This window comes from Podarcis vaucheri (assembly GCF_965113315.1).
Source record: "Podarcis vaucheri genome assembly, chromosome: 17".
In the NCBI taxonomy this organism is placed as follows: domain Eukaryota; kingdom Metazoa; phylum Chordata; class Lepidosauria; order Squamata; family Lacertidae; genus Podarcis; species Podarcis vaucheri.
This window is the reverse complement of record NC_138755.1, coordinates 12698003-12770091: the sequence shown is the minus strand read 5'-3', so window position 1 is coordinate 12770091 and position 72089 is coordinate 12698003. Positions and strand designations below refer to the sequence as shown.

The following is a 72089-nucleotide window of genomic DNA, read 5'->3' as shown; positions in this document are numbered from 1 at the left end:
CTCCTCCAACTCTCCTGCAACAGATTCTCCTAAGCCCTGTTACCTCTTCAGCGTCTGAAACCACCTCTCCCCAGTCTTTTTTTATAATAATAATATTTATTGAATTTTCACAAATTATATAAACATACTCACTACAAACAAACAAACACAAAAACAAACAAGTATAATTTCAAAACCTTATTTTCTTAAAACTTACTTCACCGACCTCCTCATACCTCCCCTTTCTGCATTCCAATTTCAAATTTAATTCAGCAAATCCTCACCCTTAATTTTATCTAGTATTCTTTTCTTTTCTTTTAACTTAATCTTTACAGCTGTAATCCACTTACTTTCTATAATCATAACATTTTAACACTCATTAATTTTACAATATCTCTTAAGATAGATTTTAAATTTCTTCCAATCTTCTTCCGCCGTCTCTTTCCTCTGGTCTCGGATTCTGCCAGTCTTTTCAGTCAGTCCCATGTAGTCTATCACATTCATCTGCCATTCTTCCAGAGAGGGTAGATCTTGTGTCTTCCAATACTTCCTTCTCTCCCCAGTCTTTCCCCTCTTCTCCCTGTGACCATCCACCACCACTCCCCAGGTTCAGAGCCTTCTTCTCTTGAGGGTTCCACAGCTGGTTCTTTCCACCATCTGTCTGCGTCCAACCAGTCCATGACAGTATGGGGCGGAGGATGGAAGATGCACATGTAAGGGTAGCGAAAATGCAGCTAAGAAGCTCAAATCATATATATTTGATAGATACCCTTCTTTGGAAATTAGACCAATGTCCAGCCTTAACATTCAAAAACTTTACTTGCAGAAATTTGCAGTTCTAGATGAATTAAAACATAATATTTACAGTCACCTGCTTGTTCAAGCATGGGCCTACAGCAGGGGTTGTCAACCTGTGGCCCATGGGCCGCAAGGGGCACACAGGGGCAGTTTAACTGGCCCACGAGCCACCCCCGAACTGAGCTGCCCACTCGGCAAGTTCCTGCATGCTACGCTAAACTGGCGCAGCATGGCGCAGGGACTCGCTTCCGTGGTGCCGGAAATCACGTCTGCGCATGCCCAGATGCCAGAAATTGCACACGCGATCCTGCTCATGGAGAGATCTCCGCAGGACTTGACCGGCCCAGGCAGGTAAAACCTTGTCAACCCCTGGCCTATGGTCTCTACTAAGAACTTCCAAACAACTGTATTTTCCTCCTTTTCCAGAGCTCAGCACTCAGCCTTCTGTATCTCAATTAAGCCATGCCTTGCAGCTCCTATGAGAGATTTCCACTTTTCCTGCAACTTTGCTCTCTCTCGCTCTTCCTTTGAAGCAGAGAAGAGTCACTCCAACGCTCTATTCAACTTAGCAGTGTTCACAGTGGACTCTGAAACACAGTTATCTTGCTTCACATAAAAATGGAATCTCTCCTTCGCTAGATACCTTCCATGTGACCAACGTTACCAATCGCATGAGAACAACTAGAGAACTCTCTAGAATTCAGTTACCAACCAATCAAATTTAAACACACAGGAATGCATGCAAGCATTTACAATTTCAGTGAATTAAACTACTATACTTAACAGCACAGGCGGGGACTGTATGAAAAGAGGATGACGCAGGAAGAAAGGGACAACTTTCAAGTCATCCAAAGGAAGAGGAAGATAAAGGAGAAAGGCAAGGAAGGCACCATGTAAAGGAAGAGAAGGAGAAGCAGAGAAAGCCAGGAGAGGGCAGAGGGGGACATCTAGTAGAGAACAGCTTTACACTCTTAAGGGAGGTTGATGGGGTAGCAGGAGGGAGCACAATACAGTGGTGCCTTGCAAGACGAAAAGAATCCGTTCTGTGATTCTCTTCGTCTAGCGGTTTTTTCGTCTTGCGAAGCAAGCCCATTGAAGGATTAGCGGATTAGCGCTATTAGCGGCTTTTAGCGGCTTATCTGCTGATCGGATCAGCTGATAAGCTTCTTAGCGGCTTAGAAAAAAGGGGGGAACCAGCAGGAACTCGCAAGATATTGTCGTCTTGCGAAGCAAGCCCATAAGAGATTCGTTTTGCGAAGCACCTCCAAAACGGAAAACTCTTTCGTCTAGCGAGTTTTTCGTCTTGCGAGGCATTCGTCTTGCGGGGCACCACTGTATTGGAAACCACAGCTGAAGCCTGGTGGGCCACTGCCTCAGAGGCTGTTCTAGCACAGACAGCAGCTGCCAATGAATAAAGGAGAAAAGGCTGCGAGCCACCCAGAGGAAGCCCAGAAGAGGCCTCATTTTCGTGATCAAGATCCCTCTTTTGATTCTTTGCCACGGAGTTTTCTTGGGAAACACGCCTGGGAACCTTGGCCCAAGCATCTGATAATTCTCCATTTAGACAGGCTTTGCGATAAGGACCCGGCCTACTGATGCTTTTTGCAATCCATCATTGTGATATATGGCAAAGCAATTTCTATCCCCCTGCGTATTAAATGCATATTTAAAAGTCCCTGGTATTTGTTAAGGGATGAGATAAATAACCGGCCAGAAGAAGGGAAATGAGTAGGAGTTCGCGTCCAATCTGGATGCCATCTTAATTTATGTTCAGAAGAAACACAACAGGGAAATAGCCTGCATATCACTTATGGCTGGACAACTGGTCTGGACTGGCAGTGAGTGGCCAGGACTGTGGGGTCACAGAGGTTAGCTCATTGAAGATGTGAGGCAGCTGTGAAAAAGGCAAATTCCCATTTCAGGGATCATTCAGAAAGGAATTGAAAATAAAACTGCTGTTGTCGTAATGCCGTTACATACACAAATTGATGCTGGGACTGCATTTGGAATACAGTGGTACCTCTGGTTAAGAACTTAATTCGTTCTGGAGGTCTGTTCTTAACCTGAAAGTGTTCTTAACCTGAAGACCACTTTAGCTAATGGGGCCTCTTGCTGCCGCTGCACCACCGCTGCACAATTTTTGTTCTCCAAGTTCTTAACCTGAGGTAATATTTCTGGGTTAGCAGAGTCTGTAACCTGAAGCGTCCGTAACCTGAGGTACCACTGTACTACATACAGTTCTGGTAATGTCACCTCAAAAAGGATATCATGGAAATGGATCAGAAGAGGGCAACCAAAATGATCAAGCGGATGAAACAAGTACGTTATGCAGGTGTGAAGCGTCTGGGACTTTTTAGTTTACAGAAGAGGTAAGAGGTGACCTGATACAGTGGTACCTCGGGATGCAAATGGGATCCGTTCCGGAGCCCCGTTCGCATCCTGAACATAATGTAAGATGCGACAGTGCATCTGTGCCTGTGTGGGTCGCGTTCCGCCGCTTCTGCGCATGATGTCGTTTTTACCATCTGCGCATGCGCGAGCGGCGAAACCTGGACGTAGTGCGCTCCGTTACTTCCGGGTCGCCGCGGAGTGCAACTCGAAAGCGCTCAACCTGAAGTGTATTTATCCCGAGGTATGACTGTACATAAAGAAGGCTGATCGCCGAAGAATTGATGCTTTTGAATTCCGGTGCTGGAGGAGACTCTTGAGAGTCCCATGGACTGCAAGAAGATCAAACCCATCCATTCTTAAGGAAATCAGCCCTGAGTGCTCACTGGAAGGACAGATCCTGAAGCTGAGGCTCCAATACTTTGGCCACCTCATGAGAAGAGAAGACTCCCTGGAAAAGATCCTGATGTTGGGAAAGATGGAGGGCACAAGGAGAAGGGGGTGACAGAGGACGAGATGGTTGGACAGTGTTCTTGAAGCTACCAGCATGAGTTTGACCAAACTGCGGGAGGCAGTGGAAGACAGGAGTGCCTGGCGTGCTCTGGTCCATGGGGTCACGAAGAGTCGGACACGACTAAACGACTAAACAACAACAAATGACTGTACAGTTTTATAAAGTTGTGCATGGCATGGAGAAGTAGACAAAAGTTTTTCCCCTCTCTCTTGTAGCACTTGAACTTGTGAACGTGCAATGAAGCTGCATGCTGGCAGATTCAGGACAGATAAAAGAAAACACTTTGAAGAAATTAAACTATGAAACTTGCTCCCCAAGTAGGCAGTGGTGGACACCAACTTTGATGGCTTTAAGGGGAGATTAGGGATGCAGGTGGTTCTGTGGTCTAAACCACTGAGCCTCTTGGGCTTGCCGATCAGAAGGTCGGTGGTTCGAATCCCTGTGAGAGGGTGAGCTCCCGTTGCCCTGGCCCAGCTCCTGCCAACCTAGCAGTTCAAAAGCACGCCAGTGCAAGTAGATAAATAGGTACCACTGTGGTGGGAAGGTAAACAGCATTTCCGTGTGCTATCTAGGGAAGCAGTTTGTATTCAAGGCACTTGAGGAAGCACCTTGAAAACAAACTGCTTTCTCTGCAGAAGGCAAAATGCTCTGCTCTTAGGAGCAGGTTCCTCTCTGCAGAGGCCACAAAGGGGCTCCTTGTAAGTGACAATCAGCTGCCTGCAGTTGCTGGGAGCCGGTTTGAAGTGCAGAGAAGATGACATGGAACCTTTTCAAAGGCACGCTCCCAGCGCCAATTGGAGCATTTTCAATGGAGGTTACTGTAACCAGTAATCACCTGATCAGTGGTTACAGCAACCTCCTTTGAACTCTGACAAGTGTCAGTCGGCTTCTGCCTCTGCCCATCAAGCTGTGTTCATAGCCCACTTAATCTTTTTTATTGAGATATCTTAGCCCACAAATAACACTTGCTCTGAAGTTAAAGTATCGGAAGGCAGATTGGTTTATGTGAAATTTGATAGATTTGCTTGAGCAGTCTGTTTGCAGAGCTGAGGATGGCAAACTTCCACTTTCCACCCCCAGGAGAGAAATAGAATTATTAATTCCTCCTGTACTGAGTCTCCTGATGAGGTGTTCATCCACAATGTCACCCCATTCGTAGTAATTTTGTTGTGCCTTCTGAGCATAAATTCTGTTTGGCTGGACAAACTTTTATTGTGTTTATCTCCTGAGTTGATTAAAAAACTGTAGGAGACTTTTATTGTTCTGGGCAAACTTGAAAATTGTCTCCACATCATCAATTTCCCTAGCTGGGGAATCTAGCCATTTCAATTTATCTTTCTTTTTCTGGTGCCAGGGATGCACAATAGGCATGTTCAAATGTCTGTTCACACATAGGATATTGCAAAATACTTATGTGTGCTGCCCACAGCTGCAACAGATTCATGGAAACTGCCTCCTGCGGATCCAGGCCCATCTGTATTGACTACAGATTGGATTTCTAGGCTCAATAAACCTGGCTTGGACCAATACCTTGAGGACCACCCCTCCCGATATAAACTCGATCACACAGCCAATCCCTGTAGAGAATGGGGTTGGAGTCACCATCCATCAGCTGGTGTACAACAATAAGAAGTGGGGAACCCAAGCACGCAGCCAGTCCCTGCAGAAGGCAGCCTCGGTCCAGTATACCTGAAGGAGTGTCTCCACCTCCATTGTTCTGCCCGGACATTGAGATCCAGTGCTGAGGGCCTTGTGGCAGTTCCCTCGCTGCAAGAAGCCAAGTTACAGGGAACCAGGCAGAGGGCCTTCTCGGTAGTGGCACCCGCCCTGTGGAACGCCCTCCCACCAGATGTCAAAGAGAAAAACAACTACAGTGGTGCCTCGCAAGACAAAATTAATCCGTTCCGCGAGTCTCTTCGTCTTGCGGTTTTTTCGTCTTGCGAAGCACGGCTATTAGCGGCTTAGCGGCTATTAACGGCTTAGCGGCTTTAAGAAAGAGGAAACAAACTCGCAAGAACTCGCAAGACGTTTCGTCTTGCGAAGCAAGCCCATAGGGAAATTCGTCTTGCGGAATGACTCAAAAAACAGAAAACTCTTTCGTCTTGCACGTTTTTCGTCTTGCGAGGCATTCGTCTTGCGAGGTACCACTGTACCAGACTTTTAGAAGACATCTGAAGGCAGCCCTGATTAGGGAAGCTTTTAATGTTTAATAGATTATTGTATTTTGGTGTTCTGTTGGAAGTCACCCAGAGTGGCTGGGGAAACCCAGCCAGATGGGTGGGGTATAAATAATAAATTATTATTATTATAATTACTAGACATATGCTTGGCATTTTGCTGGCAAAGACTACGGTTCCCAAGTGCCTGACAGGTAAGTGGGCCCTGTAAAAGTTGGCCCATGCGGATGGGAATGGGCTAGGCCAAAAGATCCACAAATTGGTGGAAGAGAAGTCTCACAATAGCTATCACTGGAACCTACATGTTTAGAAGCACTATATCTCTGTGGAACAATGGTGGGCAGAAAGAGAGCAGAACTGTTGCCTTCATGCTCTCTGTGTGGACTTCTCAGAAGCCTGTGACTGGACAGGGATGATCCATGTGCAAAACTTGAACTAACCCAGCAAGGTAATTATTTTCTTACGTAAAGGACATTGACGAGTCATTGATCAACCTTCGATAAGCTTTCGTATCATAAATAAATACAGCATGCATGGATGCTCAATTGAACGTTGCAGTTGGAGCTTTTTGGCGCAAATTGACATATCTGACAGTCTGTTATTCACACAGAATCATAATCCAAGAATTAATGCAAACCATATTTCTCAAAACAAAAACAAAACAAAAAAAAAAACCTGGAAGCAAAATTCCTTTGCATAATTTCCCATCCAACATAAATTATGGAAAGTTATATGACATACCCATCTTGGTGTTCACAAAAACCGACAGCGTTGGAATAGTCGGGTTGCAATTCTCAGACCGCAGCTTTACCTCAGAGCAGACCCGCTTGAAACAAATGGTTTCTGATGAGAGGAGATGATGTGAGTGTTTCTCCCTTGTGATTATCTTCAAGTTACTTAAGGTCGCTTCTGCAGTTGTGTGCCCTTCACCCTCCTTTTGCTATAAGATTTCCATTGGAGAGCTCAGCCAACCAGCTACTATGTAGTGAACACACTGACTTCATGGTTTATAGACAATTTCTTTGCCCTCACTCTCAATCAGCATTTTCCGTCTCCTAGTGTGCTTTATCATATTTCCAACACTGTTTGCAACCATTGGGGGGGTGCTTTTACCAACCCTGAGAGCCTGGAACTATCTTCCTGAGGCAGGCACACTAAGTAGGGGTCCCGGGGGCCCCAACCCCCACAATTTTCAATAAAAGGGCCATCCCCCTCAAAGTTTTGTGACTGCATGACACATCAGCAATAAGAGGTGAAGCAATTCAAAAGGGTCAGGTGCTCTGGTACCCACTCCCCTCCTGCCTTTTAGAGATGCCTAGGTCTTTGGCTAGGGACGCGAGTGGCGCTGTGGGTTAAACCACAGAGCCTAGGACTTGCCGATCACAAGGTCGGCAGTTCGAATCCCCACGATGGGGTGAGCTCCTGTTGCTCGGTCCCTGCTCCTGCCAACCTAGCAGTTCAAAAGCACATCAAAGTGCAAGTAGATAAATAGGTACCGCTCCAGCGGGAAGGTAAATGGTGTTTCCGTGCGCTGCTCTGGTTCACCAGAAGCGGTTTAGTCATGCTGGCCACATGACCCGGAAGCTGTACGCCAGCTCCCTCGGCCAATAAAGCAAGATGAGTGCCGCAACCCCAGAGTCGGTCACGACTGGACCTAATGGTCAGGGGTCCCTTTACCTTTAGCTCTTTGGCTGGTGTCATGAAGCAGGCTGGTATACGGCTTGAATTGTGGCAGTAGATAACTGAAACCAAAGCCCTGTTTTCATACCTTTGAAGTGGTGGCAATAGTGTTGAATAAATCATATTTCTTTGCCCTCTACACCTGCTGACTTACATCCAGGACGGCTGTTCCAGATGGCCTCCAAATGGGACCAACTGGTTTGGTAAGCCACTGGAACACTTTTCGAGGCTAATTGCTGTGTCCCTGAAGGATTCCTGAAGGTTAATGATTGAAGGGTGGGAGCTTTAATAGAGTAGCAATGGGTCTCAGTGCTTGTCATGGTGGACAGAAGTTGCTTGTGAAAAAATGCCCCCCCCCTTGCTGAAGAGAGGAGGTGGGGCCTAGTAACACACCATGATTGTTCACTGGAGGTCTAGGTCTGGGTCTGGTCAATGCCTGGATGTATGACTGCTTGGGAACCTCATGATGGAAGAAGAAGGTGGGATATAAGTTTAAGGAAATAACTAGCTCAAACCTCCAGGTTGGATTTGCCCTCTGTTTTGAATATTATTCAGGACGTGGGTGGCGCTGTGGTCTAAACAACAGAGCCTAGGGCTTGCCAATCAGAAGGTCGGCAGTTCAAATCCCTGCTACAGGGTGAGCTCTCGTTGCTCGGTCCCAGCTCCTGCCAACCTAGCAGTTTGAAAGCGTACCAGTACAAGTAGAAAAATAGGTACCGCTGTGGTGGGAAAGTATATGGCGTTTCTGTGTGCTGCTCTGGTTTCACCAGAAGCGGCTTAGTCATGCTGGCCACATGACCCGGAAGCTGTCTGCGGACAAACATCGGCTCCCTCAGCTAGTAAAGTGAGATGAGCGCCGCAACCCCAGAGTCATCTGCGACTGGACTTAACAGTCAGGGGTCCTTTCACCCTTTATCTTTGAATATTGTTCAATTATCTCCATTTCCTGAACCACCTGGCTCTTCTTCTTTCCATCACAGACATGGATTACTTTTAATACGTCAGTTAGAGTAACCTGACCAGGGGAATGTCTAAAAAACCAAACCCATGTGACTCAGACGAGATTGGGCAAGACAAAGGCCTTAAATACCTGACATTTGGTGAACTTCTTCCATAAAAATGAAACTCATTAATTTGAACAGGTGAAGAATCTTGTTGGGCATGATTATATGTCAAAATTACCACATTCCCCAGGAAGTTATTTTAGGAATTAAGTAAAACTTGGGGTTAATTAAAGGCAGAATGAAAAGTACAGCTGTTTAGAACGGGCTGTAATCATTCTTCCACTTGAGTACAAATTTTGTTCTGCAGCTAAGTAAGTCCCAACTTGTCCCAGAAGAGGTAGCATGTCCAGGGTCAACCAGCCAGAAGTTTCAGACTAGTTTACAGCTGGAAGAGCCAAGCCCCGGTTTTCTAAGAAGTGCAGTAGTCCTGCTGTCATGTTCTTCTCCACAAATCAGGTCTTACATGGAGAATTAAAAGCCAGTTTACTCTGCATTAGACTAACCGCCCAAATTGAGTTGATTTTTCATCTTGATTTCTTTGGAAGCACCACTCAGAAGTCCTTCCAAGTAGAACAGTTTCTTTGCAAAAAACCAAGGGCTTTGGTGCACACACAGAGCATTCCCTCACATTAAAGAGATCCAGTTCATTCTGAATGTCATGACCACACTGGATCAGTGGAAGGTTCTTCAAGCAGGGCTACTGGGGAAGAGCCCTGCCAAAGTGAAGGTCAAGCTTTTAAAAAAAAAAAAACAAATAAACAAACAGCCCTCAAACCCCCACCCCCCAAATCTCAAAGCCACACAATCTTCTCTGGCCAATTAGCTCTCTGCACCATTCAGCCAATCGCAATCCAAAACTACTACTATGGCAGTTAGGTTACTCCCATCTGTCTCCAGCTATTAAACCATATGAAATTGTTATATTGCTGCGTAACCAGCCTTGGTTGTGTGGGTTCCCACTCCCTCCTGTTGTCATGAATGCCAACCACCCCACCACCAGCCTCTAGTAGAATCATACGTCTGTTCTGAGCATGTTCAGAACTGTTTCCTTGAAGTCCACATCTATAAAGCTAGGAATATAAGGCCTCCATCTTCCTGAATCTAACCATGTCTACTCAGAAGTAAGTCCTACTGAACTCAGTGGGGCTTACACTCAGGTTAGTCTTTGCACATATAGGACTTGGCTAGACAGCTGCAGATAAGACAATTTAAATGTGTTTAAAGTGCAATATACAAATGTCACACCATAGCGACAGTGAGCTATGCCAAATTCAATGTATTTTTCAAAACTTTTTTTTTAAAAAAGCATTTTCACAGTGTTTTTTATATGTGTGTAGATTCCACCATAGTTGCACTATTCAACACAGTAAAGAGCTGTTGTTTAATTAATGTACAGGTACATAATGCAGGTACATAGTTACAGCACAGTCCTCAACATGATTATTCAGAGGTTAATCTCACTGAATGAATGGGTCTTGCTCCCACGTACCGTATTTTTCCGTGTATAAGGTTAGGTGTTTTTTTAACCAAAAAATTAGGTTTAAATTTGGGGCTTGTCTTATACACGGGTAGTGCTGAGGGGTGTTTTCTTAATTTGGAGTCGCCCAAAATAAGGGGGCGTCTTATACACAGAAAAATACGGTAAGTGTGTTTAGGGTTGCAGCCTTACTCTTTGTATGTTTACTCAAGTGTAAGTCCCAACATCAGGTGTGGTTTGGACAGCACAACATCCCTTCAATGCTTTGGGCGGATTGCATACTTAGTCCATCTATGTACATTTTTTCCTGGTTGTATCCCAGATTCTTCCCCGATTCAAAATCAGGAAGGGCAGACTTTTTATCATTATTATAATTTATTTATCAGTACTGAGTTTATATCCATTCCACTTTCCTCTAAGGATCTCAAGCTGGTATTCAAGGCCAATTCCATAGCTGAGTGGTGATTATAATTGTTACTGCCTAGATCCCAGGCAAGTTAATATCACTCCATCTCAGAGCTGGTTTAACCACCAGGTGAATGGGGCTTCTACCTAGGGCAGCAACATTTTAAGGGTGGCAAAATAGAAGGCCAGTAAAATTTGAAAGGCGCTCGTAATATTTTGCACCTTTGAGGGCTGCTGCCCCATCACCGCTCCTCTGGGCTGTGTTTTGCTCCTGCCCAGTGTACCCACCCCAGTTTCCCCTTCTTGGGGTCACCGCAATGACTCGCCGCCTCCCTACTGTCAAGAAAAGAGGAGACAAGCTCTCCACAAGCTCAGATAGTGTTGGGCAGGTTCAGCCAAGCGGAGGAGGCAGCAACTGAAGAAGAGGGGAGGGCATGGAAAGAGCAGGCAGGATCCAAACCCTGCCATCACCCACACCTTTCCCTCCAGGTAAACTGGCCCATTTAAGCCTCCCTTCACCCACTTTCAAAGGGCTGTAGGAAAATGGGGTGGTGGTGATGGTGTTATGTGTGGGATGTGACCTAGAGCTGTTGCCTTCTGAGGTGGCATGGACCTCCTTCCACCTTAATCTGAAGTGGGTCTCAGCTTCCCTGAAGGATGTGTGGCATGCGGAAAGTGTGGTCCCTCTGCAAATGTGCAGAGTGTTATATTATGAGTGAAGAGGGGGTTGGAGAATCAGCGTTTACTAGGGCACAGAATACTTTTGTACTGGCACCGTTCCACCTTATTTCACATCCTGGAGGATCACAATCTTTTCCTATAGGTCTGGAAATGTATGGGGGCCCTAGTTAACAACATAGCTGTCAACTTACAGATTTGAAAATAAGGGACCAGCAGCTTCAAAAATAAGGGACCAGCAGCCAAAATAAGGGATTTTAGTCAACCAGCTCCCGAGCCAAAGGCAGAAAGCCCACCAGTCCAGCAGCCAAACGAAGCCTCAAGTGGTGGTTCCCACAGCGCAGCAAACCAGCAAAGGGGGTGCAGCAAGGAAAACCACCAGCACCTCTGCGCTGGGAGGCGCTGAGCAAAGGCGAGTCCCCAGGCAACGCTGCTGATTTGATCGGCACAAGGCATGCAAGCTCCACGCCCCAGTCGTTCTTAGACTCCTTATTGGGTGAGCAACGCAGCCAAGTAACACAGTTGGAGCCTCCCTCCTCCCTGGCCAGCAGGGAGGGAGGGAGAGGAGCTGCTTCCTTTGAAACCCAGGAAATTTAAGGGACATCATCGATAAGGGACAGCAGCAGGACATGGCGCTGGGATAAGGGAGTTTCCCGCCAAATAAGGGACGGTTGACAGCTATGGTTAACAGTTCTGCAGTGCACCTGTAAGACTAACCAGTTCTAGCTGCCATCTTTTACATACTTATTAGGGAGCAATCGCCGTTGAGTTCAGTGGGAATTACTTCGGTTCAGTTGGGTCCAAAGTACTTCTGCAGCTGATCTGCTTTAGAATTGTAGAATTGGAAGGGACAACTCCCCTGCAATATAAAAATCTAAGCAAAAGCATCCTTGACAGATGACCATCCAACCTCTGGTTAAAAATATCCAATGAAGGACAGTCCACCACCTTCCGAACAGAAAGGTGCAAAGTACTCATGCAACTGAAATGCTTGCATCCACAGTATATTTGTGAGGGTGGAAGATGGGGAAAGAGCAAGAGCAAATAGAACTCATTGGCCATGCCACCAGGATTACCTAGCAACTCTGCCAAATACCCTGGCCACCAACCACCACTGCATTGGAGCGCCATGACTTTTGACTGTGAGCAGAGAGCACGGCACACATTATGTCAGGTTATGTCATTATGTCAGCAGAGACACTACCTTGCCAACAAAGGTCCATATAGTTAAAGCTATGGTTTTCCCAGTAGTGATGTATGGAAGTAGAGCTGGACCATAAAGAAGGCTGATTGCCGAAGAATCAATACTTTTGAATTATGGCGCTGGAGGAGACTCTTGCGAGTCCCATGGACTGCAAGAAGATCAAACCTATCCATTCTGAAGGAAATCAGCCCTGAGTGCTCACTGGAAGGACAGATCCTGAAGCTGAGGCTCCAATACTTTGGCCACCTCATGAGAAGAGAAGACTCCCTGGAAAAGACCCTGATGTTGGGAAAGATGGAGGGCACAAGGAGAAGGGGACAACAGAGGATGAGATGGTTGGACAGTGTTCTTGAAGCTACCAGCATGAGTTTGACCAAACTGCGGGAGGCAGTGGAAGACAGGAGTGCCTGGCGTGCTCTGGTCCATGGGGTCACGAAGAGTCGGAGACGACTAAATGGCTAAACAACAACAGGACAGCATCATGCCCCCTTCAGGACAGAGCAGTCATTGGTTGATTGCAAGAGGGCAATCATGGCCACTTGCAAATATGCCTCAAGTCTTGCTTTTGAATTAACGTTGGTATCTGGCATTTTGGGTGGGCTTTAGCAAAATCATCCAAACTTAATTCAGCATTTGGCAGGAGTGCACAAAGGTTTACAGGAGCCTAGCTCCCCACAAACCTATCGGACCTTGGCTTTACAATGCTCTTATGGATAATACATTAAACGGGAATAGGAATAAAAATATGTCGATGTTTTTCAAATGCTGAGAGAGCCTTTCGAATACCAAGGAACCACTTCATGCCTGCCACAGAATTTCAGGGATTTCTGCAGCACTCAGTTCTTGCAAAGCACTATCTAGACCTGCTGAGCCTCACCACGTTTCAAGGAAGCGTGTCGGTCATTATTGATCTAGCTGAGGAATTCGGTGGTTTCACAGAGTACTGTTCAAAAATGATTGGCACATACAATTTTTCAAGCACGAATGTTTTCTTGCTCATCAAATATTGACTACAAAAAGCCCCATAATTCAGCCAAATTTATTTAATGAATATGTGTTTCAAAACAAATATATAAAGGCACACGCTGTAATTCTTTTAAACCACACTTTGCAGAATTAAGGCACCTTGATGAAATGTTGTTACTCCCTTCACAAAGATTCTTGCATAGTTGACATACAAGTATGGGAGAAGAAGCAAATAAACTAGTTATAAAAACGACAATTTACAAACAAGGCCTACATCAATAATGGAAATTGGTAGGGCTTCCTTTATGCAATGGCTTCTGGACCAAGTACCAGTTGATATATATCTTCCTGAACAAGAATAATTTGTTGCATTCATTTCATTGATTGTGTTAGAATTCAACAATTCAGAGCAGGCTTTTTAAAGGCTAAAGTTCCACAAACCTTACAATTGTCTCCTGTACTTATACACTATAGTGGAGATATATTTCTTTTGATTGTTAGATTCAAGTGGGTTACTTAGTACAATGGCTCATGAATAAGACCTGTTGAATTCACCAGGGCTCACTATTTCCACAGGAATACACATTCCATAAAGCAGAGGACTTCAGCAAGAGAATCAAATTCACAAATCAGACAAGCCAAAGTTTTTAAATATAAATTGTTTTAGTCCCACTGAAGTCAATAGCATATCTTTTTCCAAATTCAAAGCTATCAAATCATCATACCACAAGTCAATCTTGCTGCTTCTCAGGTTTAGTTTCAACCAGAGGGAAGTGGCGTCAACTATAAGCACGCCTAAAAGCTAATTCGGTTAACATCCCTGGAATGAAGGGCCACTTCATACTCTGTACTCAGCTACAGAAAGTACAAAATGTAAATGAATGTTGCATCACTGGGGATATGGGGAACGTACATATAAACAACTGTTTTCTCCAGTAAAATACATACGAGGCTGCAATGCTAACCCCACTTGCTTATGAATAAGCTCCATTGAATTCTGTAAGTCAGGAAAGGCTCTGCCCCCCATTTCTATACATTTGAACCAAAAATAAGTGCTTTTTTCAAATTCAGTCTGCCCATATCAACGAAAGGAAGGTGCATGTATTTTATACTTTGGCATCAGTATGTGAGTACACTATTTAAAACAAAAGAGCATCTCTTGCTTCTAATCAAATTAGCCTGATTCATAAACAGATTTTGCAATCTGGTTTCGGGCTGGTTCCTATATGTACAAAAAATGATAGTACAAAAGAATATACAAAAGGTAGAACCCACATTCAACATCCCCACATGTACACAGTTGAAAATATGGGGAGTTTAAATCCATACAATGTCCGCCACCTTTTGCACCTCGAACAGGTGAACGGTAGCGCTGGTGTTTAAGTATGTAGTATCTACTGCTTCATTCAAGCATCTCTGAATGGAAGCTAATGTGTATACTGTAAGTTTATTTTCATTGGAGACCTTCGATAGCCAGTACAGTAATCGATCCAAGAACATTCCTGAACGCTCGCGTTTTGAGAGAGTTATCTTTGGAGAGTGCAGGAGAGAGAATCTATCAGCTTCGCTAGCAAATGTTTTACGGAGTGATGAAAACGAAGATCCTATGTCATTGCTTAAAGTTTATTATGATTTCTAAGGTAAAGTCTGTGTCATAATAGTATTTAATAACATAAATCACATGGTTTTGCTGATCTAAAGGTAATACATTTACATAGCTTACACTCTTGGATTTTCTCACTTTAAAGCTTATTTACTTGCAGGTGGAATGCATTTAAATTATAGAGTTCGGATTCATAGAAAAGGGGTACATTTTGAGTTGATCCCTGCTCTTTAGGATCGTACCAGCTAATGCATCTTTTAGGAAGTGCTTTCCTCCCATATGCAATCCCATCTGCTTTTATGGGGTAGAGGATGCTATGCCCAATTGTTAACGGGAACAAGTGATTTGGTTAATGTTTTCCCTTATGACTTTTTTTTGTTGCTTTTCTTCAGAGCTTCAGTTCTCTTTCTGTACAGTCTGCTTTTTTGCAGGTCTGACGAGCCTTGTTCTTCTCCGTGGTGAGCCTGTGGACCAAAAAAGAGAACAGATGTTATTAAGGTAAACTAATGCCCCCTTCCACTGGTCCCATCACCTCCTGGCAAATAGAAGGGGAAGAAATGGAGGCAGTGAGAGATTTTACTTTCTTGGGCTCCACGATCACTGCAGATGGTGACAGCAGCCACAAAATTAAAAGACGCCTGATTCTTGGGGAAAAAGCAATGACTAACCTAGACAGTATCTTAAAAAGCAGAGACATCACCTTGCCAACAAAGGTCCGTATAGTAAAAGCTATGGTTTTCCCAATAGTGATGTATGGAAGTGAGAGCTGGACCATAAAGAAGGCTGATTGCCGCAGAATTGATGCTTTTGAATTATGGTGCTGGAGGAGACTCTTGAGAGTCCCATGGACTGCAAGAAGATCAAACCTATCCATTCTTAAGGGAATCAGCCCTGAGTGCTCACTGGAAGGACAGATCCTGAAGCTGAGGCTCCAATACTTTGGCCACCTCATGAGAAGAGAAGACTCCCTGGAAAAGACCCTGATGTTGGGAAAGATGGAGGGCACAAGGAGAAGGGGACGACAGAGGACGAGATGGTTGGACAGTGTTCTTGAAGCTACCAGCATGAGTTTGACCAAACTGCGGGAGGCAGTGGAAGACAGGAGTGCCTGGCGTGCTCTGGTCCATGGGGTCACGAAGAGTCGGACATGACTAAACAACGAAACAACAACAACAACAACAACAAAATGCCCCCTTCCTATATGTTGTTGTTGTTGTTGTTGTTGCTGCTGCTGCTGCTGCTATTTTTAAAATTTGCATACAGCCCTTCATCTGAAGATTCCAAGGGGGTTCACAACAGAAAAATACAAAAGGAGAACACAAAATACACACTAAAACAAAAGCAAAAACAAACCATCGCAAACTACCCCAAAGACACAATTGATTGCACACAATATAAATGCCTAAATAATTAAGAAATAAATACGACAGTGTTATGTTCCTCCTCATACCTTGTGTTCTTCTGGATGTTTGTACTTTTCTAACAGGTGCTTCTAAAAAGAAGAAACAGAAAACAGTGTTGCAGTCTTGCATTATTTATTGTAGAGGTTTGAAACAGCGCAGTAGGTATCTTCCGAAATGTCAAAAATTTAAAGCTGACGAATTCTTTTTCAGTTTAAGACACTGGATGAATAATAAAAGCTTTTTACGATACAATATATTTCACATGCTCTATAGATCACTTGCTGTTCTGATGGCAGATATGATTCAGTGATCAGAGTACTCTCCAAAACATGTTATCATCTGCACACAGGAAAAAACAGCATGCCAGGCAGAAGAGCTCTAGCCTAGTTTTGTCCCTGATATGCGACATTTCTAGGTATAGGGTTGCCCTCCCTCCGCCAAGGAACACTCAGTGATTTTCAGCCTCTCCTTTAATTCAAACGTAGTACCACCCAAACATAGACTTACCACCTCAGTGAGATGTAGGCCACTGTGTGCAATTATAGATACAGACTGAGATCCAAAAAAAACCTACTTTAAGCATGGTGAAGCACTCCAACATGTCCAGGTGGATTTTTCAATTTTCAAAAAAATGAAAACAAAATAGATCTCTGCCTCCTGGCACGAGGGGCTGCTGCTTCAGAAACACACACAACACACAACACACAACACACACTATAGTACATGGCACTAGTTGACCAGAGCTTTGGGTTCTCTATCCACAGTCCTAGAAAGCTGAGATACGGAGCTATGAGGCAAACAATGTTAAATACCTGTAAATCAGTCCGAATGGAAGAGACCATAATTTGGAAGAAGAAAATAAGATACAATGAAGTGGAAGCCAGTGCTTTTAAGTTACTGCAGGCAGGAGGATGAGTACATGCAGTTTCACACTGTAGCATCCAAGTATCGTAGGGGCAGAATGCTACAGTTTAACAGGCTGATATTAGAAATAAAAATTTATCAATGGTGATGCTGTCAAAAATACCAACTGCCCACTCGTAATGCTGAGCCTTCTCCCCCCCACTTCACAGTACTGTGAAAGTTCCCACATTCCCCCCACATCCTTTCTGGGTACCAGCTCCAATGTTTCTAGTTGGCTTAGGCTTGTGAAACACTTGCATATTTTTGAACAGGCATTCTGCATAAGTTTCAAATAAGACCTGGTTCAAAAAAAATTTTTAGCAGTTAATATTCTGCTTAATCATGCAATATGTCTTGAACAAATCCTTGACATCAGCGAGCACAACTTAATATACATAGTAAAGTAGATGACAGGTATATTGTAGTCGTGTTGGAAGATTAAAAGGAAAGGAACTATGAGAAATGCTTAACATCCCTTTATGGAGGTTAGAATAATTGAAACAGATTTTTGTTTGTTTGTTAATGACTAATAAATTATTCAAGTAAGTTGTAAATATACAGAACACTGCAACTTTAAACTGGTGAACAAAACAAAGTCATTTCATGCCAATAGGCTACGTAAGCAACTGCGTTCGAAAGTATAGGGTGGAAATAAACAATTCTGTATTCTTTAGGTCTGGTCCTGATTTCCATGCAAGTAATTCACTCACAACAATTGTTTGGATAAGAGGGTGGTTCCATATTACTGCATAACTAACCTTCCAGATGAATTTTCTTTATTTCTGTCTCGATAATCTGTGGCTCTGCCTCAATTACTTTAGTAACTTTGGTGTACTCAGATCCAGCTACAACAGGCATTAAAAACAATTGCCAGTTAAGAGTGGGTAGGTTTTTTAAAAACAGGAAAGTGGTCCATATTTGAAATGTTACATCTGAAGAGGCTGTGGATGGGTACAACATGAGCAAATTCCGAAATATTTTCTTAGAAGTGACAAATCCTCTGTTCTGTGGCTGGTAGCCAAGAATTGCCTCAACAAATGTGCAACGAGCATGCACTGTTGTTAGTTTACATTGCAATAATCTTAACAGTGCGGTTCACAACTTGCAAAGGGCTTGTTGTGTTACCGTAGGCAATGGAATATTTTTTGTTCCAGTTTCAACTGGGGAAAGACAGCTCCAGAATGTCTGTGGAGCCATCGCCATCATGATTGCAGCGTGCAAATCATGTGTTTGTTTATATCTGTGTATGGGGGTGGGGTGGGTGGGGGTCTAGGCAAGTCTCAAAGAATTATACGGGTCTCTCATGGCAGTCAAAGGAAAAGAAGGGCTGGAATAAATAAAGCAAAGTAAGAAAAATAAAAAATAAAGACAAAGACAAATAAACGAGTCAAGGGTTCTGTTTCTAGTAGCCACTTCACAATTGCAAGAAGAACGGGGAAAAAGAATTCAGTGGATCACTTTATGATATTTCAGGTTTTATGGCAGTGATTCTAGCTACTTCCATGTGGTCTGTGGCTCACTACTTGACCATCCGACCCAGGACCCTATTCTGACTATCAGAAGCTTCCCAGGTCCCAGGCAGGGACCATTTCTCAGCCCTGTTACTGGAGATGATTTTAAATTGAGATTCTGTGGAATGTGTCTGAGATCTTCAGCGTCCATCGCATGCCCTCTCCCACTGAGCTAATTGTACTCATGATTTATCACTTGGAATATTTTTTGGGGGAAATGGCAAAGAATTGAGATTAGAAACAATGGATTGCACTGTTGTTGTTTTTTTAAAAAATTACAGCATAAGTTTGAATAAGCCATATCAACTCCATGAAAACTGGATTAGGCAATTCTTATGTTACAGTTTGAAGGCTACTGCCTTCAATTGCCTGCCTGCTGTTAGATCCACATCCTGCAACCTACAGCTACTTATCCTTTAGAATATTTTTTTTTTAAGGGAGATTCCAGTCTTCCAGATGCTACTCTTCTCAAATGCACAATTGTAAAACCACTATTGGAGTCACTTTTTGGTTTGTGCAATGCCATAAAAATGGATGCTTTTCAGTATTTCTTTTCTCTACAGTTAGGTCCCTTAGATAAAATAAATATGTTATCACCTGTTCTTATAGTTTTATTAAACTAAAGCTAGAACCCTAATCCCACTTCCCTGAGAGTGAAGCCCATTGAATTCAGTGGGACATTCACAGCTGGATTTTTGTGCTGTAAGATGGCATTTGCTAAATACTTTCTGAGTTCTTTAGGCACTTTTTTTTTGCAAGAAAGGCTTTCCTGGTTAACTTCATTATATAAGGATTTCAAGCTGTAAACCAATGTAGAGCCAGCTGGTCTGTAATTCTGTGAGATAATCATAGCAGAAGCTGATGTGGTCTCACTTTAACTTGAGCAAGAATAAAAATATATAGTTTGGATTTAGCGGTCAGGGTTAATGTTAACTTTGTCCAGATACTTGAATTCTTTTTTCCCTTCACTTCTTAAATATCCCACAACAAGCAAAACCATTCAATTGAGGTATACAGATTAATAACATAAGCATTCGATTTTTTAAAAATTGCCCGTCAGTTTCTTCTGGTTATTTCTTGGTGATCAGTAGATTATTAAGGAGAATAGAGAGGATCAGAATGTCATTTCTGGCAATACAGTGCACCCGACTAATACTGTATGGCAGTTCATTATGCTCAGACGCTATTGGCTGGCTGGCAACCATATGGTGGCGAAATCCTCATCCTACAAATGGGCACACCAAGGATTGGGCACAAAACAGCATGCTGTGAGTTGATCATCCATTGAAAGGTGTTACTTGTATCTCTCAGACACATGGGATTGTCACAGCACCAAATTGGTTGCCTCTGTAGCGTAGTACACATGTTTTTAGGATGCTACTCCTAGGAATCACTGCCCAATTCTACTGCAGTCATTCCTCATTTGAACCAACCATATAGCCATTTTGCATGACATTTATACGCCATATCTGGTAATAGTACCTTCTACTTCCACAGTTGCACTGAGAACAGCTTTGTTGTCTAGCATTAAGTTGGCCAGTAGCGCCAGGTCAAGATAGCGCTGCACATTATTGCAATAGGTGTTCAGACTGCGAATTCTGCACCTTTGGCTAGCATTAAGTTGGCCAGTGGCGCCAGGTCAAGATAGCGCTGCACTTTATTGCAATAGGTGTTCAGACTGCGAATTCTGCACCTTTTTATTATTAACTGAAATGAGTTTGCATCAACATGCTCATCAGTACAAAGATGAGTGCACTGTACTCTTGAAGATAATTACAAAGCTTTAATGCACAGAACCAAAAGTCATTTCAAAAGAAGGATGCCGTACATGCCTTTGACAGTTAAATAGTGAGCAATGAATATTCATTTTTAAATGAGCAATGCAAAAAGATTTGGACTTTTCTCACGTGTTGCACTTACTTTTGGAAGAATATCTTAAAATTCAAAAGTGATCACAGAATATTTATAATGCAAATAAATCTTCATTGCTCATTTGGAACTTTTTAAAGACTGAACAGATTCGCACAAATAAAGCTTTATTGTACTCCAACATGTGTGGAGGTAAACAGATTGCTCAAAGTTCATCATTTCATGCATTGGGCTTGGTTTTCCTTCCATAAATTTGGCTTAATTGAATCAGTCTTGAAAAAGTTTAAAAGATCAGTTTGTCAGCTCTTGGCACTCATTACGATGAGGTTAGTTGTTTCACACTCACTAACCTCCCTTGAGGAGTCTTTTGATATCTTCATCTTCAAGTAAATGACCGTCACCTTCAATGAATTTGGTCACCTTGGTCACCTCTGACAGAATACATGTTTATGGCATGATGCGGAACATTGAGAAATTGGTGGTTGCAGCACATTTAACGAGCTCACTTTATAATTACACAATTATCTATTGCAGTGAAAAGCCTCACGCCAAACATCTGGTTGTTTTCATTAAAAGAAATAAATGGTTGCAGTGTGTTCCTGGTCTATAATATGCAGCATATTGGCTGTTTCACTTGAACAAGAATTAAAATATCAATGTAGTACATATTGAATTCAAGACAGATTACAGCCAAGATATGCCTTCCATTGAAACCAGACAGTAGACTAGAAAGTCAATTTTGTATACTGCCAATTCCAGATGGATTTTGCTAATTTCTAAATGCTTCAGAAATTTGCAAACGAATGCTGGAAATCTTGTTTAGGTGACTGCCAACATTAAATGGATGTGTATCTGAGTTTTCAGACATTCACAAAATTCATTTCTTTAGACATTTGAAATCCTGTTAATTTTGTGCATATCATCCCCATGATCAAATGTTCATATCTAGTCATTTCCAGACTCTGCCTTGTATAAGTGCTATTCATGTTACGGAGCTGCTAAAATGAGCATTAGTTATCCTTAGAAAATAAATCCTTGAGCGTGCCAGATCACAGTCCATACTTCCCCTTTGACAAAGAATACTAACCTTCTTCCAGCAATTTCTTAAGAGTCTCCTCAGTATCTGCCCCACCTCCTGTAGTGATTCGAGTGTATTGCAGTTCAGGACCTGAAGTGAAAAAGATCCAGTTAGGTGCATACGTGGTAGGGGGGAACCCTCCCAAATTTTCGTTGTTGTGCTGTAGGTAACCATATCTTCCTGTTCAAAGTAATGATCTCAGAGAGTAATAAAAAAAGTCATGGTGGAATAAGGTCTCAGTAGAAGCTTAGGTGCGTTCAGCGTAACTTACAGGAGGGTGGCATGTTTGGTGGACGGCAGTGGTGTAGCGTGGGTTGTCAGCACCCGGGGCAAGGCAAGTAATTTGCGCCCCCTAACCTGTGGATTTGCGCCCCCTAACCCTAACCCCCAGATGTTGCGCCTGGTGCGGCCGGCCCCCCTGCACCCCCCACGCTACGCCACTGGTGGACGGTTTGACAGACACATAGCTTACAACATAGAGCAGGGTGGCTTTTGAAAGTGCAGGGAAATTTGTTGCAAGAAGTGCTACAATTATCTGACCAATACACACAACCACATTCACACAGCTTTCCTGAATTTGGTGATGTGATTTGAGAGTGCCATGCAGAGGGAGATTGGGGGCAGGGTGCTGTCACTATGCCGAAGAGACTCAGCTCTATTTTTCAATAACATTTGGATCAGGAGATGCTGTGCAGGCCCTGAACTGATGCCTGGATGCAACGGTAGGATGGGTGAGGCCAGGGCTGGATTTAGGTTTGATGAGGCCCTAAGCTACTGAAGGTAATGGGGCCTTTTATATGTCCAGCTGTCCTTTGCAAACAACAATTTGTCGCTGTTTTTTGTGTTGAATATATGCCATATGGTAATTTGTAGACCTAATAGGTATCTAAAGCCATTTGCACATAACAAAATATGTATTTTATCAAAGTAATGGTTGAAGTTATCTTATATTTTGGAAATGTACATCCAGTTTTTTTCCCCTTTGGGGGCCCCCAAGAGAGTGGGGCCCTAAGCTATAGCTTGTTTAGCTTATAATGGGCAGGTACAAATAATAAATTACAATTATAGGTAAATCTGGCACTGGATAAGGCGGCTGCCGCCAGGGGTAAGGTCCTGTCCGCATAGTACATCTCTGCTCAGAGAACTGCACTGATTTGTTGACTTACTACCATGCCAAGTTCAAAGTATTACTATCAGTGCTTTCTTTCTGGTGGTACACAGTGCAGCGACCTTTTGGGAGGGAAGGAGGCAGAGGGGCTCTCGGATCCTGTCAGAGGATCGCACCTCCTTCCCCCAACCCAGGAAATGTTTGGCCAGCTTAGGGAAGGAGGCACGATGCTCTGAAAGTCCTGGAGTCCTCCTGCCTCCTTCCCAAAGCAGGGCAGGGGAGGCCTCTTCACCAGGGCAGCAGCGCCCTGGTAGTTGGGCAGGTGGGCGAGGGAGCATCAAGCAGCTAACCCACCCTTGCCACCCTGCCTTGGCATTAGGCCACGCCCCCACATGCTGGACACTCCCCCTGCTTGTTGGTGAGCGCCAGCACTTTTTCCTGGGGAAAAAGCACTAGTCTGTATTCATATATAAAGTCCTTAACAGCGTGGGGCCAATTTACTTGCAAGATAGCGTTACCCTATACATGCTCATTGGATCTCTTCGTTCTGCAGAAATGGCACTGTTAGAGGTGCCGCATAATGCTTGTTCTGCAAATAGTACGAAATCAAGCTTTTAGTGACCTCCTTGAAGGTTGGTATTTGCCAAGCATTGTCACTGAACACTCTCTGATACCTACTTTAAACATTTTTGTTTAGGCAAGCCACTCCTGACATATCTAAGTTGGATGTGCTTGCATCTGTTTTTAGTTTATTGTTGTTTTTAATTAGTTTTTGAATGTTTTTCAATATCAGTTTTCAACTATCTTTTTTTTAAAAAACTGTATTTTTTTAAAAAAAACATTAAGCTACTTTAAGGTTTTATTACAATCAAGTGGTATATAATTTTGTTTATACAAACAAACAAACAGATATGCAGCAAACAGATAACAAATAAGAGGAACATGAGATGGCAATGATAGAAGATGGCAATGAACGTTAAGGTGGGAATGGAATTCCTTGATTGAGGGTTATTTCCTCCTCCTCCTAAGGTATTTTCTCAAGAACTGAGATTATATGGCCATTATATGAAAAGGTTTGTTCTGCTTCTGGTAACTATCTCAAATGGCTCAGAATCAGAAGTGGACTCCATCAGGAAACCTTTAAAACTTTGTATATTCTTTTCGTTATAAAGCTTTTGTTTTCAAAACTGGGCGTATTTTTGACGCATGTTTTTTTTTTACCTTGAATGATTCTTTCTTCGGTCACTTCTTTTTCAGTCACTTCCACAGGGTAACCATCAATTATTTTCGTGTATTTTTTAATTTTAGGCTCTATAAAGATGTTTTAAAAAGTTAGAGACGGTCAATTCACTGGATTATTTCGATGTTTCCCCATTGTCTCCGTTACGCAGCCATTGGGGCAAGAGGGTCAATGTTAGAAATGGTTAGATTCAAAGTTCTCACTCAGGGCCTTGTAGAAGAGTGCAAAGAAAGTCATTTACATTCCCAAGCATGCCCATGTCAAATATTCACCATCTCAAGCTATGAACATACAATAATGTATTATTTAAAAATAAATAAATATTTAGTTGAGCCTTTGGGTAGACTGGCAGGTAGTTTTCATTTTTTTGTTCACAGCTAGGATGACAAAACATCAAGTTTCTTGAGGCTCAGTCATGATTCTTAGAAACATGCTACTTATGTTAGAATACAAAGGAATCAAAAGAGTTTTTCCACATTCCATCTCATGGGTACAATTCAGACGGCAGGTGTGAAAAAATAGAGAAAGCAAAAATTCAGTGCACAAAATGAAAAAAAGAGAGAAAACATTCCAAGAAGAAGGGAAAGCGAGGCAAAGGGTTTAATAATAAAACCGTATAGTTGCAATACATCATTATAACACATGCTAAGAACAAATCCAGTAGTTTAAGAGAACTGGGAACTGCCTCTTCCAAACCATTCTGGTTAGTAATGTGCAGTCCATGAGACATATTCACCTCCATGAATAACTTTAGTGACTGTCTCGCCTTCCCTGACCAGCTTAAATTCTGGGTCCCCTTCAATCACTTTGGTGAGCCTTGTAATAGTGGGCCCTGAAAAGCATTATTTCAAAATGGGAAGGTGCATTATAAATATGACGTACAAAGCGAACAATGCTTAATGAAAATGCCTCGGACAAAATTAACTCCTACTCATTTGTGTCAGAGCCAATCCTAAAGCTATTGGGACTAGGATATAATTCTTCAGAGTGATGCACCATCTATTGAATGGACTCTTATATCTAGTGCTTTTGGGGGGGATGCAGGGGCACGCATACCCCTAAACATTTTGGGAATTTAAGTTTGGCCTCAAAGAGGGGCAGTATTTCAATATGAGTAGGAAAATGAGAGTACCCCTAAACATTTTTTAAGGGAAAAAACCACTGCTTATATCACTTTCACAGTCATGGCTTCCCCCAAAGAATACTGGGAACTCTAGTTTGTTAAGGGTGCTGAGGGTTGTTGGGAGACTCCTGTTCTGCTCACAGAGTTACAATTTCCCTCTTTCCAGGGAACTCTGTGAGAAGTCTCCTAATAACTCTCAATACCCTCAACAGTTTCTACAGTTAACAGCCTACACCTTTAACGGTCTAGATTTCTTTAGGGGAAGCCATGACTGGTACATATGAGGCCACTGTTGTAGACTGGGTTGGGGTTCCAGAGCATGAATATGCAAAGGTAAAAAAGGTAAAGGACCCCTGGACAGTTAAGTCCAGTCAAAGGCGACTATGGGGTTGCGGCACTCATCTCGCTTTCAGGCCGCGGGAGTCGGTGTTTTTCCACAGACAGCTTTCCAGGTCATGTGGTCATCATGACTGAACTGCTTCTGGCACAACGGGACACTGTGACAGAAGCCAGAGCACACAGAAACGCCATTTACCTTCCCACCACAGCAGTACCTATTTATCTACTTGCACTGGCGTGCTTTCAAACTGCTAGGTTGGCAGGAGCTGGGACAGAGCAATGCATTTAAACTGCCGACCTTCTGATCGGCAAGCCCAAGAGGCTCAGTGGTTTAGACCACAGCGCCACCCACGTCCCGAAATATGTAGAGTGTTTGATCCTGCTGTGAATTGATATACATTAAATGCAACTGTGTAATCCAATGTGTCATGGATTAAGTAGGCCTGCAAAAATAGGAATATGTGGAACATGGGAGATATCTGTTCATAATTTCTGTGCAGGCTGGTTCAAGGTTTTGGCATTTCTGATTCCCATCTGCTGCTTTTGTGCCTCTGCTGTTTTGTGGCTATAATATTTTGGCTGCAAACTCAACAGAAGCACATTGGCCACTTGATGATGTCATAGAATCATAGAGCATGCAGCTGGAAGGGACCACAAAGGTCATCTAATCCAACCCTCTGCACTTCAGGAATCTTTGCCCACTGTGGAGCTTGAACCCACAACCCTGAGGTTTAGAGTCTTGTGCTTTCTTGACTGAGCCATCCCAGAAGTATTACATTAAAAGTGGCAGCAGCCATACATTAAAAGGAAGTAGGGAAGGAAGCATTTCCCTCTTCGAGGTCAAATGAAGTACAGAATCTGGAAACTTTGCTTGGACCTTGGCTCCCTGGCTGTGTGATTTTTCTGCCCTAAATTTTTTTTTTTTTGGGGGGGGGAAGCTTGATGCTTTGCTTCATAGCTGGATATTATGGAAAGTCTATTAGTTATCCTCTTTCATGATACATTACCTTCAATCTCTTTTCGAACTGTGGTGCCACCAACTACCTTTATTTCTGTGATAATGATAAGAAAATATTTCAAGAGAATCAGATGGCTGCAGTTCTTAAAATGCTTTTACTAGACATCGTAATCAAAACATAAGAAAACATATGACCAGCTCCGATAAAAAGCTAAAGGCATAAACTAATCCCATTTAAGTACCAGGACCTGTTGAGTTAAACACATGCTCAACTTTTCCAGCGAAGTCAGTGGTGCTTAAAAGTGCCTAACTATGCTTGAGTTGTATCCACCACTGGCTTATTTGCTTATTCATGCTAGTTGTAAAATCTCTTCTGTGTTTCCATGCATTGTGTCTAAAATACATGTTGAAATACAGAGCCAGAGCAGAACAACCAGTATTGTCCCGTTATAACCGCAGCCTTTCCTTTTGGCTGTCAGAAACAAAACAGAAGTAAAGTTGAGGGAAAACATGGCACCCCAGAAACATCACCAGAACCTGCTTACACAGTGTGTTCACAGCCATGTAGCATTTCGTATTGGATTTACTTTCCCTCTTCAGGTTGCCAGTTGGATGAGGAGAACATCGTGCACACAACACAAATTAAATGGGGAGGCGAACAGCAGCATGTACACATTTCGGAACTGGTGTGGACAAGCCCTTTCCTTTTGAATGAATGATTGGAATATGGCTTCCTGAAACATTTCCCGACCCAAGTATCTTCTAGTCTCTCCACACATTTGGGAGGCCCTGTGAAGAATGCTTCTGTGTTCTTTTGTGGCTGCCAATGTTGCAATTGTTGGCATATAAAGAAAAGCTGGAATTGGCTTCCAAAGAGGACTGTTCTTGAGTCATCGGAGGTGGGATTGTGAGCAACGTTGAGAAGCCTGCCCAACACAAATCATACCCTGGGGCGAAGCCAGCGGTAGGATGACGAGTCTGGCAGCCAATGACAAGTTGGCTGCATAGAGGGCGTGATTAGCACTCACTATTTTCTCTGCTTATTTAATCTCCACTCGGGGAGCTGCTTTTCTAACCTATAAGCCTGGCATTACTGAACGTTAGTCATTGCCTTTGGCATAACTCAATGTGAGTCACTGCTCTTGGCTTCCTTCTAGAATCCTGGGATCTGCATTTAAGGCTTGTAACAATCATAGATCTTCGAGGGGTCTCATAACAGTTCTCAGCCCCCATAACTAGCTACAGTTTCCAGCATTCTTGGAGAAAAGCCATGGCTGTTAAAGTGGTATCAGAGTGCTTTAAATACATGGCATGGATGCGACCGTGTGATGAAGCAGACTTACTCTTTCAAGCCACAAATACAATCATTACAGAACTTAAAGGAGAACGATAATAAAGAACTTGCATTTTCGGTTAAGTTATACCTCTATATGACCCAGTCTGTGCTTGCGGCAACGTATTATTAAGCCCACTCTATATTCCCCTTTTAGAACACAAAATGAGCATGGACTTGGTTGCCTAAGTAACCCTGATCTTATTAAGTTTTCACTTCATTTTTTCATCGCCAGTCTGTAAAGTCACACATTGAATTCAAGGTTAGAGCATTTAAAACATTTTTCCCCCCAGTGTTCTTCTAAGGTAAAAATTGGAAGTGGATTTGTTGAGAATTGTGGCTTGAGAATTCCAATCCATTGTCATAATCATTTGTTATTTGTACTGACAAATTTAAAAAACCCACGCAATCCACTTGCAAAAGTAGCAGGAAGTTCTCCAATAGATGCCATCAGGTAAAGGGAGTGTAGCGGTTGTTGTTGGGAAAGATGGAGGGCACAAGAAGAAGGGGACGACAGAGGACGAGATGAATGGATAGTGTTCTCGAAGCTACAAACATGAGTCTGACCAAACTGCGGGAGACAGTGGAAGACAGGAGTGCCTGGCGTGCTCTGGCCCATGGGGTCACGAAGAGTCGGACACGACTAAACGACTAAACAACAACAAGCAGTTGTTGCCTCCACCTCAAAATCAAAACAGATTGTTTTCAAATGGGCAGTGGATGTTCTTCTAAATTAATCTGTTTTAATTGGCCTCTTTCTGATTTGGATAGGCCCACCCAGCACAAATTTTTTCAATAGATTAAATTTTGGTGGCATCTCTCGCTTTTACCTCACAATTTCAACACATTGTGGGGTTTTTTCCTTTCAACGAACTCAAAGTTTCTGAGTTTTATTTGGCTATATCTGCTATTATTCATATTACTCCTTCCAACCAACCACTTTTACCTTTTCGGATGCTGGGCTCAAAGCTGCTCTCAATTACTTTAGTCCCGGGGTCAACAACTTTAATAATTCGGGTGGCTGAAAGTAAAAGAAAGCAAAAACTGGTGGATTTAGAAACGGCTACCCTACACTGTCCTTTTTAATGGTATTGGGGAACTTACTGGGATTGAATGAGTTTTATGTGAGATCGCCAAAACAGGAATGTGATGCCCTCAAGAGATGCAGACTGTGCATGCTTTTTGTTCCAGAGAACAAAAAAGAATCTTCTTCAGAGTTAAACTAAACATGTGGGGAGGGGAGGGGGACAAGCATGCTATTTCTTCTCCCTGCCACTGTTCTGATCACCCTCCACACATTAGAGGGAGAATTTCTGAAGCAGGCAGCTTCCTGTACTTGTGGAAGTTCCCCGTGAACAAACTCTGTGAAGAAGAATCTGTGAAGAGAGTTCCTGTCACATATACAATGCTACTCCCGTTAGCAAGACAACTGATGTGGTATCAGTAAACCTGTGGCCACCAAAGTCCTTTTTTTAATTTTTAAAAAGTGATAGCTCAGTTGTTAGAGAATGAGACTCTTGATCTCTGGGTCGTGGGTTCGAGCGCCACATTGGGCAAAAGTTTTCTGCATTTCAGGGGGTGGACTAGATGAAGCTCATAGTCCCTTCCAACTCTAAAATTATGTGATTCTGTGATGCTATACCAATGAAGCCCTTTGCTAACAGATACCTCCTTTCTGACTGAAAGACAACTCCATACCATATATATATATATATGGACGCGGGTGGCGCTGTGGGTTAAACCACAGAGCCTAGGCCTTGCCGATCAGAAGGTTGGCAGGTCAAATCCCCGCGACGGGGTGAGCTCCCGTTGCTCGGTCCCAGCTCCTGCCAACCTAGCAGTTCGAAACCACATCAAAGTGGAAGTAGATAAATAGGTACTGCTCTGGCGGGAAGGTAACCAGCGTTTCCGTGAGCTGCTCTGGTTCGCCAGAAGTGGCTTAGTCATGCTGGCCACATGACCCGGAAGCTGTACGCCGGCTCCCTTGGCCAGTAAAGCGAGATGAGCGCCGCAACCCCAGAGTCGTCTGCAACTGGACCTAATGGTCAGGGGTCCCTTTTACCTTTCCCATATATATATCTCCTTTTTAGGCTGAAAGCAATAATTTAAGCTATATTTTCCAGAATTATTTGTGCTTTTTTCACCAGCACAATATCTATATATTTGGGTGATACAAATGCAGGACATGATCCTGCCGAATTTCAGTACTTCCAAGTCCCATGTATTCTGACTGCCTTTGCTTTTCCATATTAAAAGTCCAGTTGCACCTTTTAGGAAACGATTTTGCTGAAGGAGTCAGCTGAAATCTCTGGTTTGCATCTCACAGTAGCAACAACAGCAACTCTTCTTCAATCCGTGTACATCCATGAATGGACAGTTAACATTAATGGACATTCATGAATGGAGAGTTATCTTCACTATGAACTGGATGGAAAATCCAGGCTTCAAAATGGGTGATCATCTGCTAATGAATGAGTTTTAGGGACATTTGTTTTAGTGTCCACTCTGTGCTACACATGCAGTATTGCCCCCCAATTTCCTGAACATTATTTGACAGTTCTAGTTATCCAAAACGGACATTCAAATCCCTCCATCCCATCAAACATTTGCGACTGTTCATGTCACCTTTAAAAATACTTACTGTAAAATGTCAATGGAATCTCTTTGAATGTGCTGCCACGGACATACTGTGGAGGGGAGAGAAAGATGAGTTAAATCTAGTGGTACCTAAAGGGAAGTGGAAAACAATACTTCACATTTCACAAGGAAGAAATGACCATCACACCGGCAGCACATGGGGTCAAGTTCACATGGCGAGAATGTCATCTGAAGCATGCAACACAGAGGAGCAGAGATCCTTGGAAGTTAATCTAGGACTCTGATTAAAAAAATAAAATAATAATCCCATTTTTGGCCAAGAACTAAATGTTCCCAAAAACACAGGGTTGCCAAAACTCCCTTCTAGTAAACATCTAGTAAAACTCAGCCTGTAGACCGAACTCATCATCAAAACTGAGCTTGCATCCTGATGTTTTCTACCTCCACAGCTGGGGGCAGTATCCCTCTGAACAGCAGCAGCTGCAGGGAATCACAACTTGGGAGAGCAGCAGTTGTGCTCTGGTCCTACTCAAAGGCTTCCCACAGACATCTGGTTGTCCACTGAGATCAGGATGCTGGCTCAGGATGCCATCGGCCTGAACCAGTAGGGCTGTTCTTACATTCTTACCACATTGTGCATTTTCTTGCAATAGCAGTCAATAAGGTGGAGTAGAGGAGGTGAAACCAGGGGCGAACGAAGGCTAACCGACACCCGGGCCGGGGCAAACCATCGGCTGTGCATGCGTGGCGCCGCTACGTGCGATGCATGCACTGCGCAGATATGTATGACACATGTGCGGCGTCTCTACATAGGGCGCATGTACAGCGTTGCTAGGTAGGGTGCATGCACCATACGTAGCAACACCGCACATGCACCGTACATAGTGGTTTGCCGCTGGCGCCACTCGAGCACCGTACGGATGGTGGCGGGATCCTCTGCCCGCGGCTGCAGCCACAAACGGAAGATCCTCCACGTGCAGCTGTAGCAGCGGCGGAGTAATCCCACCGCCGTCCATACGGTGCTTGAGTGGCGCCAGCAGCAAACCGCTATGTCCAGTGCATGTGCACTGTCACTATGTACAGCACATGTGTGCAACACCGCACATGTGTTGTACATAGCAGTTTGCCACATGCGTTGCTCGAGCACTGAATGGATGTGAACGACGGGTCCTCCACATGTGGCTGCGGCAGCGCGATGGCTGCGTGCGCCGCCGCGCCCGGGGCAGTGGGGTGAGCACCCCACGGGGTGCCTTCTTGTCACCCCCCAGACATGGCACCAGGAGCGCACCCCCCCTGCCCCTTTGCAACGCCACTGGGTGAAACATGCTATTGCAATGGTCGCAGGGCACAGACTAAGCTCTATGAAATAGGAGAGGGGGACTCTCAATATGGAGTTATTCTTTGCTGCAGCTGCTGCTCTGAGTTCATTGTGACATTAATTTTGACCCACAGCTGTCACTGAAACCTCCACTTTCATGAGCATCTTTGACTGTGGGCGCCCGGGCTCTGGGTGCCCTGCAGTGTGCATGGCCCTGGTACAGAAATTTGTGGGTGCCTGGCCACTTCATGGGGAATTTTGTGGGTGCTCGGACACCCAGGGCCCTAGGGAGTTGGCACCTATGGTGCACAGCTGTCAGGCGGCAGAGGAACCAACCCCCACGGCAGGTTGCCAGGAACGGCTAAGACAAGGAAAAGTCCTTGCCATCTGCTTTTTATTCAATATTTACAGAAAGAGGCTTGAGAATACAGCCTCTTGGAATAATGGCACTGTCCCGAGTAAATCTCCACCCTTCCTTTCACCCATTCCCCATTTCGTCAACAGGAGCAAGACCTTTATGGTTGTCGCTTGGGGCCATCTGTCTCCAAGCTCTTGGCTCTCCTACTTTTAAGGCTCGCTGGAGTCTGGGAGATGGTGGGTCTTGAATGCTTTTTAGTGATAACGTGTCAGCCGGCTGCTCCAGCTCCTCCTCCTCCTCTACTGTTATTTCCCAACTTTCTCCCTCATCTTCCCCTGAGCTGTGACTTCCCTCAAACCCCTGTTGTAATTGTGAACTGTCTTCTTCTCTGGAAGGGTCAGGTTGGGGAGGCAGTCACCATCATTCCTCTTCTGCCCAGAGCCTGACAACAGCATTCCCCTCTAATGCCTTGCAGAATCATAGAACTGTAGAGCTGGGAGGGATCTCAAGGATTAACTAGCCCAACTCCCTTGCAATTGCAGGAATCACAGCTGAAGAACCCCTGACAGGTGAAGGAAAGTCAACCTTTGAAACCTGCAGTGCAGAAACTGGAGCAGAGAGCAAATTTTGGCAACCCCTCAAGCATAGCTGTCAACTTTTCCCTTTTCTTGTGAGGAATCCTATTTGGAATAAGGGAATTTCCCTTTAAAAAAGGGAACAGTTGACAGCTATGCCCTCAAGGCTCTGAACACAACCAGATACCTTGCCACATACCAAATTATTTCTCTTTTCTTTGCCATTGGCCTAGACTCATTCCAGTTCATTTCTGTGCTGTTCTCTGTATATTTGCTATCCTCTTGAACAAAAAGCCTTTGGGGAATTACTTGTTACTAAGGGCTCTTGGCGGGACGCAGATGGCGCTGTGGGTTAAACCACAGAGCCTAGGACTTGCCGATCAGAAGGTTGGCAGTCCGAATCCCCGCGGCGGGGTGAGCTCCCGTTGCTCGGTCCCAGCTCCTGCCAACCTAGCAGTTCCAAAGCACGTCCAAGTGCAAGTAGATAAATAGGTACCACTCCGGCGGGAAGGTAAACGGCGTTTTCGTGCGCTGCTCTGGTTCACCAGAAGTGGCTTAGTCATGCTCACCACATGACCCAGAAGCTGTACGCTGGCTCCCTTGGCCAATAAAGCGAGATTAGCGCCGCAACCCCAAAGTCAGCCACGACTCGACCTAATGGTCAGGGGTCCCTTTACCTTTAAGGGCTCTTGGCACCCATGTCAAAGTCGAGTTTATGGACAGCCACCCCAGCTTGCTCTTTCAGGTGCACCAACCCCACAAGGGGCAGGTGTGCAATGGAGCAATGTTCATTGCATAGCCAGGAAGATGTCCAAAAGTGGAGTTAAGAGCATGGATCCTATTTGCAAAGCCCTCTTTCCACCTCACTGTCAGGGTTGTGGCCATCAAAGTGTATTGACACTTAGTAGGCAGCAGGAAAAGAACGTCATGGAATTGATGATCATCAACATTTGGTGAAGTAGATATGCTTTGTGGGATAGGAGTTATTGATGTGTCTCTGCTTTGGGCATCTGCTGGAGGGTTAACTGCCCCACATCTCACTGACATTGCTATTCTATGACAAATGTATTTTCTGGCCTCATGGTCAAAAAGCAGTGGAAATAAACCCACCAGTGTGATTCAGATTTGGCTCTATGTGTTATCACAGATTACAATCTATAGAACATACCTTGAGCTGGATGTACTTAATCAATTTTTTCAGAATTGTGAGAAGCTGGTCATTTCCAACAGGTACATCTACATTTTTGTTTATAAAGAAAAAGATTTTTAAAAAAGGATAATGAGATAACGATAACTTTAACACAGAGAGAAAATCCTAAGCAATACTCTGGTTTGTTCAAAATGGAAAGTCAGTAAAATGCTTCGGCTATGCCCTATATATGAATAACCTGAATTGGAAAACAGGAGAAAGGGATTGTAAAGTTCTCAAATGAACCACATTTCCTCAGAGTAATTATAAACATAAATATTGCGTTTTTCAAGTACTTCTGTCCCAGAGAGCTAAATGCTTCATTTATTTCTTTTCTATATTTACATACCAACTCTATACCGTCTAAATTACCATCTCTGGGTAATTTTTAAGTAAAAATTAAAACCATAAAATGCAACATGAAGCAACTCGAAAGCTCTAAACAAGAACTAAAATATAATTAGCAGCAGAGAATTATATCAGTACAATAGTGTGAAAACTGCTAAAATATTTAAGAATAAAAAGCCTGGGAAATAGAAAAGCTCTTTGTGTGCTAAAAATACCATAACATAGGCGACAGCAAAGCTTTCCTGGGGCACCGCTCAGAGATAGGAGACGAGTATAATGTTCATTCATCTACCATCAGGTGAGATTTGTGCAGATGACTGAATCAATTTACCAAATGGTCAGATGCTACAGAAAACCTGCTTCCTTTTTGATTGGAAAACAGTGCATGAATGGTCTAAGGAACACGAGTGAATACATTACAATAATCCACAACCCACCTGCGGGATACAGGAGCTTGTCAATGACATGAATCACACCATTGGTCGCCATAAGGTCAGATTCCCTTGCTTTTAAATCATTCACCAGAAGAGTGTCATTCACCTAAGGATTAAATAATAAAGGTGAACAACAGAAAGAGAGAATACATTTCCAAACAGTTGAAATAAATATTATTATAATGTCTAGTATCTTATATAGGGGAATACACATGGTAAGGCAATGTTAGAAAATCCTCTTCTGGCAAAACGCTTTAGGGAGTGCAAGAGAAGCCAAAAGAGTTCTGACAAAATCAGAGGAATTTCTTGGCAGGTTTTGCACATCTCTCGGAATACTGTCTCCGTCCTTCAACTTAAATTACAGGGTTAATAATTCTTGTCGAAAGGTTACTCTCGATACTTACCACTTTCAAGTACAATTTGCCGCCTTGGATAGTTTTGAGGATGTTGGTCACACGAGGTTCAAATCCGCTTCCGATGAAAACTCCTCGAGTTAAGTGATAAAGCAGAATATTCCTGAGAGCATTTTGGTCTCCTGTGGAAGAAAATTAGTGATGGACGTAAGTACGGTTGGATCAATGATTCCCCAAGCCTTTCCACTGGCAAGTAAAGTTTCCTACAGGGGAGCTGTTTATTTTTATTTTATTTTTTGTGCTACAGAGAACTTGTTTACCTCTAAATCCTTATCCCAGAACAAAATGCCCTAAATTCAAGATCTGGTTTTCCCCCCCACATCCACAAGGAAAATCAGAGAGTTGAGCTGGGATCAAGAACCTCTGGCAAGACCAGGGGCTCTTTCACCCTTGAAAAAGTAAAAATAAAATAAATGCACAGTAACAAGGTTGTTGCCTCTAGTAGTGTTCAGAGTTTCATAGAAAGCATAGTAGCCTGTGAATAATCCAAGAGATTATCAACTAGGGCTGGGTTTTAGTGTATTATTGATTTGTTTATTTCAACAGTTTGTGTATATCTTATTCACAGGCCCCTGAAATTCAACACGGGTATCAACTGGATATGGAATAACTGAATAGTTCCAAATTGGGAAAGGAGTACGACAAGGCTGTATATTGTCTCCCTGCTTATTTAATTTATACACAGAATTCATCATGCAAAAGGCTGGACTGGATGAATCCAAACTGGAATTAAGATCGCCGGAAGAAATATCAACAACCTCAGATATACTGATGACACAACCTTGATGACAGAAAGTGAGGAGGAATTAAAGAACGTTTTAATGAGGGTGAAAGAGGAGAGTGCAAAATATGGTCTGAAGCTCAACATCAAAAAAACTAAGATCATGGCCACTGGTCCCATCACCTCCTGGCAAACAGAAGGGGAAGAAATGGAGTTGTGAGAGATTTTACTTTCTTGGGTTCCATGATCACTGCAGATGGTGACAGCAGTCATGAAATTAAAAGACGCCTGCTTCTTGGGAGAAAAACAATGACAAACCTAGACAGCATCTTAAAAGCAGAGATATCACCTTGCTGACGAAGGTCTGTATAGTTAAAGCTATGGTTTTCCCAGTAGTGATGTATGGAAGTGAGAGCTGGACCATAAAGAAGGCTGATTGATGAAGAATTAATGCTTTTGAATTATGGTGCTGGAGGAGACTCTTGAGAGTCCCATGGACTGAAAGAAGATCAAACCTATCCATTCTTAAGGAAATGAGCCCTGAGTGCTCACTGGAAGGACAGATCCTGAAGCTGAGGCTCCAATACTTTGGCCACCTCATGAGAAGAGAAGACTCCCTGGAAAAGACCCTGATGTTGGGAAAGATGGAGGGCACAAGTAGAAGGGGATGACAGAGGACGAGATGGTTGGACAGTGTTCTTGAAGCTACCAACATGAGTCTGGCCAAACTGCGGGAGGCAGTGGAATACAGGAGTGCTCTGGTCCATGGGGTCACAAAGAGTCGGACACGACTAAACGACTAAACAACAACAACAAATCATTCAGGAGTAGGTATGGTGATGAAGTTCATTTAATGTTCATGCGCAAACCAGGCAGAGGGCCTTCTCAGTAGTGGCGCCCGCCCTGTGGAACGCCCTCCCATCAGACGTCAAGGAAATAAACAACTATCTGACTTTTAGAACAGTGTTTCCCAAACTTTTTTGGGCAACGGCACACCTGTTTACTGAAAAAAAATCTCGCGGCACACCACCATTAAAGCCCCGCCCCGTGACGTCAGCGCGCAGCGTCACGCCGGGAGGGACGCACGAAAGTGAAAGTTTTTTCCCTCCCCCTTGCCGGGGAACCTCCAACTTTGGGGGTGGGAGGAGGCAGCAGAGCGAGGGACTGAGGGACGGCGGCAACTGAGGCTGTTGTGGTGGTGGCGGCGATAGCGGGCGGAGGAGGGGCGGCGGCGGGGCTTGAGGAGCCGTCGCCGGGAGTTGCTGCTGCTGTTGTTGCTGCTGCTGCCCGGACATGCCGGCCTCCTCCTCCTCCGCTGTCTCGCGCTCCTCCCTTTTGCACGCGCTGCCCCGCCGCTCGGCACCACCACCGCGGAGCCGCCCCCGGCTCGACGCGGATCCTCGCCGCCGCCGCCTCTCACCGTCCGACTCGCCCGCCTCCCTCCCACGGCACACCAGCCAATGTCTCACGGCACAGTAGTGTGCCGCGGAACACCGGTTGGGAAACACTGTTTTAGAAGACATCTGAAAGCAGCCCTGATCTTTTACTGTGTTTTTAATGTTCTGTTGGGAGCCTCCCAGAGAGGCTGGGGAAACCCAGCCAGATGGGCGGGATATAAATAATAAATTATCATCATCATCATCTCCCGCCATGCATGTGATCACTCACAAGCAGTCTTCAATATGGATCTTTCCATAAACTTTTCACCACCACCCCTTTCTCATCACTGTTCTCGATCTCCAAGCTTAAGGTCGTAAATCTGCCTGGCTCACTGTCATTGTTTTTTTGATTCCCTTCCAATTCAGCATGACTGCATGTGTATTGGAAACCTCTGCTGTGTACTCTGCCTGGTTTTTAAAAATGCATCTTCTGTCTACTCCTGCTGTGAGTGTCAGAAGCGTGTATTCTCAGAAAATATCCACTAATTAATTGAATACACTTTGTCTGTAGGAAGTGGAAGTTTTTCCAAGAAAAGTCAAGGATCTTTAAAGGCTTAAATTCTGGTCTATGAACGCAGTAAAGATTTGTAAAGGCTTAATGGTTAGTATCAAAATGTCCAAACAGGAGCTTTGTTGTTTTATTCTGCAATAGACAACTACAGCTACTACAGAACTTGGTAGAATAAAGAGGTGTCTTCCTCTTTTCAGTCCTAGAGACTTCGGGAAGCTAAAGTGGCCAAGAGAAATCACACAGCATCTCTCACAACCAGGGCTGGATTTAGGTTTGATGATGTCCTAAACTACTGGAGGTAATGGGGCCCTTTATATGTCCAGCTGTCCTTTGTCAACAACAAATTGACGCTGGTTTTTTGTTGCTGAATATATGCTATATGGTAATTTGTGGACGTAATAGGTCTCTAAAGCCATTTGCACATAATATGTATTTTATCAAGTAATTGTTGAACTGAAATACAATTAAGAAGAAGTATGTTAATAGTGAAATACAACCCTATATATACAGTGGTGCCCCGCAAGACGAATGCCTCGCAAGACGAAAAACTCGCTAGACGAAAGGGTTTTTCGGTTTTGCGTTGCTTCACTAGACGAATTTCCCTATGGGCTTGCTTCGCAAGACGGAAACGTCTTGCACTTTTTTTTTTAAAGCCGCTTGAAGAGGCGCAGTTGCGACTGACCGTGCTTCGCAAGACGAAAAACATCGCAAGACGAAAAGACTCGCGGAACGAATTATTTTCGTCTTGCGAGGCACCACTGTATTAGTGAGCAAACCGGTGATATTTTAGGGAGCAAGCTAGCAGGCGGGGCCCATTACCTACATCATAGGAGCCTACACAACACAAAACACTGTGGCTGTATGTAGGCTTTATTTTAGTTGTTTTTTATCTTATGTTTTGGAAACGTACATCCAGTGTTTTTTCCCTTTAAATTTTTTTGGGGCCCCCAAGGGCATGGAGACCTAAGCTATAGCTTGTTTAGCTTATATGTAAATCCGGCACTGCTCGCAACATTGAAAAGGACTACTGCAGAGAAGCCTCTGGCTCTGTGATCTTCTTTTTGCAACCAACTTACTTATCAGGGTCTGTTTCTCCTGCTCAGTCAAGCCTTTGAAAGCATCATTAGTTGGGACAAACAAGGTCCAGTCACCAGGTTGAGAAAGAACCTCTTCTAAGTCTGCTGCTTCCACAAGGCTGAGGAATGTGCTGAGGAAGAAAAGAGAGCACAAAACAATTAACAACTGCCCAGTTTCTGCATGAAGACAGGAACATTGTCCTATTGTTTCAGGTGAACGTCTTCACAGCCAGAAGAGTGTCCCTAAAGACAGATTCATATTATGAAGGAGTGAAGGGTGGCAAACTCATCAATCATCATCGTATCCACCATCATGATCTTTTAAAAGCGTTAAAAAACTGGAAAAAAATCTAAAACCAAGTTTAAAATATTTCAAAAACAGTTTCAGAACAGTTTAAAACTGGTTAGGGAACCTTTTAATGTTTGATGCATTACTGCATTTTAATATTTTGTTGGAAGTAGTAATTTCAGGGATTGTCAGGAACACTGTCTTTCAGCCATCGAATGCCTGGATAAACAGGGATATTTCTGAATTCCTCCTGGAAGTCAGTAATGAAGGAAACAAGGTGTACTTCACCAGGAATGGCATTCCACAAACGGGGAATTGCCACAAGAAAGTCCTGTCATGGGTCAACGCCAACTAGGCAGCTCCCGGTGGTGGCAACACCACCAAGGTCCCATCTGCCAATAGTAGGGTCTGAGATGGTTGACACTGGGTAAGTTGATGCTTGGGTCCCAAAACATTTAGAGCTCTGTATGCTAATAATAAGGGATGTGGGTGGTGCTGTGGTCTAAACCACTGAGCCTAGGGCTTGCCGATTGGAAGGTCAGCGGTTCGAATCCCTGCGACGGGGTGAGCTCCCGTTGCCCGGTCCCAGCTCCTGCCAACCTAGCAGTTCGAAAGCACGCCAAAGTGCAAGTAGATAAATAGGTATCGCTCCGGCGGGAAGGTAAATGGCATTTCCGTGCGCAGATCTGGTTTTGCCAGAAGTGGCTTAGTCATGCTGGCCACATGACCCGGAAAAACTGTCTGCGGACAAACGCCGGCTCCCTCGGCCAGTAAAGCGAGATGAGAGCTGCAATTCCAGAGTCGTTTATGCTAATAATAACCCCTTGAATTGGACCCAGTAGCTCACTGGCAGTCAGTGCAGTACATTCAGGTCTGGTGACATGTTGTGCCCCCATTACCAGTATAGAAGCCACATTCCACATTAGCTCCAGCTCCAGACCATCTTCAAGGGCAGCCACACATACAGCACATTACAGCAGTCCAATATGGCATCCTCAGTTTGTTGTAGGACTCCAATTCCCATCGAGCTCTGCCAGAATGACCAACTTTTAGGGATTCTGGTAGTGGTAGTCCAACAACATCTGGAGGATGCTATATTGGCTATATTTAGGCAATGTATGTGACTGAATTCTACTGGGGTGTTTCAGACATAAACAGCAAAGCTGCTGCTTTTCATTTTTTCCCTCTTTTCCTTGAATCTAAAGAAAGAAAAAGCACCACAACCATGCTGGAATAGGAGCAACCAGCAAGAAGATACGAACAGCAAGGCGGTGAAAATATAGAACTCTCTTTTTCTGATATACCCTCCAAGATTTCTGGCTGGAAAATGTGGAAAGCAATAAATGATTCATTCTCCTAGTCAGATTTTTTTCCTGGAGAACATTATAGTTGTTTTTAAAAAAATATATTGCAGTCTTGCCTCCAGCTTCATGGACTTGATCATGATAATAGTTGACATTCGCATGCATACGCAATATATCTGCCAAAGTACATTTAGAGGTAGTATATATTTAGAGCTCCAAAATGCAAGTACCAAGACAGTTCCTGTATTTTTGCGCTACTCATAAGGAAAATTGGCACAGATGCTGCTTCTCCTATCAAGACAGCATTAGAATTGGAATTCTCCCTTCCAACTGTGGTCTGAACTTTATTGTAGTTGATTCCTTTGCTATGGCTTGCAGCTGTTGCAAATAAAGATTCTATTTATATCTATCCATCTATCATCTATCTATCTATCTCTATCTATCTCTCTCTCTCTCTATCTCTCTCTCTCTATCCATCTATCTATCATCTATCTATCGATCTATTGATCTATCTATCGATCTATCGATCTATCTATCATCTATCTATCATCTATCTCTATCTATCTATCTATCTATCTATCATCTATCTATCTATCTATCTATCTATCATCTATCTATCATCTATCATCTATCATCTATCTATCATCTATCTATCTATCTATCATCTATCTATCTATCTATCTATCTATCATCTATCTATCATCTATCTATCTATCTAAGGTCTGAAAGGTTTGGAGGTTTCCCTGGGATCTAGCCCCAGCTTTTCTTTGAAAATTTCATTGCGGACTTATGAGCCACTGTTTGCTTTTTAAATTACTAAGTATTAAAATAATCGTTTCATTTTATGATCCCCCAAACCTATAATTACAGATGGCAGGCTATTCACTAAAAATGTTGACAAGAGTCATCCATTCACGACACTTTGTGGATTTTATTGTCCTTTTTAGATAATTTTCACTCGAAGCCTAAAACTACAACAGTTAAATTGAGGGTGAGCAATTTTTTTAGAATGATTCTCAACATCACTCAGTCTCAGCATGTATAACTGAGATCTCATCTTTCTGTTTAGTTTGCGGGGGGGGGGGAGTTTTGATACGGTTAAAAATCATGGTTTACCTGAATCGTTTATCCGATCTCAATACTTCATGTAGAGTTTTCTCTGCTGGATCAATTAATTCCCTGAAAATGTGGATAAATCCATTTCTTCCCTCTTTGCTTCCTCGAACCATGCATGAATTCTCAACACATACAGCCTAGTAATGAAAAAAATAAACAGAAGTATCACAAAATGCAGCCTTGTGGGGAAACATATTAAACAAGCTCTGGATTATGCAACTTCTCCAAACTTTTGTGCTATATAAAATGTAGTTCACCCAGTTCTCTTGCGGGTGCTTAATTTCTGCTCTTTTCAGGAACCAATGTTCCCTGTTGGCTGTACAAAATGTGCAGTATAGCAACGAATGGGACAGCTGTTTTCTAGATGGATGGAGTGAAAAGAGAATCTCTTACTGATCATGTTTGCATGGCACCAAGAAGCTTGCTTTGGTCCACAAAACTTTGAGCTGTTGTGCGACTTTTCAAGGGAACAAGGGGAGCGAATGTGAAGGAACATTTTCCTACTGTGGCTATGGAGAAACCACAGAAATGTTTTAATTTATTTTTTACTTAAAGCCAGCCATTTGTTTGTATTTGAAATATACCGTTCTCCCCGAATGTGTTTACAAGCTAAGCTGGATGGACATGAAGAAATCCAAGGCAGGAACAGGAAACAGTTTTAAAAGTATCTAAATGGTCTTCAAACATTCTCAGAACCCAAATTTTGTACTCTGGCTCAGATTATTCCCAGGGTTGCAATATTCTGAAAGGTCTCCTTCCCTTTTCAGGCAAACGTTCTCCCCAGATAGCCTTTCCCATCAAACACTTGGATCGATGGGAGAAACTGAATCTGGAAAGATTTCTCTTTCAGTACCGTTCTTTAAAGTACAACTAGCAAAGGAACAGCTCTCATGGTTCAGGCTAGGCCACTAGAGATTGGCAAATTTTGCAAGTTCTCCTTTTTCCAATCTTAAATTCAGTTCTTACTGATTTCCTCATCAGTCTGTGATTATAATTATTATTAATCCACATGAAAATACAGTGGTACCTCTGTTTACGTACTTAATTCGTTCTGGAGGTCCGTTCTTAACCTGAAACGGTTCTTAACCTGAAACACCACTTTAGTTAATGGGGCCTCCCTCTGCCGCCACGCCACCACCGTGCAATTTCTGTTCTCATCCTGAAGCAAAGTTCTTAACCCGCGGTACTACTTCCGGATTAGCAGAGTCTGTAACCTGAAGTATTTGTAACCTGAGGTACCACTGTACACCAGAATTTCAGTGTGAAGAACTCCTAACATACACATTCTTGTATGCAATTTCCCCAAATATACACATTTTTTATGCAAAGCAATTCTCTTAATGCATACTTTTGTATATACAATGTTAGCCTAGCATACGTGTTTTTGACATTACTCAGCTGGAGAACTGTACTGCAAAATTCATAAAAGTGTGAATTTTTAAGGATTACTCTACTTTGCCTCATGTATTGTTTGGGAAACAGCTAGTTAGATAGAGTTGCCTATAAATGTGAGGTGAATCAAGTTTCTTCCCCATCCCTAATGGCAACCCATTTCCAAGTTTAAAGCCTCAGTTCTCGGATTCTCAGGAGCATCGGGCTCATTAGTCACCTTTCCAACAAGTCAATTTGATTGCTGGCATCAATCCTTGCTCTCTGAAATCAATTTTTTCCCCATTGATATACTCAACACATGGAATTGCCTTCCAATCTTATTCTTCTAATTTGTTAAATCACTGGTCTTCAACTGGTGGATTGGGACCCACTAGCAGGACACAGCCTGTCCAAGGTGGGTCACAACAGGAGAAGAAGAAGAAGAGTTTGGATTTGATATCCCACTTTATCACTACCCGAAGGAGTCTCAAAGCGGCTAACATTCTCCTTTCCCTTCCTCCCCCACAACAAACACTCTGTGAGGTGAGTGGGGCTGAGAGACTTCAGTTAAGTGTGACTAGCCCAAGGTCACCCAGCAGCTGCATGTGGAGGAGCGGAGACGCGAACCCAGTTCCCCAGATTACGAGTCTACCGCTCTTAACCACTACACCACACTGGCTCTCACACATAGCACTACCACTATGCAAATATATGGTAAAAAACTAAGAAATGGGTCCCCAAATGCAAATATATGGAAAAAGACTAAGAAATGTGTCCCCAAATGCATTTTGGGGTTAAAAGTGGGTATTGGTTCCCAAGATTCTTGCTTTAAATCATGCACTTTCCCAGCTGCTGTCAATCTCGCAGCTAGACATCATTAAAAAGTACAACTGTGAATAATTCACTACACCTCTCTGTAAAACCGTATACAATCCTTCTTTCCCAAAGGCCACACACTGCCAAAAGCTCATGGACAAGATTGCTAACCAGAAACACTGGGGAGATGAAACAATGGACTCATTCCTTATAAGATTTACCTCCAGATACAGAAGAAAAACATTTCGGATCCTGGCTCCTTAGAGCTTGCTCCTGCCCCACTTTAAATCAAAGGAATACTAAGAACACAAGCAGAGCAGGGAAAATCACTGGGCAACTTTGGATACTGGATTTCCATGGTAAAATCCAATTTCTGTTAAAACGGGGCAACATAATTTACTCTTATTCTCAAAGGGCATTGGATCTCTCCAACTGTAAATATTGAAAATGATACAGTCGTATAGATCTTGAATGCCTTGGCTCCTGAACAAATTGGATCCCGAATGATTGAAACCCGGAAGTGAGTGTTCCGGTTTTCAAACTATTTTTGGAAGCTGAATGCCCAACAGGGCTTCCACGACTGCCAATTGGCTGCAGGAGCTTCCTGCAGCATATCAGAAGCCCCACTTTGTTTTTCGAATGTTTTGGAAGTCGAATGGACTTCAAGAACAGATTCCTTTTGGCTTCCAAGGTACGACTGTACTGTGTAAAGAATACCTTTCAAAACCGGTACCTGCCAGGTTCCTAGCACAGTCACATATTTAACTATGGAATTGTTGGAGATGGTTTAGCAAGGATTCCAGATTGAACTTTGGGGTCCAAGAATTACTGAAATTTAAAAAATGTTTTTAATAAGGCACAGTGAAGTAACATAATAGTGTAGATTTTCATGATTACGTTGGAGAATCCTATCCCTTTTACAGCAGTTCCAACACATTGCAATCTTTTGCTGTCATAAATGTTTCCCGAGTTTTAAAATTCACTTACTGTACGATACACAAATACTCTGAGCTTCTTTCCTCCCAGTGTCTCCAAGAACTGTCCATTGTAGAGGTCATTCAGGCCAATTTTCACTTTCAAAATGTGATTCTGCAGAATCAATCTGAGGATCCTCTGGTCCGTAGTTAAGACGTCATCTAACAGTTTGGATAGAACATCATGCCTAAATTAGGTTTCATTCATGTAGTTTTACATATAATCTCAGATATAATGGAAAATAAAAAAATTCCTTCCAGTAGCACCTTAAAGACCAACTAAGTTAGTTCTTGGTATGAGCTTTCGTGTGCATGCACACTTCTTCAGATCATTACCAAGAACTAACTTAGTTGGTCTTTAAGGTGCTACTGGAAGGAATTTTTTTATTTTGACTATGCCAGACCAACACGGCTACCTATCTATAATGGAAAATGTTATCCACCTCCATTCAGCTTTGGCCTCATTCTTTCACATCTGTTATTTACCCAAAAACCAACAATTGCCTCTTTTTAAAGCATGCAGTAGCTTGCATGACGCACTGTCCTCCACTGAATTCAGATGTGTGAAGAACTATTTGAGTGGTCAAATAAATGCATAGGTGTGGAGAAAGACTGTGTATGGAGGGAGGCCCTTTAACTATGTCTCTGGCATAGTGATGGCAGTAGTAGGTTGGGATGCAGTGACAGTCTTTTCTCTTGGTCAAGACGAGTCTCATTATTCCATATTTGTACCCATCTGGAGCCTCTCCAAGCTCCAAGCTTGGATGTGGATGTGGTTCAGTCATAGACATAATTGGGAATTTGGGGGATTGCTCTTACTCTTTTTAAAGCAAGTCCAGACACTTGCATACCAGGAATTTGAGTTAACTGTTACTGTCCTCACAGGCTGTAGTAATGACAACTCAGCCAGGCCAGTCTTGGTGCATATATATGTGTGTGCATCAGAGAACAGAGCAACGACTCTCCTCCTCCAGCATTTGTGCTTCCACCAGCAGTTGAGAAGACTGGCTCCTCAGGAATGTCTCTCCCTCTGAAGCCATGAAAGGTAAAGGTAAAGGACCCCTGGACGGTTAAGCCCAGTCAAAGGCAACTATGGGGTTGCAGCACTCATCTCGCTTTCAGGCTGAGGGAGCCGGTGTTTGTCCACAGACAGCTTTCCAGGTCATGTAGCCAGCATGAGTAAACCACTTCTGGTGCAACAGAACACAGTGATGGAAACCAGAGCACACAGAGCCCTTTACCTTCCTGCCACAGCAGTACCTATTTATCTACTTGCACTGGTGTGCTTTCGAACTGCTAGGTTGGCAGGAGCTGGGACAGAGCAACAGGAGCTTACCCTGTCATGGGGATTCGAACTGCCAACCTTCTGATCGGCAAGCCCAAGAGGCTCAGTGGTTTAGACCACAGTGCCACCCACGTCCCATGACAGTGAAGCAACCATAGCATGGAACTACTAGGCACTCACTCCTAGCCATGGAGGTCCCATGGACTTCCAGCAACAGGTCTCACAGAGCTATCTTCTTGTATTGATCAAGACTTATTTGTAGAGTCTGAGCATCCTAAATCTATCAAGGGGATTTCAGTTTCAGTGATTGTAAGTAGTTTCAACTCTCTCGTGTTGGACTTCTTCACAAAGTTGTTGAAGAAGATATTTAAGATATCTCTTAAGCGTTATTTTTAGTGCCACCAAGTCTGTCGGTCTACCTACCGGAGAAAGCCCCATTCACTGGAGCTAGCAAGGTGTATTCTTCCTCTGGCTTTAAAGCTGCGGCCAAGCCAACCTGAGACACCAGGTCTTTGAAGGTGGTTTGTTGAGGACCAGCAAGCTCTATAACTTGCTTAGCTGAAATTGAGGAAGAAATGGGTGGACAAGCATTAGGTTTCGCTCCAAAACTCTTGCCAAACAGACAAATATTTTTAAAAGGATACACAAGGAATATCCATAGAGTTCATAAATGGGTTACTTCTTCAAAAGAGACAATTAGTTGAGACTACCTGCCTATCTATTCCAGGGGTCAATTAGTACTATAGAAAGTGCATAGGATTGGAAGTCGCCTGTGTGTCACTCTCAAGTCAAATCTTAAAAAATGTAGCATAAACACCGACAACTGGGAAACACTGGCCTGCGAGCGCTCCAATTGGAGAACAGCCTCTACCAAAGGTGTCATGGGCTTTGAAGACACTCAAACTCAGGACGAAAGGGAGAAATGTGCTAAGAGGAAGGCACATTTGGCAAACCCTCACCGTGACCAACTCCCGCCCAGAAACCTATGTCCCCACTGTGGGAGGATCCAGAATTGGCCTCCACAGTCACTTATGGACTCACTGTTAAAACCGTGTTTATGGAAGACAATCTTACTCGGCTATGAGTGATCGCCAAAGAAAAAGAAGAAGACTCACCGGAATCAGGAATAAGCACTTGGTCTACTAGATGAATGACACCATTGCTTGTCACAATGTCTTTTCGCTTCACCATTTTGACGCCATTGATTGTCAAGCTTTCGCCATCACAGCCAACTTCGACAGTATTGCCTTCCAAGGTCTCGTAGACACCTCCACTCATGATGGCTTCAGAACACTGGAGAGTATTCAGAATGTGGAACTTCATCAGAGCTAAACAGGGGAAAGAACAGAAAGGACTCAAATGAAACCTGAGGCGATGCTGCAGCCATCTAAAACTAGTACGTTTTAGAAAATACAATGCCATTATAAACAGTTAATGTAATGAGTTTTGCTTTCATTTTGTAAATAATGACATTCATTCCCACTAGAGATTGGAACGTTCTTAACTATTTAGGGGGAAAGAGAGATTCCCACACACCTTTAGTAGTACCCATATTGAAACATTCGCTATGTGCTTGCTCCAGCTAGAAAAGTGAGTGTGGACTGCACTTGAACAAGACCTTTACAAGCATCATATGCCTTTGGACAAGGGCTTAGAAGAAGAAGAAGAGTTTGGATTTGATATCCCACCTTTCACTCCCTTTAAGGAGTCTCAAAGCGGCTAACATTCTCTTTTCCCTTCCTCCCCCACAACAAACACTCTGTGAGGTGAGTGGGGCTGAGAGACTTCAGAGAAGTGTGACTGGCCCAAGGTCACCCAGCAGCTGCATGTGGAGGAGCAGGGAAGCAAACCCGGTTCCCCAGATTACGAGACTGCCGCTCTTAACCACTACACCACACTTAGCCCTTCAAATGTACATTTCATTGTGAATTTTATTTTGTACCTTGCAACTTATTACACTTACATTAGAATCAAAATCATGAGCAGAAAAATAGCAAAACCATTAAATAGCACATATAGCTAGGGATATTTAGAACATATATTTAAACTGTTTCATTAAAAAAAACACCTGTACATTTTCTCTCCGGTGGCAATATGTGACATGAATCAGTAACTTGCTGTTTGTGGGAAGGGGGCAGAGGGAGAGGCAAAAGTTGCCAGTGCTGCTTATTTCAGACAGTTCATACTGAGCTGCCAGAACGGTGCTGGTTTCACATATCAATCTCTTAGCCACTCCTGCATTGCAGGGGGTTAGACTAGATGACCCTTGGGGTCTCTTCCAGCTCTACAGTTCTATGATTCTGTGATTCTACTATGTTATGCATGAATCTCAAACCCAATCGCATTTGGCCAATAACCCTACACCAGGGGTCAGCAAACTTTTTTCAGCAGGGGGCCGGTCCGCTGTCCCTCAGACCTTGTGGGGGCCGGACTATATTTTTTTGGGGGGGGAGGGATGAACGAATTCCTATGCCCCACAAATAACCCAGAGATGCATTTTAAATAACAGCACACATTCTCCTCATGGAAAAACACCAGGCAGGCCCCACAAATAACCCAGAGATGCATTTTAAATAAAAGGACATATTCTATTGATGTAAAAACACGCTGATTCCCGGACCGTCCGCGGGCTGGATTGAGAAGGCAATTGGGTCGGATCCAGCCCCCGGTCCTTAGTTTGCCTACTCATGCCCCACACGTTTACACCACAGGTTTCCCAAGAAGCAATGCAGTTCTACTAATGAGCTGTCACAACCCAAACATACTAAGATGAACTCAGCATCTGAATTCAAAAGCAGAAGCCACAGGAGAAAGCAACACGCAGCAACCCTACTAGCCCCTGTGTGGCATAACAAGTCTTCGTCCAGTTTCTGGAACACTGTGAGGGAGCCAGTCTAATGAGGTTCTTTGGACAGGGAGACCTATAGTAGGGAATTTTAAACTTGGTTGTCTCTCACCAAGGCTGTTGAAACTATTCTAACCGTTGCCACTATCATAACATAATACTGTAATAGCTCTGGATTATAATAATAGGTTATTACATCTATCATGACTGCAAAACTCATGAGCCCTTAATCAAATAATATGGTCCCTATATTTAAAATGTGAATTGGAGACCAATATTTGACCTGAACCTCTATTTACAGTGCACTTAAAAGACAGCGATGATCTAAGATATTTTGGTACTTGAGGAAGGAAGTTCAAATTCCCCCTGCAATTGTAAAAATGTAATAAGCACACTAATTGACACCTAGCTCTGCCACACTATAGAGGCCGCCCTAAAAAAACAAACACCCAAAAGTGGTCACATTTCTCTTTTTGCTCCCCAACTTACCGTATTTTTCGCTCTATAAGATGCACTTTTTCCCTCCTAAAAAGTAAGGGGAAATGTGTGTGCGCCTTATGGAGCGAATGCAGGATGCGCGGCTATCCCAGAAGCCAGAACAGTGAGAGGGATCGCTACCACGAAGCCTCTTCAGGGCATGGGGAGCCTTCATCCCGCTGCTCTGAAAAGGCTTCGCGCAGCTATCCCAGAAGCCAGAACAGCAAGAGGGATCGCTGCACAGCGCTCCCTCTTGCTGTTCTAGCTTCTGGCTTAGCCCCTCTGTCCCTTCCCCCACCTCCCGGAAAAGCCCCCAAGAGCCATGTTCCCTCTAAAGAGCCACGCGGAGCATGTGCTTGAGGGCTTTTCCCCGAGGAGGGAGAAGAACAGCCTGTCAGTGATGGGCTGTCCTTCTCCCTCCTTGGGGAAAAGCCTGCAAGCGCCACACACACGCTCTGCGCGGCTCGTGAAAGGGAGTGCTGAGCAGAGCCCGGGATGCAGACAGGCTCTGCTCAGCGCTCCCTTTAAATAATTTTTTCCCCTTGCATTCCCCCTCTAAAAACTAGGTGCATCTTATGGTCAGATGCGTCTTATGGAGCGAAAAATGCGGTATTCCTTTTCAATGGACAAAATAGGCTAGTGGCCAGTCACTCAGTAACCACAGAATCAATTTTGTCGCCTGTCAGGGAACTGCCATCAGAGGCAAGAGGAGAGGTAAGACGCTCCAGTGATGCAGGGGAGGGAACTAGCAAGGAGAGAGAGAGGGCTTCCACGGGGGAAGGAAATCCAGGGGACACCAGGGAGAAAGGGGAAGCTGAGAGTACGGCGGAGGGGAGGCTCTGAGACTCTTCCAGTGAAATCAGCGGAGAGAGCACAGGACCTCCGCTTGGCACGCCCACGCTGCGCAGAAGGCTTCCACGCAGAGAATCTAGGAGGAGACTTGGAGTCAAGCAACTTTTATGTTGGAAGAAATTTAGGTCCCACTCACTGACGGATTCTGCCAGTGATTAAGACAGTCGCGTTTCAAGGGCTGTCAAACCAGGGAAAGTTTTAGCTATACGACTAGCTTGGAGCAGTTTGCAGTTTATGCACAAGCAACCCCAATTCCCATTACATCGCCCAACCACATCTACCTATTTTAGTGTGAAGCTACTCCCTCTTTTTTCTTTAAAATATCAGTGTGTTTCTGGTGCACGGTGATAACATGGAAAAGAAAACTTCACTCTTCCCTGCCGTTTATGCAGCATTTTCTGCGGTGCCAAGTGGGGTAATTGATCTAGCAGGCCGGTTGGGAATTCCCTCCCGGTAAGACGGTTCTCAGCTGGCATGCGGCAAAGGTGTTACGAAAGAAGCGGTAAGGCTAAAGGCATTTCCAGCTTTTTCCAGCCAATCTTTAACAGGCGCATGGTTCCACTGAGATAAAAAACCAACTGGAGTGAGTTATAAAATCGACAGCCAGACCAACAACTAGACCTGACGCCTAGGTAAACTGCCAAGGCACTTCTCTAACTTAAACATCTGACTTTGTAGTTTCCCTTCCTTACCAGAAATTTCCCTTTTTATCAGGGACAGTGCTTTGGTCATGGTCAAAACCCCCTCAATTTGATTTGCAAACGGCTCTGCTAGAGAATTTTCGTGGAAGAGGTTGCTTTCTCCTCAGAGAGTTCTAAACTGATGTCTTACTTGAAATACCAGGTTTCTTGAAAGACCACTTCCTTCCAAATGTACCTTCTTCAAGCTTAAGAAATCCTGCTCCAGGTGAAGTCAGGAAGGTACTGTATTTTTTGCTCTATAAGACTCACCTTTTCCCTCCTAAAAAGTAAGGGGAAATGTGTGTGCGTCTTATGGAGCGAATGCAGGCTGCGCAGCTATCTCAGAAGCCAGAACAGTGAGAGGGATTGCTGCTTTCACTGCACAGTGATCCCTCTTGCTGTTCTGGCTTCTGAGATTCAGAATACTTTTTTCTTGTTTTCCTCCTCCAAAAACTAGGTGCATCTTGTGGTCTGGTGCGTCTTATAGAGTGAAAAATGTGGTAATTATGAGCGATACAACCTTTCTGGTAGTGGCACCCTGGGTATAGAATCGTCTTCTCAGAAAAGTTTGCCTGCCACCCTATTTTTGGTCAGGCAAATCTTTCTGTTTACCAGAAAGGCCTTCAAAGCAACTTAGGTAACCTGGATTTCTGAGTTTATAATTTTGGGACAATTGTGCTCTTTTTGTTGTTGCATTTCTTTGGTTTTGATTTTGATGCTGCTATGGTTTATTATTATTTATTAAATATGAATTAACACCCTTCATCTGCAGATCTCAGGGTGCTTCACAACATAAAATCGCAATATAAAACCCACAAAATTTGTAGCAAAAATAACAACAACAGCAGCAAACCAATAATTCTCCCTCCCACAACTCATTTAAAAGGGCATCGGATGTCAATCAACCAAAGACCTGGTTAAAGAGGAACGTTTTCACCAGGCGCCTAAAGGGGTATAATGAAGGCGCCTGGCGAGCCTCCCTGGGGAGAGCATTCCACAAATGGGGAGCCACCACAGAGAAGGCCCCGTTCTTTTGTTGCCACCTTGGGACCTCTCATGGAGGTATGGGTTAGTTCATATGGAGTCCTTGAGGTATTGCGGTCCTGAGTTGCTTATTTTTTAGTTTCAAGGTTTTATTATTATTACAGTGGTACCTTGGTTCTCAAACGCCTTGGTTCTCAAATGTTTTGGTTCTCAAACTCCAAAAACCCGGAAGTGTGTGTTCCAGTTTTCAAACTTTTTTCGGAAGCCGAACATTCGATGCGGCTGTTGACTGTTGTTTCCGGGGCACCTACACCAACCTGTGCCCTGGTTTTTGAACATTTTGGAAGTCAAATGGACTTCTGAAACTGATTAAGTATGGCGCTTTTTCGTTTTTGCTATAAATTTTGCATTTTTGTTTTTGAGGCTTTTTCGATTAATTTGTTTTTGTGACTGTGTGGAACCCAGTTCAGATTGATTGACTGTGTGACTGTGGAAATGGATAAAAGCCCCCCATCCAAACAAAGACTATCATCAGAGCAGGTAAAAAACAAAAAATAATTTTAATTTTTATCATCTACAATATTGTCTTATTTATTTTATAGTACAGTACATTGATTATTGCTTTCATTTTATGGGTCAATGGTCTCGTTAGATAGAAAAGTTCATGTTAAATTGCTGTTTTAGGGGTTGTTTTTAAAAGTCTGGAATGGATTAATTCAGTTTGCATTACTTTCAATGGGAAAGCGCGCCTTGGTTTTGGAACACTTTGGTTTTGGAACAGACTTCCGGAACGGATTAAGTTTAAGAACCAAGGTACCACTGTATTATTATAAGCTGCCCAGAAAACTTTGTGTTATGGGGCAACATGCAACTGCACCAAATAAACAAAGAAATTACACATACATAGTTAGACGCCAGGGGAAGGTGAAGGTTATGACATGATTAAAACAATTGGAGCAGAAATGTTATTTTCAGTCAAATGAGATTGTCGTAAGCTTATAGGAGGAAGATAGCATTTGAGAGATGGTTTCTAGTGAGCACTTCCAGATATCCTGTTGCTAAAGCTGAGCACGACTCCCTCGAGATCCTCCCTTTCTTTTTCCTTTGACATATGAAGCAGGGAAAATTCTTACTCCTACACTGTCTATGTATCAACTGCCCTTTCTTAATGAGAAGAACAGATGCAAGCTGTAACTTGCAGTAACCATTAGCTGTAAAGATTCGAATGGGACTTCCCTTTTCTTTTATAGGATGTTTATGGGATACAAAAGTATACCATTTGAGTAGTTCTGAGCACATTTCAAATGCAGGAAGTTTCATTTACTAGTGCTTAGTTGGTGAGGTTTTGTATCCTCAGCGGTCACACCAATTACACTGAAAGGTGCTGTTACAGCTTTCTTAGTTTCATCTGCTCAAAGCATAATAGTACATAAGGCATATTCAAGAGCTGAAGCTGTTGTGAACATTAATGTCTCATTGCTGCTATTATTTTCCTAAAAGGAACATGTATGAAAGGTTGTCTTTCTAAGTAAGTTGAAGCGGATCACATGTGCTCTAGGTACAGTTTTTCAGATACCCATAATGATGGGTAGAAAAGATGTGGGAAGACAAGGAGAAGCTACCCTTCCAATCATCATTTACCTAGTAACTTACTTCAAACTCCTTACAGGCTTACATATTACGCAGCGATGGGCTAATGGAAATACAGTGGTACCTCGGGTTAAGTACTTAATTCGTTCCGGAGGTCCGTTCTTAACTTGAAACTGTTCTTAACCTGAAGCACCACTTTAGCTAATGGGGCCTCCTGTTGCTGCTGGAGCACAATTTCTGTTCTCATCCTGAAGTAAAGTTCTTAACCCAAGGTACTATTTCTGGGTTAGCGGAGTCTGTAACCTGAAGCATATGTAATTGAAGCGTATGTAACCTGAGGTACCGCTGTACATTTATGCGATGAGCTGCAGATGCAAGACACTGATGACACTGATAGTTTGGGAACAACTTACAGAAAGGTAATGAAAGAAGGATGAGTAGCAGAAATTCCCACCTTATAGAGGGGTAATGGGTTCATCCACACTTTCAGTTGACCATTACTTTGATTGTATTGTATACCAACACCCACACACACACCCCGCAGTTCTGAGAGCTTTTGTCATTTTTTTCCGCAGCTGTGCCTTGCGAAAATCCGATCTCACCCGCTGAATTGAAGATTGGCTGAGCAAAATCTCCCTTCGGATTTTTTTGCACATCTGATAAGATTCATTTCAGCAGGTAAAATTGGATTTTTGCAAGGCACAGCTGCGGAACAGCGAGGAAAGTTCTCAGACCCTGGGGAATTCATCGGTACACAATACGACCAAAATACTGGTCAGGGGAAAGTGGGAATGAGCCCTGAGTTTTGAAGAGGAACAATCCGAAGAATGTGTTGGGCTGTGCTGCTGCAAATGGGAGGGCAATACTCCAAGCTCACCTACGAACACAGCAGACTCAACAGCTATTTATTACTTCTCTAGGGTTGCCATATTTCAAACAGTGAAAATCCGGACAGAAACGTTGTTGAGCTTTTTGGGCAAAATTGCAACATAGGGCAACCCTAACTTATCTCACTTATTAGAGGCAGTTGTTATGCCTCCTGGAACAGAGCTGGGTTCAAAATAATTGCACATGGACAATTTTGTCATAGTTATCTCTCTCGTCCTGACCTAGCCACTGTGATCCATGCGACGGTCACCTCCAGACTGGATTATTGTAACTCGCTCTACGTGGGGCTGCCCTTGAGACTGACCCAGAAACTCCAGCGGGTGCAGAATGCCGCAGCGAGACTCCTTATGGGGTCTTCGCTGCGAGAGCACATTCATCCAGTATTATACCAGCTGCACTGGCTCCCGGTGGAGTACAGGATCAGGTTTAAGGTGCTGGTTTTAACCTTTAAAGCCCTATACGGCCTAGGACCCTCGTACCTATGGGACCACCTCTCCTGGTATGTCCCACAGAGAAACCTACGGTCAGCAAATAATAACATCCTCAAGGTCCCAGGCCTCAGAGAGGTTAGGCTGGCCTCAACTAGAGCCAGGGCCTTCTCGGCTGCGGCTCCAACCTGGTGGAATGCTCTGTCACAAGAGACTAGGGCCCTGCGGGACCTGACATCTTTCCGCAGGGCCTGCAAGACAGAGTTGTTCCGCCAGGCCTTTGGTCAGGGCGCAGCCTGACCCCCTCCTCTGGCAACCTGCACAAAATCTTGCTTAATCGGTTGCCATCAATTTGATTTTAACTAATTTTATAATGAAATATTTTTAGAATGTATGATTATTTGATTGTTTATTTGATTGTTGTTAGCCGCCCTGAGCCCGGCTTCGGCTGGGGAGGGCGGGATATAAATAAAATTTATTATTATTATTATTATTTACAGCAAATGGTCTAACATGGTGGGAGACATATCATGTTCTTAAATAATAATAATAATAATAATAATAATAATAATAATAATAATAATACATTTTATTTATATCCCGCCCTCCCCAGCCGAAGCCGAAGCCGGGCTCAGGGCGGCTAACAACAATAAAATAGTACAACATTCTAAATTCATTTCATTATAAAATTAATTCAAATCAAATTGATGGCAACCATTAGGCTTAAGTTCTGTGAAGATTGCCAAAGGAGGGAGTCAGGCTGTGCCCTGGCCAAAGGCCTGGTGGAACAGCTCTGTCTTGCAGGCCCTGCGGAAAGATGTCAAGTCCCGCAGGGCCCTAGTCTCTTGAGACAGAGCGTTCCATCAGATCGGGGCCACAGCCGAAAAAGCCCTGGCTCTAGTTGAGGCCAGCCTAACTTCTCTGTGGCCTGGGACCTTCAGGATGTTTTTGTTTGAAGACTGTAAGGTCCCCTGTGGGACATACCAGCTCCAAAGCTGTGATATGGATTGTCTCTTTTTCTTTTCCCACAATATCAACTTTACAGAAATACCTTTAGCAGCCACCTTGTCGTTCATAATCCTGTTTAAGACTCCACGTGGAAGTTTCTCGAAAGCTTCGTTGGTAGGAGCAAAGAGCGTGTATTGCCCAGGCTTCCCAAGAGTTTCCATCACATCTGATGCCATGGCAGCAGTCTTGGAAAGAAAGAGATGCCGTTATTGAGCACCTTGATATTTTAGGAACATAAAAGCAATATTTTAAATGAGCCGAGTACGGTAATACTCTTCCCATGGTCACTTAAGACCAGTATTTTTTCATCGTCATTGGGCAACTCATAATATAATATGTAAGCATTATAGAGTTGTTTTCCTAGATGTATACTTACAAATGTAGGAACACTTAAATGACTGCATTTCAAGGAAGCTCCCCCTACCCCATGTGCTCATTTGGCTACTCAACAATTAGCTGGAAAGCCAAATACATATACTATATCTACATGTATTTTTTTGGTGTGTGTATAAAAGGTAAAGGGACCCCTGACCATTAGGTCCAGTCGTGGCCGACTCTGGGGTTGCGGCGCTCATCTCGCTTTATTGGCCGAGGGAGCTGGCGTACAGCTTCTGGGTCATGTGGCCAGCATGACTAAGCCGCTTCTGGCAAACCAGAGCAGGACATGGAAACGCCGTTTACCTCCCCTATTTATCTACTTGCACTTTGACATGCTTTTTAACTGCTAGGTTGGCAGGAGCTGGGGCCGAGCAACGGGAGCTCACCCCGTTGCAGGGATTCGAACCGCCGACCTTCTGATCGGCAAGTCCTAGGCTCTGTGGTTTAACCCACAGCGCCACCCCCATCCTAGTGTGTGTGTATATATAAATAAAATTAAGGCTGTCGTAGCACAGCTCCCATTGGAGTATTTGTAGTGGCTCACGCCAATCCAGGATTTGCACAACAGCAGTGGCCATGGAATGGGAGCTGGGAGGGCAGAACACGGAGAGCAGAAAATAGTGGGAGAAGCTGGAAGAGACTGGGGAGGGTTTCTTTATAAAGAAGTTTTTAACATGGAAAAATAGCAGGCAGGTGTCCAACACAAAAGCTAACACCAAAAAGCTAACTGTGTTAGATGTGTGCTTAAATCAGGATGCAGCAACTATCAAGGCTAAAGGCTAAAGGACGTTCATAATTACGAAGGAAAGCTTACTCTGAGAGATGAAAGATCATCTTCCACGTCGAGGAAGTCTTGAATGGTATTTCCAACAGGGGTCAGCACACGGTCGATGACATGCACAACACCATTTGTAGCAATTTGGTTACCATGGATGATTCTAGCGCAGTTAACCGTAACAACCTGCATTTGAAGAATGATGCCAGAGAATATTCAGCAGAGAACTCGCTGGCAACCAGAAGATTATCGAGAAAGCGTTACACATTTCTTTATGCTTCTAGCACCTTTATGGGATGTGTGATGAGATGTCTCCTATAAAACATTCTGGAAAGAATCTTGCTAGAACACACATTGCAATGAAACGTGTACCAGATACATTTCATGTCCTATATCTGGTAGCAATAATGTTTTTAAATTCTTTAAGGTGAACATTCAGAGTGAAATTTAACACTGTGTTAGTAGCCATTGTTTTTAACCTGCTGATAGTTTGGTACATCTTTGGATTTTGTAAAGTGCCTTGAAATCATTGATTAAAAAATGACATATAACTAATAAGAATAAATAAATAGCCATGTCTGACTTGATTGCAGCAGGACCTTAGGTCAACTAACTGAAGCTACAATCCTTTACCACTTCCCCGGGAGTATGCCCCACTGGGACTTACTTCTGAGTAAGCATGCCTAGAATCATGATGCATCTTTGGATCCCACCAAACACCTATAAAAATAAAATTCTATCTAGAAAGTTGAAGTTTACAGCTCTTTCCAAGTTTAGAGCCACATTTATAACATAAATATCACATGCAACATTACAATGTCCTCTATTCCAGGGGCTAAAGTTCATGGTGCTTTATAAGAAAAAGAATAATTAAACAGACTTACACCATTGGGGTAGTGATTTATATGCAGTTTTTGGTTGTCGTACATAGACACCAGATCCATGCCATTCCTGAGGTCCTTTGTCAACATGCGCTTGTTCACCATGTGGTTATGGAGGGCATTGTACAGTTCAATGTTTACATTTTCAATCAGGCCTTCGTGGATTTCCTAGGGGAAGAGATTCAGTTAGACTTTCCATGGCCACCATCCCAGTCAGCCTGATATACACCAGATTACTCTGCTACAAGTGAAATAATCCATGCTAATGTTTTCTTCATGCTAATATTCCCTTTGGCAAGCTACAGTACTTCATTTAGCATCCAGCTGCTAAGCTTCTAAGTTTCTTTCATTTGAAAGTACCGCGGCTCCATGAATTACAACTTTCATTTATTTGTGTGGTCTTGGACATCTTGTCTTCTTTCACATCCCCCTTTGCTTTTCCTTACATGTTACCCACTATTCCACAAACATTTTTCCACATTATTTGTGCAGCCAACATATTCTGCGCCTCAAGCCCGAATAAATTTGCAGAGCCTTTCTGGGATGAAAAGGCCATTTTCAGCACTGCTTGCCATTTGTCAACCCAGCCAACGTTCTTATCAAGCCCTACCCTGGGCCTTCATCTTTGACCTCCTGATCTTAGCCTGTGGTCAGGTTCTTACGTTTGCAGTCATACCTCAGAAATCAAACACCTTGCGAGTTGAATGTTTTGGCTCCCGAATGCTGCAAACCTGGAGGTGAGTGTTCTGGTTTGAGAACGTTCTTTGGAACCCGAACGTCAGTCGCAGCTTCCACGGCTTCTGATCGGCTGCAGGAGCTTCCTGCATCCAATCGGAAGCCATGGCTTGGTTCTCGAACGTTTTGGAAGTCAAACAGACTTCCGGAATAGATTCTGTTTGACTTCCGATGTACGACTGTATTACTTTGGTGGCCTGGGAGCCAAAGTGGTGTTATTGCTGCTTCCTCTACCACTGGGCAATGTGAGAGTGTATTAACTTATGGTTTGTGTGCGTAGTTTGGGAGCTGCATGGTCAGGGGAAAAACAATGCTGTCCAGGGCTGTAAAGACTGCGGAGAGAATAATTGGATGCACTCTTCCCACCTTGGATCAAATCTATGCTTCCATGTGTCATAAGAAAGCTGCAGAGATAGTATGCACCCCGGAAATGATCTCTTTCAGCTTCTGCCTTCTGGAAGAAGGTACAGGGTTATAAAGACTAGGACTAGCCGCCTGAGAAACAGTTTTTATCCAAATGCAATTTTTGTTTTAAACACAATGTAAGGTAGTCTCTGTGGGAGTATATTATATTTAATTATGGGGTATCAGAGTTTTCAGGGGGTTAACCAGACTGGGATAGCAGGCTTGTTGGTTTTTGAATGTCTTTTTTTCAATTTCGTTGTTCTGTATGGGACAATGACAATAAAGATTATTGAGATACCCAAGACCACACAGGAGGCATGCAACTTCGTGCTAAGGCACCTGGTCTATCAGAGCAAGCAGTTTGGCTTCCAGACAGAACAACTCTCCATTTCCTCCATGCACACTCTGTTCCTGACACCTGCCCCTAGTGAGCCAATCTGAGGAGATGGGGGGGGAGTGGAAGTCCCTGTTGCATAAGCGGAAGTCCTTGCACAGGACTTAGGTTTAATAATGCCAGTGGCGTAGCGTGGGGGGTGAAGGGGGGCCGGCCACACCGGGCGCAACATCTGGGGCTTAGGGTTAGGGGGTGCAAATCCACGGGTTAGGGGGCGCAAATTACTTGCCTTGCCCCGGGTGCTGACAACCCACGCTACGCCACTGAATAATGCCTCCCTTCAGTGTTTCCTTTTCTCATTGCCCAGCAGCACCCAGAGCAGTAGTGGGAGATGACCTAGCGCTTTCTAACACCAATTGTTGTGTGGCCCATATAAAAGGGTTGTTTGTTGAGGAAACGTCTGTACATTTTTAATTACTATATTTTTAAAAAAACTGCCTCTGAGGATTTGCAGGATTTTCCCCTAGGTTCTCCCTATACATTTGTAAACCTGGCAATATTTTCTACCCTTTAAATCAGGGCTAGAAAACCTGCAGGATGCAAAATTCCCCAATACGTTTTTAAAGGCCCTCCAACCAAATTTGTCATTTTATAAAAATAGATTTTTTTAAAAAATAAATAAATGTTTTGATTGCTTCTATGGGCAATGCCAAAATGTTTTTTGTGACCCCAAGATTTGTCACACACACACACATAGTAAGAAATGTTTTTTTTACTGACCACTCCCACCTATATGTCCCCTCCTGTGATTTGGTGATCACAGGAGGGTGATCACAGAACACAGAAAGGTGTTTTGACCCACAGCCTTGCAAGACCCACACAAAGATATCCTTTGATTTTTAAAAAAAAATTGGCCATCCCCACATTCACACATAGTCCCCTGAGGGTTGATCATACTGTAGGCTGGTGTGGCCCCTCCTTTAGGCTAAAGGCATTCAGTTCTTTCAGGCTTCTCTGATATGCCCTTCATTCTGAACTCGAAATGGGCCTTCTGTATGCATTGGCAGGGGGAAATAAATGCACACAGGGCCCCACCACAGTCATATGCCTGAAATATTATAGTAATCCTCCCTGGTTTTTCCTTGTAGCAAGGATTACAGAAACCATACATATTGATTTCTCTGTACATATTGAGTTGGAGATGTGAAGGGTTCATATGAGCATCCATGGTCCAAGTTTTCAGTGCAGGTAACATGTCCTGGAGGGAGGATACTATAAAAATCCAATGTTCTGCCCCCCACACCTGCAACACTAAACTCTGGTACATTTAAATAGGGTAGTTTTTCTTAAATTTATGTTCAGCAGCTGAGTGTTACTATTTTCCCCACCAATAATTAATTTGTATAACTTGGATTTAAAAGGTAAAGGTAAAGGACCCCTGACAGTTAAGTCCAGTCGCAAATAACTCTGGGGTTGCGGCGCTCATCTCGCTTTACTGGCTGAGGGAGCCGACGTTTGTCCGCAGACAGTTTTTCTGGGTCATGTGGCCGGCATGACTAAGACGCTTCTGGCAAACCAGAGCAGCACATGGAAACGCTGTTTACCTTCCTGCCATTTACCTTCCCGCCGGAGCAGTACCTATTTATCTACTTGCACTTTGACGTGCTTTTGAACTGCTAGGTTGACAGGAGCTGGGACCGAGCAATGGGAGCTCACCCCGTCGCAGGGATTCGAACCACCAACCTTCTGATCGGCAAGCCCTAGGCTCAGTGGTTTAGACCACAGCGCCACCTGCATCCCTTGCATAACTTGGATTTATATATCCATAAATCCAAAAGCACTTGAAGCATTCTTTTAAAATCCATTCTGAAATACGTACACGGTCCAAAGCATCCCAGGCTTCATTGCTTGGTGCAAACATTGTATACGAGCCAGGTCCTTCAATCTCTTCTCTCAGTTTTGACATGTCAGAATAGCGTTGAGTGGAGGTCGCTCCCACAATGCCCAAAGTACCATAGACATGATCGATGGGGGCAACTGAAAAAGACAAGAAACAAGCACACTCTACATTCTGTTTACAACGGGTTTGCCCTCCTCCACTCACCCCAGTTAGTGCCACTTCATCTGGTGGAAATCATTCATGGGATTTGCTGAATTAAATACAGTGGTGCCTCGCAAGACGAAAATAATCCGTTCTGTGATTCTCTTCGTCTAGCGGTTTTTTCGTCTTGCGGAGCAAGCCCATTGACAGATTAGCGGATTAGCACTATTAGTGCTATTAGCAGCTTTTAGCGGCTTTTAGCAGCTTATCTGCTGATTGGATCAGCTGATAAGTGGCTTAGCGGCTTAGAAAAGGGGGGGGGACCAGCAGGAACTCGCAAGACATTTTCGTCTTGCGAAGCAAGCCCATAGGAAATTCGTTTTGCGAAGCACCTCCAAAACGGAAAACTCTTTCGTCTAGCGAGTTTTCCGTCTTGCGAGGCATTCGTCTTGCGGGGCACCACTGTACTGCTCGCTGCAGGACCCCCAATTTAGCTCATGATTTGACTTAGGATGCAGCAGCACAAACCACGTAACAAAGCAGATGGTCAAAGGAAGGCAACCCCCCATTTCAGGTTGCTTAGGAACTTGCGCACTTCCCACAAGGACACTACTGAAAATAGCGTAGTTAGGTGGTCCACACACAAATGGGTATGAAAAATGTAGTTACCATACTTGGGGAGAAGCCAGCTTATGTCAGAGACTGTACAAGTATAAGTATCTACTCCACCTGTCTGTGCATAGAGTCCAATAATCCACTTATACATGTATGGACCTTATGCATGAACCCACTAGAGAACAAACTGATCCACTGGGTCTTCTGTTTTTTTCGTTGAACTTTATGAGACTTCAGTTGAAATCTACAATTTGACACAATGAATATTACACCTTACTGATTCAAAAGTACAGCCGGTTACGTCTTGTGTGTTTATTGAGTATGTTTCACATAACCATAGGTTTGTTGTTGTTGTTTTGCTTATGTCAAGGACTGGGCAGAGTAGGAATGGTGGAGACAGCCTCCCCATCCTGATCCTTCCAGGGAGGAGGAAGAGGAAGACAGTATAGATTTACAACAGGGGGTTGAAAGAGGGCTCAGCTCAGAAGCAGATAAGGGGCAAAGCTAGGAAATAATGGGAAAACCAGAGGCAGCGGCAGAGGAAGCCGCTCGGGCGCCTGGGGTGGCGCGCCAGCAGCCCAAGCCACCCATAAGGGCCTTCAGAGTCTGCCTGCCTCCTTCCACTGACCCACCCTACAGCGGGGGGGGGGAGGCAGCAGGCAGACCATTTGGGCAGCACAGAACCTGTGCGCGCCCAAGCCACCGCGTCTCTCCCAGGAGAGTCCTGCCCGGCATTTTGTCACCCCCCCTCAGTGGTGACACCCAGGGCGGCCCGTTCCCACCACCCTCCTTCCTCCGCCCCTGTCCAGAGGAACACCCGGCTGAAACATTGTCATTAGAAATTCCAGACCCTCCATCTCCCAGAACCCGGCAAGCCTTAAAAGTAGGAGAGCAAAGAGCTCAAAGACAGAAGGCATGTAGCAGCACCCGTAGAAGTGACGAATGAGGAAGTGGGAGAGATGAGGGGTGGAGATTCACTTGGGACAACGCCATTATGCGAGAGGCTGGGTTCTATAGCCTCTCTCTGTAAAGATTGAAATAAAAAAGGACGGTAAGAAACTTTTCCTTGTCTTTGTACTTTTCTGGGCAACCAGCCGGGAGCTGCTGACAGCATCCTGACCGATTGTCCCAAGTGAACTTTAATTGCTGGTTAAGTCATAAATCACGCCATGAGAGAGTGTTTTGTCCCAAGGAGCTGGGGGGTGATGGCAACAGGTCGCAACTGCCGCCCACCCTGGGAGCAGGTGAGTGATCATTTTGCACAATATTCCTTCAGTTCCTCATTTACGTATTATGCACAAACAGATCCATCTCGTGTCCTTAAAAAACAAGGCCTAGTTTTCATTTGTGGCTCTTCCTTAAAGCAATGCTTCATAACATAACAATGATCTCTCACAAGCTACCTCGTATCCCCACCTGCCCCCTTCTTTTGGGAGAAAAAGTAAGCAAAATATAAGCTTCTTATGTTCTCCAACATTACCTGCAGGGCATCCTCGTTCGCCTTCCATCTTCATATAACCAGGGCAGCATTCATACAAGACAGTTCTACAATATATCAACACAATATATCAATATATCAACATTTTATTTCCCCTGCTGTAGACTTGTTATATTGGCTTCATCATTATGATTTCTACTTTTTACCAGAAAAGACACAAAGTTCGTTATAAAAAAATATTTTTTTAAAAAATATGCAATGAAATAAAACACACAATACAAAAGAATCGCTGGAGATTTGACTTGGCGTTTTTGTTGCTGAATCCCTAAACTTCCCTTAATGAAAGGGCTAGTGCCATGCTGTTTTTATTGTAATTTTTACTGTAATAATCTGCATAGTAGTTTTAATTATATTAAATTTACTTTTTATGATCCCCTCCCTATGTTTTAAAGTGTTCTTTTTTTATTTGTTAACTGCCTTGAGTCCTTGTCAAGAGGAAAAGGTGGGGTTATAGGGTTAAGGCAATTCTGGTTGCAATGGCCGTATTCCAAAACTTCAAGAGGAAAATGTTCAGGCTATAAGTGTACCTTTTCTGTATGAAGATAAGTCTGTGCAATAGACTACATATATTTGATTGAGCATGAAATACTAGTTTATCACTTATTAGGAGACACAGTAAAACTAGTTTACTATTGGTGGCCCAGCCATAGCTTAAGCTCTCTTGGGTGACTTTACACTCAAAGAGGGAAATACACAACTGAAACAATCCCTGGAAACAACTGTCAGTTGCACAATACAGGAAAAGAACAAGTCAGCCAAGGATACCAATTCCTAGGCTGACAGGGCACTTCAGAACACATTGCAAAGGCCCTTTTGGACCAGGCATGTTGAGCCTGGTCAACTTGGCAGCGCCTTAGCCACAGCAAAAGCAAAATGCAGGTATCTATTTCACCTAATAAGACAGGCCACTTTGGGCTCTAGGTCTTTTCAAAGGGCTCATGGATGCAACAGAAAGGCATTTTAAGCTTCCTTACTAAACTTACGTACCAAATAGGTAAAGGGACCCCTGACCGTTAGGTCCAGTCGTGGCCAACTCTGGGTTGCGGCGCACATCTCGCTTTATTGGCTGAGGGAGCCGGCGTACAGCTTCCAGGTCAGATGACAAAGCCGCTTCTGGCGAACCAGAGCAGCACACAGAAACACTGTTTACCTTCCCACCGGAGCAGTACCTATTTATCTACTTGAACTTTGACTTCCTTTTGAACTGCTAGATTGGCAGGAGCAGGGACTGAGCAACGGGAGCTCACTCCGTCGCGGGGATTCAAACCACCGACCTTCTGATCAGCAAGTCCTGGGCTCTGCGGTTTAACCCACAGTGCCACCCCCGTCCCTTATGTACCAAATACTTATAGAATAAAATGGCAGTTTTCATGATTGATGAGACAATTGGTATGCATTTTCCAATTCTATGTCTTAACAAAATTCGCCTTGGGAGCTACAGGAGAGTGGCCAAACTCCTACAGCTTTGATTTTCCTTTCATAAAAAAAATAAAAGAGAGAGGCAGAAATGTAAGCCACCCCCTCACCCCCTGCAGTGTTCTACAACAGATCCAGTAAAATAAGGGGGGGGGAGAGAATTAGGTTAACACAAATTTGATACAGATGCGCCATAAATTTTGCCAAACTGTAATGGCTGCCACTAAAACGTTATATGAGTGTATTTTCGATTATCATGTTCCTTTAAACACATAGCACACTTCCTCTGGGAGCTCAAGGGATTCATGTCTAGCCAGCAATTGCCTTTGAATATGCAAAGCCATATGTTCCCTCATGGTTCAGTGCATCTAGAAAACTGAGGCCTCACATATCTGAGAAGTGCAGGAAAAAAAGAGTTCCAGGAGATAGATGGAACTTCAGTCTTTGCCAACGTCCTTGCGGGGAGGGAAAATATGTTTTTCTGTTTGATTCAGTTTGCGGCACCTAGTAAGCACACAAACATGAGCCCTAAACCAAACACATTTCAGCCTGTTTGAACATGGGAAAGGCTCTGAAGCCAAGTGGCATTCATCAATCTCCTCCTTTCGAAAGAAGAAGGGCGTTTGAGAGGGCTTAAAGCTTAACTCTATTTTGTCCTGACTAAGCAAGCTAGGAATTCCTTCTAGTCTCATCCTGTTCTCCCATACAAGTAGGCAGGCCCTGGAGAAGAGAAAGTGGGATATTGTGTTCACTGCAAACCCCACCCTGTGTACGGGAGAGGGGTTTGGATCGCACACTTTAGGACTCTCTTGCACACTTTCCCCTTGCGTCACCTCTTCACCGTTCACATCACAGAGACGCCTATGGTTTTCTGGTTTGATATGTCCCTCCCTCACACACACGACAAATAAAAAACCTATCACTAGTTGCCTTTCCTCAAGTACAGACAGTGCTCCATTGCATCATAACCACACTTCCACTGTCTTTCCCCCTGGGTTGAAGGGCAAATGCTATTGCTAATGAAATAGCAGCAAGAAATATGCTAGAATAATCATTAAGAGGTCCATTCAGCGATTGCTTCTGTAACCTCTATAAAAACAGCAAACGAAATATATTTGCGTACTTATCTTCAGTAATTCTGTGCTTTATTAAGTCTGGCACCCACTGCATTGCATATGTGAACCCTCCCTGCCTTCATATAATTTTTCCTCCAGCCTACCGAGCCAGGGAACTGTACCAGAGTCTGGATTCTAGGCCAGAGCGAGGCGCACATGGTTTCTTGCTCCTGCTCCCGGTGTTGCCACATGTCCTCGTTGCTTGAGAAGCTTATGTCACAGGTTTGGTCACCCAGGTTTAATAGTCATGAAAGGCACGGGACTTACGCTTTCTTGCCACAGATGGCTCCCTGGTACCAATTCCTGCACGTGCTGAAGTATTTCTTGTTGGTGCCCACAACTTGTTGGAGAGCACAGACATTTGGGCTGGGAGAGAGAAAGAAGGAAACGTTAAGAAGTCCTAATGGTTCCCCACACGTTTTGGTACTGGTGGACTATGTTCACCTCAGACAGATCCTTCCAGTGTCTATTTACAATATTTCTAGTTGCTGCGAGTAAGTGACTGCTAGAGAGGTTAGCCAACCAATTCAAATGGGGACAAGCAAAGGGGAACACCTTCACCTAGGGCAGTGGCATAGCGTGGGGGGTGCAGGGGGGGCCGGCCGCACCAGGCGCAACATCTGGGGGTTAGGGTTAGGGGGCGCAAATCCACTGGTTAGGGGGCGCAAATCCACGGGTTAGGGGGCACAAATTACTTGCCTTGCCCCGGGTGCTGACAACCCACGCTACGCCACTGACCTAGGGTTGCCATACATTTCCTGGACATATCCAGAATACTGTACAGCAGTCAAAAGCAATGTCTGGACAGAAATTGCTAGAAATGTCTCAGGAAATCCGGACATGTGGCAACTCATGTCAGCAGTGTCATTTTTGGCAATTTCCCTTAAAAATAGCTCAAAAACTTCATTTTTTTCTGTTGGAAATATGGCAATCTTACCTTCGCCGCAATATGGTTTCCCTTTATCACATGGACAACATGACAATGACCTATTTCCCCACAACAGCATACAAATCAATACCTAACTGACCCAGCAACGTAACAACCCCCCCCCACACACATTCAAACAAACAAACTACACTGAACACAACCAGCCAAGCTTAGGACACACTAATCTCTCACATTATCAATCAAAATAAATAAATACATAAACAATGAACCTACCCACATGATGCTGGCACAAATCTGTACACTAATAATAGGCAATAGAACGAATGGACAATACCCCCATCTCTTTCCTGCCTCTCTCCCCTGTCTCTTTCCCCCCCAAATGCAAGATGTCCATGACAATTTTTGTTTTTTCATGACAAAAATGAAAGACAATTTTTGTTTTTTCATGACAAAAATTGTCTTTCACTATATGTAAACGACCAGTGAAAGAGACGGTGAATTGAAAGTGGAGACAATAGATGTACCTTTCCCTGTTTATCTGTTTGTTTTGTCACACACAAAAAAAAACTTTAATGAAATTATCTCAGGGAAGAAGTCCTAATGGCGCCTAATGTGTTCATCTTAAAAAGCAAAAATTGGCTGGAGTCTCTTTCCGATATGGTAGCTTGATTAAAGTTCATGAGAGTTCATGCAAGTGAAATATTGGGTGGAATTCAACGCTGGGCTGTGGTGAACGTCCGGCCAGCACAAACATTGCAGCTTGCCAGATGGAACGGTCTCTCCTCTATTTCCACGGCATGCTGTTCTCTGGAGGTTCTCCCACCTGCCCCCCCCAAGTCAATTTCAGGGGACTCTTTTGATAAATCCCTGCCAAAGTGTGTAAAAGTTTACTTGCACAGACATGGCGTGCAACATTTCACACTGAAAAATGATCAGGAGACTCAGAGTTCAAATCAAACCACGTTTGACAGCTTCACTTGCAAATGTCCACTGGCTTGGTGTGTCTCTCTCTCCCCCCCCCCCCGAGTTTGTTCACATTACACTTGTCTCTGAGCAGAAATTTCAGTCTCTACCTTTGGAATTCCTTCTGCTTTCCAATGGTTTCCCTACTTCATTTCTATTCCTCCCCCCCCCCACTTGAATAGCCAAGGCTAGAGATGGACAATAGGATTTCCCATCCACAAGTAGGCACAGTAGGAATTTTATGGTGAGGGTGCATTTAAACCAGGTATCTCCCACCTTCTCAGACCAAGGACCCAATTTTAACCAAAACACGCAATTGGGGACTCATTTCTGAATCTTTCAACATGGCAGTAGTGTTCTTCTTACAACCCAACTTGGATCAGGCCACTAGTAGATCCCTGATCCACCAGTTGGAAGACCAATGATCTAGAACATGCTGTGCCATACACCAAATGATATTTCAAACAGCCACCTCTGAATTTCAATTCAGGAAATTTAATGTTGTTGGTTTTTTCCCCAGCCAAATCTTATCAGTTCCCAAGAGATTTTTTTTTATATTTTTTCAGAGAGAGGAAGGCAATATGATAGAACTGTTATTCTCTTTCACTGGCAAGTTCATCACCCTTCCCTCCTGTTTGGTGTCATCTTCTGCACAGCTGCAAAGCTTAATTTGCAGTTGTGGGGCAGGGGGCGATAATGGAGTAAGGCAAACATTTTTTCCCCTCTGCCGACCCAAGGGAAACTCTCATCTTCCATCGTACAATCGTTTGTTTTGGTTGCCACTGTTTGGAATAGCACAAGAGCAGCTAAATAAATAATCCCTTCACCAAATGAGAAAAAGGGGGTGAAACAACCCACCCTTTTGAATATTAATAATGAATCCTTTTGATTTGAAAAAGGAAATGTCTTCAGAAGCTCCAGTGAAATGAAGGATAGCTGTGCAAGAACAGGCACCATTCATTCCAATGGGGTTTGCTTGTACATTCTGCTGTGCGAAACTTTCACCTTCAAACTTCATGTGGAAGATAACTATGGAACAGCAGTGCTTTGTTTTAGATTAGGTTTCATTTAATTATTTTAAAAGTATTACGAGCATTTCCGTCAGTAACATTTCCATCTATATAAGCAATTGCTGTTTGTCCATAATGAACTTTTAACATACCATTTTAATTAGGCAGAATATCTCATAAACATTCAATAATGTTTATCACATTCAGAGGTTAAAGGTGAATCAAGAAACTGCTTGTTTGGGGGGGAAAACCCCAAACCCTCCCATATATACTATTGCGATTAATTGGTAACAGTTATCTAGTCTGGGCTACACCTAAAAGGGTGACAGGTTGAGTAAATCTGAAATGGAGTTCTTCATGTCTCAAAAAGAGGTGCCAGGGCTCACATTTTTGTGCCCTCTGGCCTGACAGTCTTTTTCTGCAATCCTTGATGAATGTGGGTTCTTGATTACTTAGGGAAATGTGCTCTGAATCTGCTTGGGGGGCAGAAACATAATCTATTCCAGAGTTGAGCCCTTGGAAAACAGATGTCTAAACTGAGCTCTGGCACAGTTTCACCCTCCTGAAACGTCCTGTTTTATGTACATGTTTTATACTGTGCATAAACTTGATGATTTCTTTTTCTTTTTCTGTTCAACAGCTAGCTAATTTATTCGGTTAGCAACCTTCAACCTTCCTGTGTATATATATATATATTTCTTACAAATATTACTTCGCCAAATGTTATCCCCTTTTTGGACCCCTCCACTTTTGGCTGTACAATAACTTTGCGACCCCAGTGATGAATTTTAGGAGGACGAAATGCAGACTTACCCTTGATCACGTGCCCTGATCCGACTGTGCGTTAAAATCTTGTCATAATAAGCAGTGGAAGATTCTGCCGTATGGAAAACGGACAGAAAGCAAACGGTGGCTGTGGCAACCCAGAGGAGCTCCATCCTTTTGTCTCTCTGTTGCTCCTGACTAGTCTGAGAAGAGAACTGGCAAGAGGCTCCAGAGAGCTCAACGTTTATATACGTGCTACAAGCACAGTGGGAGGGGGAAAAGATCAACCTGAGACTTGGAACCACCCTCCAAGAAACAGGGACATCTGACGAGCCCAGCATGAAAGTGGAACCTAAAAGACACTCAATATCAGTCCTTGTCCTTCACCCCCTTCCCTTGGCAGCCTGTACTGTAAGAATATAGGTATATAATGCATAGCTTATCACAGACTTGTTCCCCAGACCCCTTCGGTGAATATTTAAAGCAGTCAGATAAACTGTATGAAAGTATCCATGTGTTGTAGATGTAAGATTATTATTTATGACAACACCCTTAGGATTTAATTGGAATTTGTCGAGTTAGTCCAGTTCTTCGCTCAAAAAGGCCCTGGGCCAAGTTCTCCCCAACAACAGATAAAAGGTAAAACTCACCCTGCTTAGGGATTTCACATGAAGGAACATACACACACACACAAATTGTCTGTACTCTGAAAACTTGATATCAGGGAAAGTTTTTTTCCACCCCTTGCCAAGCTTCTTCTTCTGGACTTGTTTCGTATGAGCACAATTGTTTTTGCAGACCTCCCCCCGCAGTCTGAAGAAATAGAATCATAGCGTCATAGGACTGTGGAGCTGGAAGGGACACCGAGGGCCATCTAGTCCAACCCCCTGCAATGCGGGAATCTCAACTAGAACATACATGACAGTACCTTCGGAAAAATGTCCGCCCCCTTATCAGCTGTTTATGAGAGGAACTGTGCCCCTGTCTCTGCCCCCAGCAAGGCAGACATACTACCCTGGTTCGTAAGGACTCGGTTTTTGTTATTCCCAACTAATGTGCTGTCTGCATCCTCAGGGAAGTTGCCATTAAACACTCGACAGATGCAATACAGTTTATCCGGGTGTGTAACACTTCAGACTGCAGGAAGGGAATCATATATTTCGGCTCACGGGAAATCAGCACAGAGATGATTCAAACTAGCCTTCTCCCTGACGTGTTTACAACTGGGTGTCAATAGAGTGTCTTCTGCGTAGGAAAGGCAATACAGTGGTACCTCAGGTTACAGACGCTTCAGGTTACAGACTCCGCTAACCCAGAAATAGTACCTCAGGTTAAGAACTTTGCTTCAGGATGAGAACAGAAATTGCACGGTGGCGGCACAGCGGCAGCAGGAGGCCCCATTAGCTAAAGTGCTGCTTCAGGTTAAGAATACTTTCAAGTTAAGAACAGAACGAATGAATTAAGTTCTTAACCTGAGGTACCACTGTACACTAATGCCTCATCGAGTGTAGCAGCTTTGCACAAATAGGGATGACCTGACTGGACAGGTGGCTAAAGGGATGACCTTGCTCTGGTCCGTATATTAATATGTCCTACTTATGAGTAACCTGTGCATAGAGCTGTGGTGTGAACTTTAATATTCTGTGGTCTTCCTTACAGAGCAGAGAGGTTTCCAGGCCACAAGGATATTTCTTTCGTTTTGTGTATGAGACAAATCTGAAGGCAGGTGAGAAATGGCCACAGCAAAAGGAAGCAGAAGTTCCTCCAGCCACTTTCCAAGGGCCTACTAGCCAAAGTCAGTTGCTGGTAGCACTATTTGTGTGTTAAAGCAAATATGTGTAGGGTTGAAATGTGTAGTATATTTCAGGCACCCCCAAACTCAGCCCTCCAGGTGTTTCGGGACTACAACTCCCATCATCCCTAGCTAACAGGACCAGTGAGCAGGGATGATGGGAATTGTAGTCCCAAAACATCTGGAGGGATGCCTGGATATTTGGTATAGCATGCCTACGAGATAGTCTTACCCCACACACGCCCATTTGACCATTTCGATCGGCAGAATTGGCACGACTACAGGTGCCACATCCCACCCATTCCACCATTTGTAAGGACTTGATCGTTGAGTGTGGCCCTTTGGAACTCCCAGCCTATTGAGTTCAGGCAGGCACTTCCGTGTAATCTTTTCAGTGCCTGCTGAAAGCAGTCTTGTTTACACAAGCCTACCCAGATGCTTATAAATTTGAGGTCATTTTTTTAAAAATAAATAAATTTATTTGTTTTCAATTATAATCCAATAATAGCCTCATCATAACAATACCAATTTACAATACAATTACTAATACCAATTGTTCAAATACCAAATTATATAATTTATATATGGTTTGGTGGTTTTCTTTATTTCTGCGTTCCAAAATCTTAATTGATTTCAATTACATTCCGGTCATAATAATAACAATCCCTTGTATAACAGCTGCAATATTAATAACTTCTATTCGTGTTGACACATTAAACGATTGATAAAACTACAATTTGAGGTCATTTTAATCCATTTTCATATTTTAACTGTTGATATACTTTGAAGCATGCTTTGAATTTACTATCTTGTCTTCGCAAGCTGCGTTGAGGTTTCTTACGATCGAATGTT

General features: G+C 43.6%; 1 protein-coding gene across 16 annotated transcripts; it reads right to left on the bottom strand.

Moving 5' to 3' along the window:
• Nucleotides 1-13332: 13332 nt before the first annotated feature.
• POSTN (periostin) lies at nt 13333-69672 on the bottom strand. Of its 16 annotated transcripts, XM_082204720.1 has the most exons (25): nt 69494-69672; nt 66086-66184; nt 63270-63334; nt 61013-61170; nt 57663-57827; nt 56818-56964; nt 55669-55810; nt 46989-47201; nt 46297-46431; nt 44602-44750; nt 41428-41564; nt 38719-38849; nt 34963-35093; nt 34562-34664; nt 33756-33823; nt 30380-30425; nt 28685-28759; nt 26455-26499; nt 24722-24817; nt 23967-24056; nt 21647-21727; nt 20910-20990; nt 17938-18024; nt 16324-16365; nt 13333-15337 (listed from the first exon to the last, which is right to left on the bottom strand). In XM_082204720.1, exons 1-25 carry the CDS (start codon nt 69616-69618, stop codon nt 15270-15272), a joined length of 2679 nt encoding a protein of 892 aa, XP_082060846.1. In that variant the 5' UTR covers nt 69619-69672; the 3' UTR covers nt 13333-15269. The 16 variants fall into 16 exon arrangements, with proteins under 16 accessions (XP_082060846.1, XP_082060856.1, XP_082060855.1 ...); XM_082204730.1 differs by lacking the exon at nt 17938-18024; XM_082204729.1 differs by lacking the exon at nt 20910-20990.
• Between the last annotated feature and the right edge of the window lie 2417 nt (nt 69673-72089).

Bases quoted from the DNA above. Each gene is read 5' to 3' on its own strand.
- POSTN (XM_082204720.1), bottom strand. From the start codon at position 69,618: ATGGAGCTCCTCTGGGTTGCCACAGCCACCGTTTGCTTTCTGTCCGTT. The intron at 63,335-66,085 runs GTAAGTCCCGTG...GATATATTGTAG, and splicing joins GCCATCTGTGGCAAGAAAGC to AACTGTCTTGTATGAATGCT. The intron at 47,202-55,668 runs GTATTTCTGTAA...TCCCCTGTTTAG, and splicing joins CGACAAGGTGGCTGCTAAAG to CTCTGATGAAGTTCCACATT.